Source organism: Streptopelia decaocto (genome assembly GCF_964273445.1).
Source record: "Streptopelia decaocto genome assembly, chromosome: 2".
In the NCBI taxonomy this organism is placed as follows: Eukaryota; Metazoa; Chordata; class Aves; order Columbiformes; family Columbidae; genus Streptopelia; species Streptopelia decaocto.
The window spans coordinates 12,171,285-12,243,373 of NC_138655.1; positions in this window are offsets into that span (position 1 = coordinate 12,171,285).

The following is a 72,089-nucleotide window of genomic DNA, read 5'->3' on the forward strand; positions in this document are numbered from 1 at the left end:
TGAGCACCAACATTGTTTTCCCTCCACAGACAGGGCTGGCTCTGCCGGAGGAGTGTTCCTGTGGCTGCAGGGCTCAGATCGACTGTCTCACATTTGTACTGTTGTGCAGGACTCAGAGAAATGGTAAGCCAGAAAAACAAGGATTTCTATCTCCAAAGACAGAGCAGACATAAAAGGGATTTTACAATGTTTCAGGGATACACCTGAAGTGCTGTGTGCTGGGGTGGAAGTGTGAAAATAGAACAGCTGGGAGATGGCAACAGAGGAGAATGGGGCAAAGACCAATTCACATCCCTCCAGGTGGCCCTTGAACATCAAAGCAGAGTTTCGGCAGCAAAATAAATGGCCTCAAGATGTGAAAAGGGAGGTTTAGATTGGATATTAGGAAAAATTTCTTCACTGAAAGGGTTGTCAGGCATTGGAACAGGCTGCCCAGGAAAGTGGTGGAGTCACCATCCCTGGAGCGGTTTAACAGACATGTATCTGTGGTGCTTAGGGATATGGTTTAGAGCGGGACTTGGCAGTGTTAGGTTTACAGTTGGACTCGAGGATCTCCAAGGTCTTCTCCAACTGAAATGATTCTGTTCTAGTAGAAACTACTGGAGGGAAGCCTTCATATCAGAAAAGTAGTCTGGTGGAGATTTAAGCAAATCTGTGTCAAATGGACACAAAAGCTGTGGAACTAGGGAAGTGACAGCAGGTACTGGAAACAGCAGATCTTTGGGTGAATTAGAATTGAGGTATCAGTCTTCTGGCAATACTTGCTTAAAGTTTATATATCCTTCAAAGTGAGGTGAGAAAGAAAAGAATAGTGCACAAGTATTTCTCACATGTGGTCAGGGTGAAAACCCTTAAGAAAAACCCTGGAGAGACCAAAAGACAGTAGCCCAGAGGCTAAAACTGTGGAGAGATTGAAAAACCTGACCAAAGACTGTTGATGAATACATAAGATGTCTCCAAAGCAGTGAAACTCCCTCACTGACTTGATTTTCAGTCAGCAACAGCACTGTAAAGCAAAGCAAAGACCAGCAAGCAGCTTTCCCATGTCAGAAAACAGCCACAGACTTCACACATTGATCACACACAGAAAGTGCTTTCAGAGCCCCATCATCTCTCCTGCCAGGACATCGCTGCCTTCTGGGGGGAATGCAACTGCATGTACTTCTAGGGAACAGAGAGCAGAAAAGCCTGTCCCAGTAACAAACACGCAAAAAAGAGGAAAATTCTTAAGCACAGAAAGACAACTCTCCTCTGTAAGACATATTCACAAATTCAGCTTTGTCCCCAAAACAAAGATACTAAGCTTGTTGTATAAAATAAACATCCCAGCACTCAATGCATATACAGAGCAGTGGTGCTGGTCAGTTATGAGATCTTCAGGTTTGGCTCAAAGGCCACAGCGAAGGCAAAGGGCACCACTGCCCTGGGTGCTTACTTGCTCCATCACCACCTGTGTGCTGGGTACATGAAAACACTCTGGAGCAGCTCAGGTGCAGTAACTCAGGGTCAAAGCAGCTTTTGCAGCCCACACTAAGAGGCATGGCAAGTTCACCTCTGCTGTGGCTAGTTTACAACAGATACCGAAGTCAGTAAGTGAAAAGCCATTGGGTATCTCTGCACGACACTGCTGTGATGTCCTGACAGAGTTTCTGCAGAAAAACAGTGGATGCCCAGCAACATAGTGTCCTTTTGCTAAAAAGCAAGAATTTCTCAGTTTCCAGGTGTTGGGTTATTCTTCTACTCACCATCCAGCAAGAGAGACAGGTTTCAAATTTACGTGTGACTGACTGGATTACCTGACTGATGCACTTATTTCCCTCAGCAAATGAAATGAAGAGAAATGTTAATGCTCCATAAGTGTGCCTGGCACAGCATACACTTCTCATCCAGCCATTGCCTGTGTCACATGCAGCAGCAAATGGGTTTGCTTTCATTGAAGTCCCAACTTCAGTATCGCTGTTGCTCTAGCAAGAGCTACCCTTTGCAAGCTGGTTGGAAAAATACAAATATTTTTTTCCTATTCTAGTTGGCAGCTCTTCCTAGCCTAAGTGACATCCACATTTTACATAACCCTTTCTCTGCACACCTCAGTGCTAGCTCATCTCCCAGCATTAAAACACCTTTGTCTCATACCTACCACTATTTTTAGGGGGCAAGCTTTGTATGTGAGTTCACCAGGCCAAGGTGTCAAGTGGACCAGCCATGATCCCTAACCATGCTTGAAGAAGTGCTTCTAAAATAGTTACTGGGAGCAAGAATGGACTGATGCCCATATCTCAGTGCAATTGCCGGGGTGACGTGAAACAGCCAGGTTACACATGATTCAGATACATGCTGCAAGCACATCACCCTGTTGCAGTAGAAATAAACTTTCACAACAGCTACTTGATAAGGTAAAGAGTATGGTGAAAGGGCTGGGAGGGTCAGAGTTAAGATTTCAATAAATGGGCTGTAACATGCAGCAATAGCAGCCATGAGATCAGTTATGTACCGTTAAGAGTGGCAATTTTTCATTTCCTTGTTTTTTCTGGGTCTGCGTCTACCATGTGGCTGCCTGAACAAATCAACTTAATGGTGTTTCTCCATCTGCTGGGATACAGCGTGATAAGCTTGTATAATTTGTAAGTTAATTATTTACATATGTTCCTGAAATTGGAGGAAAAGAGAAAACCATATGCAGGGAATGAGCAGGGATGTAGGAGTTAAGCAACACCACAACGGCATTCACCACTGATCTCATAGCAGCTCGGTGAAAGCTTGGTGGCTCCTACTGATTTCCAGGAAAATGGTGTGAGGTGAAAGAAAGGAATCTGAAATGCAGTCACCAGGTTTCCAGCTGAGCGCGGTTAATGCACAAGAATCCTAAGCTCAGTTACTGAGTCCAAAGTTACACCCCTGGAGCATGAAGTTTTCCAACCAGGCATCCCACGGTCCTGCCCTTCTGCCATAGCCTGGTGGCCCTGGGCATCCTGCTCAGATAGACCCCATGGGCCAAGAGCTCCTTCAGATGAAGGTGCTTTTGGCAAGGAGGCGTTTTTCACTGGCGGTGGATGTGTTGAAATACCCATCTGTTTCATTTTACATCATTTCCACATGCAGCACGTTCAAAAGCCTGGTGGAACAGACAGAGGGATTTGGGCCACAGCTGCTGTCCCTTGCAAACACCAAAAATTTAAGAGTCTCATGTGTCCAAACTGCTTTTAGTCAAGGATTTTGTTTTGGTTTAGCAACAGCTGATGTCCTGAGTTCAGGCAGAAGCAGAAAATTTATATTTTCCAATTTTCTCTTTGACATCATTTGCCAGTAGACTCCAGGGGGATGACAAAGCTGACTTGCTCGCTTCCTCGCTGCACAGTTGCATCTAGCGTGAAGAGGAATCTAAACAAGTTGTCAAAGCTCTTACAATTTCAGTTTTTACTTTTTTTTCTTTTTTTTTTCTTTTTGGTGAAAGAAACATGTTTCCACTGAAACAAAATACTTTCCCTAAAACTCCTATAATGCATTATTAGCTAATTTGACATCACTCCATCCTACACTGTAAGTAGCAGCTTTCAAGACCACATTGTGGACAAGACAAGATGTGTCTGGACCAGGCTATGCTGAGGTGATGCTGTCCCTTGCCACAAGACAGGATGCAGAGTATTACAGAAAGAACATTCTCATAAGGAGCCTGGCCTGCTGAAAAGAAAGAGAAAATTATATTGAGTTAAAATTACCGCTACAATGGCGCGTCCCCATTTGAGTTTTATTCCTAATGCAAATTTCCCACTGAAACCCCTAAAACACATCTTATAACCGATAAGCAAAAAACAATACTGAGGAGACAATGCCATGAGAGTAGAGAGGTTTTCTGTAGTTTTTACTCAGACAAGAAATTCTTAACAAGACAAGTAGCACCATCCTCTGGACATCAGAGGGAATGGAGCACAAAGCAAACCCTCAGGTAGTGCTGGGTTCAGATTTCCCACTCCAAGGAGTTAGTTCCCTGTCTCTGCACCACTTGCTGCAGTTCTGCCTGAGGTCTCCACCCACACCATGCTCGACAGTCTCACAGATTTAATTCAGTATGAAAGAAAAGCCACTGTAGCAACAGATTAGAGTTAGAAGAAAGAAGAAATCAGGCGAAGAGATAAAGCAAAGAAAAAGCAATGTATATCAGGGTGTGAGCAGAGCTCTTCTAAGAGCTATTTCCATACTATTTTACAACCTGTAGATCACTATCATACTCTCCAGATTAACACTGAGTCATTGAGTCAAAGTACAGCACAGAATTAATGTATTCCGAGATTTACATTAGGGAAAGCTTTGACAACACGTTAATATCAAAACAAATCTTGGTGTTTTCTCTGAATTCTTCATTTAATAAGATAAGGATCTTGCAGAGAAAAAAATTCAAGCACTTGGAATACTTACAGCTCAAGATGATTCCTCTATCAAGAGATTTTAAAAGATCCTAATTTCTTTCTCAGTTATTTTGATGGTTTTAGTTTATTTTAAATCTGTTTTCAAATTTGCATGCAACTGTGTAAGAACAAAGTAAAAAACAGTTTATTTAAAAAAAAAATAGTACTAAAAAAAAAAAAAAAAGGAAAAAATCATTCTTGAACAGAAATGACTGGATTTTTAACTATAATAGAGGAAAAAAAAATTAAATCATCAACCTAATTGGAAAAATCCACAGGAAGATCCTGGGAGTATTTTATTAGAGAGAGTCGAGAATTCCCTCTTGTCACAATGATGTCTTTAATGGCATCTATCTGATTGATGTTATCTACTAAAACAACAGACTTTGAGGCCTGATACCACTCATGTAAGACACGGAAGCAGAAGTCATGGAAGAAATGAAATCCACAGCTCTGCAGCATACAGGAATGCTATAGAGGATGCAGGCATTACATTGGGGGATTCCCAGAAACCTCAATTTGTGAAATCTTGGCGCGAGTTTATACAATAGCTGCTGCAAAACAAAGCACATTTTGAATATGCAGGGATAGTGATTAACCTAGGTCAGAAGGGACTGTAAGATAATGCTGGTAGGTTTTCAGACAGTGTCAAGGGAGGAAGATCATTGGGAGAGGAAGGGAGGAAGGGAGGAAGGGAGGAAGGGAGGAAGGGAGGAAGGGAGGAAGGGAGGAAGGGAGGAAGGGAGGAAGGGAGGAAGGGAGGGAAAGAAAATTTAAAAAAGGTCTTTTACTTGCAATACACAGCAGAAAGGAGATTTAGCATTTAATTTTCCTAACTACACTGCCACTGCTAATATCTGAGCAGGGATTAGATGACCAGCCTGACAGTTTGGTGTCTTCCTCTGTTTCATAAGATCAGATCCCAAGCAACAGCATCGTCCTTATCAAGAAAGGTAGAAGTATTTCACACCGACAGCTGCAGTCTATTCTGGGACATGTTCTTGTAGATGCTGAGGGTCTCCAGCTTTGGTGACATCAATGGGAACAAAAGATGCTCAGCTGGGCCCATTCAAGGAGACAGCACTTGGCTTTGGCTCACAAGCAGCTCTGCATACTGATGATCACTTCTCCTCTCCCATTAGTCCTTCCTACAGGGATGACCAGCATGGATCAGACTAGGGTTTGGGGAAGTTTCCTTATGAGCTTACCTCAGTCTTTGTGTAATGGCAATAATTAATTCTAGTAACAGATAAGACTGTTAAAAACTGACTTTGCAGTATTTATATGTGGAAACATACATTGGCTGTAGAAAAAAGCAAAATCTTATATTCACAGATGCAAAGGCATTTTGCCCAACTTTGAACTCATTCAAGACGCTGCGATCAGGAGCAGAGCTGAACGTGCCGCAGCCCTGGGAGCTATCGCTTCTGATAGTGCTCAGTCACCCAACAGGAATGACAGAAATGAGCAACTGCCCTTCTTTCCTTCAGCTTTCCCAATCTGTGCTGCAAAAAGTTATTCTCTGAGCCAAGAAACACAGGCTTCAGCCAGTTAAGAGTTTCTGCCCGCAGCAGCCTGTGCTATCATCACTGTGCTCCAATCCCACTCCAAAATGAGATACTTTAGAGGTGCATTCCTTGCACCTCTCATTGCATCAATAAAGATGTCTTAATCTGCCAGGTAATCTTGCTATAACTCCCATCCATTCCTTGCAGATCAGATCCTTAAATGGAAACCAGCTCAGAGTACGATCATCTCTTCATGCAGTCAGCCTAAAAATAAAAACCTAATTGCAAGGGATTTCACACAGTATCACAGTATGTTTGGGATTGGAAGGGACCTCAAAGATCATCTAGTCCAATCCCCCTGCTGGAGCAGGAACGCCGAGGAGAGGTCACACTGGAACATGTCCAGGCGGGTTTTGAATGTCTCCAGAGAAGGAGACTCCACAACCTCTCTGGGCAGCCTGTTCCAGTGCTCTGTCACCCTCACTGAGAAGAAGTTTTTTCTCTAATTTAAGTGGAACCTCTTGTGTTCCAGCTTGATCCCATTACCCCTTGTCCTGTCATTGTTTGCCAATGAGAAGAGCCTGGCTCCATCCTCGTGGCACTCACTCTTTATATATTTATAAACATTAATGAGGTCACCCCTCAGTCTCCTCTTCTCCAAACTAAAGAGACCCAACTCCCTCAGCCTTTCTTCATAAGGGAGATGCTCCACTCCCTTCATCATCTTTGTTGCTCTACGCTGGACCCTCTTCCAGCAGTTCCCTGTCCTTCTGGAACTGAGGGGCCCAGAACTGGACACAATATTCCAGGTGTGGTCTCACCAGGGCGGAGTAGAGGGGAAGGAGGACCTCTCTCGATCTACTAACCACCCCCCTTCTAATACACCCCAGGATGCCATTGGCCTTCCTGGCCACAAGGGCCCAGTGCTGGCTCATGGTCATCCTGTTGTCCACCAGGACCCCCAGGTCCCTTTCCCCTACACTGCTCTCTAATATGTAATCTCCCAACCTATACTGGAACCTGGGGTTGTTCCTGCCCAGATGCAGGACTCTACACTTTCCCTTGTTAAATTTCATTAGGTTATTCCCTGCCCAACTCTCCAGCCTGTCCAGGTCTCGCTGGATGGCAGCACAGCCCTCCGGCGTGTCAGCCACTCCTCCCAGCTTGGTGTCATCAGCAAACTTGCTGATAGTACACTCTAGTCCCTAGTCTAAATCGTTAATGAATATATTGAATAATACTGGCCCCAGTACTGACCCCTGAGGCACTCCACTAGATACTGGCCTCCAACTAGACTCCGTACCATTGACTACCACTCTCTGGCTTCTCTCCTTAAGCCAGTTTGCAACCCACCTCACTACTCTATTGTCTAGACCACACCTCCTCAATTTAGCTGTGAGGATGCTGTGGGAGACTGTGTCAAAGGCTTTACTGAAGTCAAATGATATGTGGTGTAACAGTTGCAATCAGCACATCTAAAGAAGATGAAAACACAAGGATTTAGGCTGAGCAGTAGCTTCAGGGAGGATGAATGTACTGTTTGCAAAGCTGAAAGAAAAATGCGAACTTCTACCCAACATGCAGAAAGCATGACAAGTGCCCCATTAATCATATAATACTTGTGGGTTCTTCTGCTATTGATGCTGAGCTCTTACATACTGCTACACTGCTTCTAGATGGATTTGTTTTGCTGAAGTTAAAAAAGCAGCCTGCCCACCTCTCATTTCTTTAATGCTGCTTTGTTCAGCCTTCCTTTACAATGGCTTCCTAAAGTCTCATTAATAGCTTGGTGTTTTAAAAGAGAATTACAGTATTTATTTTAATCACCTTTTTTTCTAGAATATTTTGGCCACTGAAAGTGGAATCGCAGCCTCAGGGGCACATGGGTTTGGGAAGATAACCATGTTTAACTAGTGCTGGAAGCCTCTGGCCTCAAGCTTTACAGCTCATGACATACTGAGATGTGAGAAAACATGATATAGCCTGGAGGGATGAGGGGCCCATTTACTAATTTTGGTCTTTGAATGATGCACCTTCCACTTGGGAAGAGGTGTACAGAGTTCTTCAGTGCACAGTTCATACACAGCTCAGGGACGCAGCAACGTTTAGCCTGAATACCCTAGGATGGAGACACACAAAGTCATCTCTCCCACAGCCCTGTCAATCCAGAATTCTCCAGGCAATATGTCACCCAGATCCAGCCTCCAACTGTAATGGGGCAATTGCACTGAAACACAAGACCATCACAAATCCAGTGGTCCCAGATATCCTAAAAATGTTCCCAGTGATTTCTGTTCTTGTCTTTGGCTGAAAAGAGCTGCAAATATTTCTGAGTACTTTTCTAAATACCTAGAATTTTGCTATGTAGTAGCAAACATTACAAACCAGAGGGGCAGAGCTTGAAATACCAACAAGAGAACAGGAAATGAAACAGATGCTCATCTTGCTCCTGGAAAGGACCACTGAGATGGACCTGCTTCTGCAGAGTCCCAAAGTTCAGAAGATCCACAGTCAAAACCCCAATTCCTTCTTCTGCAAAAAAAAAAAGCAGTCTGTAGCAGCTCTGCCTTCACAGCTCCACTCTTGGCCTGGTCTGACCTGGATGGAGCTGGGGGAGGGAGCAGAGGCAGGAGCCACAGGGTTGCTGTGCTGATGATGGACCACCAGGCCTTTGATCCAACAGGCATTGCCACTTCCCCAGTTTATGGTTTATGTTCTCCCATCACAAATCTCACCTTAACATCTACCTGAAGAATTGCAGCATCTGAATTCCCCAAAGGGACCTCAATAGGCATTCCTTCTGCTAGACTTCTGATACATTTAGAGCTGTTTTCCTTTTCCATCTTCAAAAAAGCAGTTTGAATTTCTCTAGTTTTGTGGTTATTTTATTGTCCATTGGGCAAAAAGTTCCAAATATCATGATTCTTCCATTGCATTTTCTGCACAGTTACATTGAAAAGAAGTTTGTAATCTCTAAGGATAATTTTTGTCTTCATTGTACCCTGCCCATGTAGTTATTCATGACTTCTTATTTGTTACTGTTGGAGTCACAAAACTCTAGATGATGCTAGTAGAGTTGCTGTGGTGTAAGTAAGGACAGAATTTTCCTCACCCTAGAAAACTCCTGTAGTTTCATATAGTGACCTTTTGCAAATCCTTTCCTCTCTGCTGGTCTATCGAAATAGATACATTTCCAAATGCATGGCATTTGAAAACCAAGAACTGTACATATGCTATAATTATGCTTATTTTGTCAAGGTCTGTGCTGCTTTTTTAAATGCTTGCAGTAGGCCCCAATCCAGCATATCCTATAAGGCAGCATCAACTTCTGAAGAAATAGATTAATGTACTAAATACATTTGCTTGCTACTCTGCACAGGCACATTAGTGAAATATTCAGCAGTGAAACATTCTAGTATTTTCCATGAGTTATTCAGAGCAGAGCAACATTACAGCTCCCACTGGAGCTGTCTGGGTGCATGCAGCACCCCAGCCTGATGCACCCAGTAAGGAGAAAGGGAGCCCCATAGTGGGCACTGGCCAAGAAACTGAATGTTTGTAGTTTTGCCAGGCTACTCCAACAAGCCTCCTTCTCATAGCCTCCCTCTCCTAAACAGTAAGATGAAAAGGATTTATCTGTTTACCAACTGCAGGTCAGAATTCCTTTGAAATGTCTGTGTCTACTTTAGGAAAGAAGAAAAAGTTAATACATCCCTTAACATCTCTGCACAAGCCTTTGTGTTAATTTTCTCTTGCTATTTTGTATTTGTCAGGTCCCTTAAGAGTGTTTCTATATGCATCTAAGCACACCACAGCCTAAACACAAAGGTTTCCTGTCTACCGGTAATTTTGGTAATTCTCTTCTTATAGGTACTAGAAACATTGTGTCCTTTGACATTTCAGTGATGCATTATCCTGTTGTCTGGAATACAAATGTGAGCTGAGAACTGATTTTGCAGCAGAAATTAGATTAACATTTTCTTGGAAATCTGTTCAACCCTTTTTAAGTTCTGTTTCCAGCTTTTCCATGGGCAGAATTTGGCATGATTACACATCTTTCAACGAGATTACTTCCACTTGAATGTTACCTTACAGAAATGATTGCTACAATGGCCAGGAAAGTCCTGTTTAAGTGAAATGGCTTCTATTATGTACCTGACCTTAAGGTAACTCTTGCTTCCTCTAAACAGAATGCGCTAAACCGCACCAATCTCTCTAAGAAGACCCATTAAAACCAAAGACTGCTAGTGTACTGCCTCACTTTGTATGAGCATTATACATTGAAGAAACAGATGTAGAGGTGTAGGTTCAACATTTTTTTTGAAAGCCTATTTACACAGAAGGTGAACGGAGGATTTTCAGACTAATATCAGAGCCCCGCTGCAGGAGGGTGCTCTCTCCCTGTCCATCCCATGGGTGAACCCTCACTCTTCCAGAGAAGAAACCTAACTCATATCCCCTGAACTTTCCTCTGGAGGAATTTATTGCTCTCCACTGATTGCCTGGGTCGCCTCTCTTAGAGACCCTTGATTTAGATATGGAAAGTTAGGCAGTGTCTACTCCATTGCCTCCCCAAAGTCATGCTCCATGTTTTTATTAAAAAAAAAATAAATCACAGATGTGGTTATGGCACTGATGTTGTAACCACAGTCTGATTTAACTTTTCTCATTAAAATCTTTAAGCAAACAATAAAGCAGGTCTTCCAACACATTATAAGAAACTGTGTTCTTCTAGATAAAAAGAACTCTCCTCTACTTGAATACTTCAACCTCAAAATCATTCAGTTTATTAAAAAAGTGGTGAGTCAGGTTCATACTGTGGCTGTAGCTATGTGCTTCTTCCCAAATTAATGGCATACCATATTTTCAAAGTCCTATTTCAATGATAGTGATACAACTTGCAGGGGGTAGTTAACTGACCTGACATATTTGAAGAAGTTAATGAGAAGGAGTACATTACTTTTTTTACAGCAGCAGGCTCAGTAGCATCGGTCGCTCTATAATCCCACCTTGTCTGGCACATGTGAGGCATGTAACTGCAGATTAACGCTAAGGGAGGATTGGTTTTGCCCAGATCTCAATTCACCACTACCTATAAGCACAAGTTTCAAAAGCTTTCTGAATCTTGGTCTCAATTATAAATTAAATAGTGTTATAGGAGGATGAAGGGAAGTTTGAAGCTTCCAATTTAAATAGCCTTTGCAAGTAAGATAATTCAGGCTTGCTTTTCACCTGTGCAGCTGTATGCAATTTCCAGTCAATAAGTTGAGCAAATGGCATCTGCTTGCAATAAAGCAACCAGCAACAGCCACAGCAACTGATAAAGAAGCAGAAACATGTCCTAGCAGGGCCTGCCCTTTTCCACAAAAGCCTTCCGGGCCAGGCTTATGTAGGGAAGACCACACACATACACACACACACAAGGGAGGAAACAAGTTCCCTGTGGCCGCAGGGCTCCTGCTCCTCCCAGCAGCACCGGCTTGGCAGCCGGCACCCCTGGGGAAACCAGCACAAGGTGTAAGAGGTGGCAGCAACCACCACTGTGGAGCAGTCAGGCATGGGTGACAACACCAGGCTGCTCTCTGGTGGGGGATGTCACCTCCCCAGGGCCAGCGGCCCTTTTCAGCCCTCTCGCACTGTGCACAAGATGGCTTTTTTCAACTCAGCCTCCTTTCCTGCCCCCTTGTCAACGACCACTCCTCCTTTCCTTATTCTTTTATTCAGTTTCTCTTATTTAATATACTTATTACAGGATTCAGCAGGTCTACACCTTCCTCACCATTAAATCACTGAATGTCCTGAGTTAGAAGGGACCCACAAGGATCACTGAGCTCAGGTCCTGTCCCTGTGTAGGACAACCCCACAGTTCACACCATATGTCTGAGGGCGTTGTCCAATCTCTTCTTGAACACTGTCAGGCTCGGAGGCATGAAAAACAAAAAGACAGTATAACATGGCTCATTTCTGGTTCCCATTCTCCTCAGCTGTCTCAGTGTGACACCTCTAAGACAGTGAGACTTTGCAATTTTGCTGCTGTGGCACAGAAAGGACCCAGATATTTGTCAGTGGCATTATGCAAATAGGCAAGATGCAACCCAAGAATGGGGTTGTCCAGGTTCTGGTGTCCTGCACTACTGGGCAAGAAGGCACGCAAACCCATGGTGAGACTGGTGTCTTCTTGTGCCAACACAACGCCAGCTGCTGACTCTGGCATCACACTTTCTCAGCCACTTGCGCTTGCGGTTATGAGTCTTAATCAGCAGTGAGGATCCAGTCCAGCGCTTGGTTCCCAAGCAAAAGTCACAGCAAAGCTGGAAGAGGCAGGATCAGCCCCCTGGGAGTTTCAAAAACAGCGCCCTTCATTAACTTCTCAGTGGCTGCGGTTATTAGAGGAGAAAAATCATCTCTTTCAACATCACAGTGAAAAAAAAAAAAGTGAAATACGTAGACTTTGAAGTGGTGGGGAAGCGCCATTATCCATGCACAGACGGCAGTCTGGCGTTCATTACATGTGATAGGGAGCCTGCGTGCAGCGATGCAGGTAAGGACACATTTCTTGCAGGGAGCAGGAGCAGCACAAGCTTCACACTCACATGCCATGCAAACTACATTTCATACAAGCTGGCCAGCTGGCTCTTACTGTCCCCTGCTCTAGCGAACCATGGGGCTTGTCCTTCTTTGGTCTTTCTTCTTTCTAGGGCATCTCAGTGCTGTTTGAAAGTTTATCACACAGGCACGTGGATTGTCATCCAGCTTTGGCTTTCTCCATTCAGCCTCTTAGAGCAAAGTTTTTCTTCTGTTAGCTTTTGTCTCCTACCCCCTTGAAAGACTGAAGTCCTTAATCTAGCTAGATTTTCTGGCATCCCAAATCCCTAACAGCATAATCAACGGCTCTGTTTTTTACAAGGATTACTGGATTAATCATTGACGTCCCATATATTTTCCCTGCTCCTACTACTGTTTCTTTGTTCACTCATAGGTTTATTATAAATTCTGTAATGTAGGCAGGACTCCTAGAAATGCCAAGCTGGCTTTTGAAAGTTAAAAGCTGGGCCAGCTCAAACAACAACAAAAAAATGATTTCTATTTAGACAGTCCAAGAAATTCCAGTTCCTACTAATTGATAATAGAATATTGGCTGGACAGATGATGAACAGTAATAGTAAAAGCAAAGGTTTTAGCTTTATCATTGCATTTCCTGGTTACTCAGAGTTTATTTTCTCCCCTTGGAGACTGCATCAGCACTGTTTGCATTGGATACCACAGTTAGCCTGCACGGCCTGACACCAAAGACATTCATGAGGATACAGTCACTAAAAGAAATGTCACAAAGAATGAGAAGACTATGACTGGGGCTTGACATATAGAACTATTCTCTCATTTTCTTGGCTCTGTGGATTATTTGTTTCCCTGCTACAAGCCTGGCAGCAAACCCACCTACCCACAGAGCCCCAAACAGCCATAAACCCTCAGAACTGGGGATAGCTCAGTTCACTTGAAAATTTCCAAATCAGTGGGCACGCACTAGAGGTACAAGAGAATATACCCTTTGTTACATCCAGTGGCATTAAGGACAGCAAAATCATCACTTTCCCACAGGATTCCCTGCTGGAGCAGATCCAGGAAGGAGGATTAACATGCTTCCCATCTTCCCCGAAACTACACCCATCCAAAAGGAGTTCAATCCCTCTGTCATCCTCTGCCAGCCCCCACCAAGCCTCCCCACCAGCCTGTGAGGAGATCTGACGGGCCATGAGATCTCAGGGGGTTGTAGGGAAGCAATTACAAACGGATTTTGGATTCTGGATGAAAGAGCTTGACAACAACAGCTCCAGCCTTTCTGATGGGAACACAGAGAAGCCAGATCCTAATCTCCCCGTCCTGTCTTGACAGTGTGATCTTGCGTCAGTCACTGCCATCCACGCGCTCAGATTTCTCCAGCACTAAACAAAGCCTGATAGTGCTCATTTACTTACAGAAGTGCGGAGATGCAGCGTGGATTAACTGGTACTTGTGTGGCACTCAGACGACAAAGCCACCTTATGCTACTAAATACCTGCAAACCCAAGCCACCTCTGGACAGCCAGGTTCAAGGATGGGTTCAGTCTATCATTCCCAAATATTACTTTTCACCTAAATGATAGTGATTTCAGCCATTCCCAAGTTCAGAGCTTGTTGGGGACTAATTCCATGAAACACTTTCCACGAAAGCCTGAAACAGGCTTTTGACCTTCTTCCATGAAAGTAGAAAGATTAAACACACACATTTACCAGTTTGCAAAAAACATTCCAACAATGTTCCTACTACAGAACTGTTCATCTTAATTACTGTATTATCTGTTTTACATGCTAATTGCCTCCCTATGGCATACTGGGGAAAAAATCCAATTTTGTAAGAAAAACCTTACAAGTTTTGTTTGTTTGTTTGTTTGTTTGTTTCCCTGGTTTAAAATAGAAAGAATTTCAGCAAACTGTACTTTCTCTGCTTCATTGGGATTCAGGCAGAATCTGAGCTCCCCCTGCTGTTTGCCAAAAACTGATGTATGGCTGAGCTGTATGAATTCCTTATAGCGAGTTTTTCTGGCCAAGAGGATCCTGCTATTTGGTCTTTGGCTTGGGCTGCTGCATGGAAAGAAATAAGTAGCTAGATTTCAGTCAAATTCTGTTCATACAGTCCCACCTTTGAATACGGAAAGTATTACTTTCAGAAGGAGGGAAGATAGTTGTACATAAAAACAGCTATTTGATGTATGAGTCAGAAGAGGAAAACATTTACGCAAACCCAAAAAGGTGGTGACCTTAAGCCATCCACTAATCTGTAGCCAGAAGTGGATCCAGCCCTTTTATAGTAGGCAATATTCCCAGCAACACTCCTAGGGCCAGAGCCAAGGCTGGGTGATGCTGCAATTACTACGTCCTTCACGCAAACAGCGAGTCTGCCCATGGAAAGATATGCTTTATTTATGTGAAAATATTCCGAGCTGAGGTTGGTGGAAGAAAGCCCCATCCCATTGCCAGAACAGCTCTGAGTCAACAGGGTGCAGACCTGCACTAGGGATATCAGCGGTTTGGGGATACTCACCTTAACAGAAGTGAACTGAGTACGGTTATCATGAGCCAAAGGTTTCAAGCCCCATTATTAAAACGCCTCTGGCACCTCAGTGTGTGGTATGAATTCCCCTTAGATTAACCAGTCATTGCCCTCAGCTTTCAATTCACTCATCAAAGAAGCAGACACCTGAACTGCTCTGAATCACCCTGTGGAAGAGCCCCTTGTGCTGCCCAGACGGGGAGAGCGTGGCAGGTCCTGGGTCAGCCGAGACACACTGGTGCCTTCAGCACTAGTCCTTGATCTCCCCACTTCGTTTGGAGCCTTTGAAAAAATAGTGTCTTTTACTGATGTCAACCCAGAGGGGGGAAAAAAATACCAAAAAAAAAAATTAAAAAAAGTTCTTCTAATAAAGATTCCCAAATGCTAAAATATTTTCCTGTTTTTCTGGTTGTATGTCAGGTCTCATTAGGCTGTATTAATGAACTTGGTCCAGGCAAGTTTTGGCATAGTTGTTGTTTGTGGTTTTGCCTAACACATGTGAAAGGGCAGGTTAAGTCTGGCTTGTGTTCAAGTTAGTTTAATAATCGGAAAAGTTGGGTGGGAATTTAAAAGGAGAAATGGCTCACAGTTTGAGATTCAATACTTGCTCTATTACAAAAAAAAAAAAAAAAATTAAAACAATATTTTGCACTTCAGTTTCTTCCTCTATGACAGCACAGCGATCCCTGATTCTCTGAATGGGGATTTGATATGGTTTTATCTACACTTGGGTTTCATTTTAAAGGGCAGCAATCAGAAGCTACCTCACGTAAATCCTGCTGTGCTGTTGATGCAGAAAGTCCTTACACCAACACAGGCCTCTTGGCAGAGCCTTGTCATTCCTAGAAAGTTTTAGCAGATTAGATACATCTTTGTGATACGAGCAGAAAGGTCACACAGCACTTGTTTTCTTTGGAAGAATTCCCCAGTTTCCAAGTATACGCAGCACAAAAGCAGCTGGATACAAGCAGCAAACAGATATCCAGATCAATGAGGGCTGCCAAAGCAAGAGCTTGGTGTCATCGGTATTCTTGAGACCTCACCCCGGCTACCCTGGCCTCTACATTCGTGGAATATCGGCACCAGTTTCTGAAGAGAATAAAGTTAGTGACGCTGAGAGAGGAAAAAAACAAACAAACAAACAAGCACCCCACAACTTCAACTCCTACACTTCGTCTACTGCAACAGAAAGATCGCACAGGAGAATCTGAAATCTGTAACAGCATCTGGATGATAACAGAGGGGATGAGTCAGCCACACATTGCTACTGCTTGCTTTGTTTATGTTTCCCATACCACTTTGAGTCTCTCCATTATTCATTTTTATTTATTTTACAGCATCGGGGTTGCAAAAACTGAGAGCAGTTACAAAAACAAGGTCAATGCCCCACTGAGTTTAGCAAAACTGTGCAGCTGAACTCTATTGTGCAATCCCTGTAACTGTGAGAGCCCAAAACAACTGCCAGATCACAACATTCACAGGCAAGGTTTGCTCGGTCTTCATGTCTTCCTGAGGAACCAGGGATCTTCATCCAGCTACTGTGTGCACCATCAGAAATCTAAATAATTCAGAAGTGCAAAGGTTTCCACTTCTCTCTAAGCAGTCAGATACACAGTGTGGGACACCCAGCTAAGACTGCAAAGCTAAACGAAAGCTGTTCCACTCAAGAGCTATGTCTGACAAGACTGTACTACTGTGACTGAGAGCTGGAAGTCTCTCCGATCCAAGACAACTGTCTTGCAGGACAAGTTTCTGAGGAGCATTTCATTGCCACACCATTGCTCAGGTGACAAACTCCTGGTGCCACAGGAAGAAGAGGTTTATCCCTACAACCCTGTTTCTATCTGCACTCTAAATCCCCCCTTATATACCACCACAGTAGGTCTCTCCAGCTTCAAGTGTTTCTCAAATCAATTTAGCAGTCTCACTGGATTAACATCTGTCATAACGCTTTGGTTTTACCATCAAGCTAGGAGCATTTCTCCATCCCTATTCCTTCCTCTAGCATGATAGCAAACAGCAGCCATTAGTTTTCTCTTACCAAACCTCAATTTATAACTAATAGGCTCCCTTCACCATTTTTCTACCCACCAACCTCAGCAGGCACTAGAGTTGCTTTACCAAGGCCTGAGCACCCTGGCCTCATTGCAGCATTATCACACACCTTTAACAGACCAACAAATGCGGCTACACCACACAGGGTATTGGCAGCACACAGAAGGACCAGGGAAAGCCTAGCATCTTTTAACACAAAGTCATTTAACCTGCCCCAGAGCAACACCACTGTCCTTTACCTTACACTCTTTGGGCAGTTGCATCCTGGTTTCCCAAAAACTGGCAGTGTAAACACAGCTGTGGACTTCTCCTGAAGCCTCATTATTACAGTTCAATTGCTGCTGGCTTTTTTTTTCTTCCAAGTTTCCAAATTACCTCCAGCCTCTACATTGTTATAAACTAATTAGGCTTTAATAAGTCAGAAAATGAGGCAGATTAGGATAATTAGGCCCTGTGATTGATTACTGGGGCTGTTGTGGCATACACCAGGTGAAAGGCAGTGAAGGCAAGAGTGGGCATTTGTAGAGAGTGGACAGGGTTAGGAAAACAGACACTCGGACTCGCACTGGAAAATATACGTCTTGTGCTAAACTCAGTCAATTCACATAAAAAACCTCTAGCATAGATACGTCCTTCTCTGGTTGCAAAGGAAAAGCCAAAGACTTAAACTTCTAAAGTGTGGGCTCTCAGAATTTCAGCAAACATACTTGTCTCTCCCTCTTGCCAAGAAGGCAGCATGTGGGGAGCCATGAGGAGAGCATTCCGTCCTCTACATTAACCTGTTGCACAGGCAGCACAGGAACGATGAAAAGCACAAGCCCTCCTCGGCTTTCCCTGCCTTGAGAGCTTCCACTGAGGCTTTGAGTCAGACAGAAACACCTGCCCCTGTGGCTCATCTCACCAAGCACTTGCAACCACCCAGCCAGAAGGTCTTTAGGCAAACACCCTATGAACGAAGCCGGCTCTGTGCTCGCATACGGGCGAGCCGTGAGTCATGCCCTCTGAATCTAGGTGTGCGATTTTATTTCCCACATGATAATAAAAGGGTAGTAACGCTCAGCTAGTCAGCTCATCACATCAGCGTAGCAAAGGTTTTATTTAATAACCTAATCCAGCTCTGAAATATGTCCAGATTTAAACCAGTTGAATGTCAAAAGTTCTCCAAGTGGTTATGGATGAGTCAGTTATCATGTAGCTTTAAGTGAATTTTGATAAAACGTTGAAAGAAAATTACTGTCCCTGCGTGAGGCAACACTGAGTAATAAGGAAAGTTTTCGACAGAGACAGCCACATTTTGAAAAACACCTAAGCTAAGTAGATAAAAACAAAGAATTTCTTCCATCCTTTCTTCTTCCTATGTATCCTCAACACAGTTGAAGGTTTTTAAAACCCATAAAAGTTAGTCGTATCTGGGCAGAATATGATTACAGTGCATCAAAGGTCTTGGCTTATCAAACCCTTGGGTGATCCTGGATGGTAAAATTAAGAAAGGGGGAAATTACAGCTCTGCTGGGACAAAAGAAGAAGTTTTGTTCCAGAATTAGAAAGTTGTATTTGGCAACATTAGAATTATGATTACTTAAATATGCCAAGCTATCTGTCCCTTGACAAGCACATTAAAGAGAAAATCTTTTAAGATGCCAGCCCTATAAATACACAGATTTATTAGGAAGCAGGTGAGTACTGATGAAAAGGCCTCTTATCCAAGAGCTTTCTCTGAAAAGTAGAGCAGTGAGGTGTGGCTATTCGATAAGATGAACTCAAGACCCAGGATCCAATCACTGAACTTACACGTTGCAGTAATCTACAGGACAAAGGTTTGCAATGAAATATAATTGCAATAGCCTACTCCTAGAAAACAGCTCTTAAAGGTCTCTTGGCTCACAGCACTCAGCTAAGGAACAGGGAAGCTGCTGTGCATCCCTCGCCAGCCTGCATGGTTTTGGGCACATCATCAAATACTACTTTTATTCTGGGTCCAGCACCCACATTAGAAACAATTCTAAATTGAGTTCAAAGTTGTGAACATGAACATCCCTGCTCAGCTGCCACATGAGCATCTCAGGTCAGGACCCAGCACCTTTTGACAAAACGCTGGGGTTTTGTGAGGTTGAGCAATTCCGGGCTTTGTTCAAACCTAAACCCAGAATCCAGGTGTTCAGTCACAGCTCATCCACAGGGAGGATCAGGCCCCTCAGGGAAAGCTGCAGCACCTGATGCTTTTCTTCCAGAGCAACAGGCTAAGGATTAACACCCTCAGCCAGCAAGTGGGAAACTGAAAGATAAATTATATCTTTTTAGCAGAAATGAAAAAGCCCTATATTATACATAGAAACACAAATGCTTGTACTAAAACAGAGCTATAGATGCAGTTCTACCCCAATAGTTTTGGAGTTTGATTGTGAGGAACAGGCTGGCTTTCAGTCTTGGGTCAGTTTTGCACAAAGCCATCACTGCTTTATGCCCTTTCTTAGCCAGCAAGCATAACTTTATTTTCTGCACTGTGGCAAGGCTGTAAAAGAACAGAAGTGTGTCACGCCTGTGTATTTAGGGCATTTTTCAAGGAACTACTATTTACAGAATTGAAAGACCTAAGGCTTAGGGGAGAACAACTGCTGGACTGCTACAAGGAAGTGGCTGGTACCCTCCAAGTCCTTTTCTGAACAGAAAAACTAATCCCACTCAAAGGTTAGAAGGGATATGCATTTCCCAGCCTTATTCTTTCCCATCACTACTACTACCCACCCTCTCATTTTGGAGCAAGGGTTTCTAAGTAGGCACAGGGCTATAAGGAGGTGCTTAAATTAAGGCTTCTGGGGCTGGGATTTAACACCCACCCCTGTTCTCAGCTGCTCTGACTAATGAGCTGTAGGCAGCTGTATGCTGAATACATTGACTCTGGGCAATTCCCTGCTTAATGCACCAGCTTTTTGGGGTCATCAACTTTTCTTTGCCTCAGTCCTCATCTAGAGAGACAGCATAGCCATGAGAGGACTGTAGAAGATGAAAGTGTCCCAAGAAGAAGATACTATGGGATCCCTTAGTAAGCCCCTTTTTACAACCCTTCATATACACTGGAGGCAGTGAGGGCTCTGGGTTCTACTCTAATCTCTCTTGTCACTTGATGTTTAGATGTTTAAATCCTTTGCTGAGTCTCTTCTTTTAAGTCCCTGTCACGAGGAGTTACAGAGCAGTGGGACTGACTTGTGGCACTCTTGGGCTGTTTCTGCAGCGCCTGTTACAAAAGGACCCATGTTTTCTCTGTGGGATGCTGCAATGCAATTAACATCAGGCAGATATGAAGAGGAAAAGGTTCTGTCTAGTTGTGAAGAAGCAGGTTTGGCCAAGGTTCTGCTAAGTCAGTTCCCACACTTGAGCTGAAAAGCAAATGCAAATGTTTCATAGTGCCCTGAGCAAATTTCACCAAGTTCAAGCAGGGCCAGCAGGATGGCTCCTCCAGGGAGCCTTCCTCCTCTGCTCCTCCTCAGCGTCTTCTCTGCCGCCTTATTTTGCTCTGGTGCAAAGGAGAGAAGCACCAAGAGCTTCCATTTTCCAACAGCCTGCTGAAAATACCTCCTTCCACACGAGCTGTGGAGAGGCAAGCGAAAGTGTGGACAAAAGCTCAAGCTTTTTTTTTCCCTTGTGTGTAGGGCTGTTTGTAATTATTAATCTCGCAACAGCAGAGGTAAATACGATAACTGCATGACTCAGGCTGTGCCTCAAAGGTCATTCTCAGTTCCTACCCCAAGCCAAAGGGGAAGAAGGAAAAAAGCCTGTTATATTCATGTTCTCATTTCTCTCTGGGGTGAGTCACCCTACCAGTTAAACGCTATAAAATGACAAACATTGGTAAATAAGATAATATTAATGATACTGATGACTCAACTGAAATAAACACACATCAGTCACAGCTCAGCAGCCTGAAAGAAACTTATGAGAAGAGAAAACCTGCTCAAATCAAAGACGACATGATGATTGCAAATCTGCTATTAATAAATATTTTTCTATGACAAAGCATTCCACGCAGTATTTATATTTCATTATGCACAACACAAACCAAGCGACTGGAAACATTACTCATAGCAATTGTGGAAAAAAACTGTGAGAACTCTTTTTTGTTTCTGCTAGGGCAATGTAATTACCTCTTTTTAAAAGCAACACACTTGGCTTCATACAAAACCCTTTCTTCCTCTACCCTGGAAGATTAGGATGCATTCCCAGGTTTGCACCTTTTTTCTAACACTAAATGTGAGACACAGCTTGAGTGACTGGTGAGCAGGGAGTCCCCAGCTCCCTAATTCAGCAAGAAACTGCCACCCGTATCTGTTTTGAAGGTGTATTCCCAATGCAGGGAGGCGAGCCTGCAGCAGCTGGAGTTTGACAGGACGGGTCTTCAGCTACCGGGGGAAGGACTGGAGGCTTTCAGCCCAAGAAGTCCCAGGTTTCAGGGCAGAGCAGCCATCATGGGCTCGGATTGCTCTTACAGTTACAGGTATTCCCCAAGGAAAGAGCTTGAGGAACAGTGGCACAACACCAAGACAATGAGCTTATCACCAGCATATTGTCACACACACATATGTGCCTGTGACCTCCCCTCTCCCAGCAATGAACTGAATAGACACGGCTCTTCCCACATGTGCTCTCCCTCCTGTATTTTCATTTTTCCTAGATTAACAACTCTCTCATTCATCTGATAGTATTTTGGTCCCCCAGTAGTGTTTGCAACTGTCTGGGAGAGTCCAAATTAAGAATACTGAGCCAGAATGAAGCCTAGGTATCACAGGAATTGGTGTGTGGGCTTTCACACAGGAGGCAGTCCTTTTTTCTGCTCCTGCAACAGCCTCTCCTTGTGATAAAGCCTGGAGATACAAATCCTGCCTCCCGATATGTGGCTCCCACTGAAGTCACCAGCAGGTGTTTGCAGACAGAGGGTAGAATTTGCACATAGGGAAGGATCATTTGCAGTTTGCTTTTCAGAGCAGTCAAGCCTGATCTGTTGGAGATATGCATGTGAGTCATCTCACACTCACTTTCCTCCCCTCCTGAACAGTGAGCAAACTTCAGTCTAACAACCACATATCTCTTCTGCAGCATCTTTATGGCTTCTTCCCTGAATACTTCACAGTCAACTTGGAGAGAGAGAGAAACTTTGCACCAAAATACTGAGCAATTTTAGGTCTGATCTTGCAGAACAGAAGCGATGGACTTCCCTTCCTGATCACGTATCCCAGAGTGTTTTCATTAGCCAGGATATAAATTTCTGGAAAGTTTAACGTCTTTGGTTGTAAATCAGAAATAACTCAGAGGAAGGCACGAGAGGATTTTTTTGTCATTACTAGCAATCTGTGCGATATATCACATAAACCACAAACTTCAAGGCGAAACTCCCTTCTCATCTAACGTGGTATAAATCCAGAGGTACATAGCTCAGCACACCCAAATCTCTCCAGTACTAAATTAATCTAGCTGTATTTGTGATTTAGGAGCTACAATGCAAATGTCACAGCATTGCAAAAGCACTGAGGACAACGAGCAGCTCTGCAGTTAACCTTGAGTCTGGGCATCTGCATTGGGCTCCCAGCTCTGTCACAGGCTTTGTTCTCTAATTCCCTTGATCCCAAATCAGCTCTGCCTCTTGGAAACACAGGTTATTGCTTTCCTCCCAACTTCTCTCATTTATCAACTCTTCATTACAGGAACAGCCCCTTAGAAGGTGTTTATGAAAATCCCTGACTAGAGTGAAAAATGTACTGTGTTAAACGTGCTTTTATATAATAAATGCAAGTTAATTCCTGCATGGCATAATGGTGACAATAAAAAATGTCAGTCTTCTTCCTTTGCTCGGCATTAATCAGCCTACTCTATGGGGTTTTTAAGCAAGTGGACTTTTAGGAGGTAAGTGTTATTGGCTATGTGACCTTGCAATAAAACTTTCCTTTGGAATTTCTGAATGCTTCCCCAGGCAATCGAAATAATTTCAATAGCTCTGTGTCCTGTCCCTGTCTCCCTACCCCCCAAGTTCATAAGAAAACAATTAGGTTCTGAGAAAGCATCTACACAGCTGAGCTTACAGTCCAAAGCAATGAGGAAATAGCTCCTCCAGCTGCTGTGAATTTTATGTAAAACTGTTACTGAGCACAGTACCAAATACAGCTTTTCACCCTTAAAAGTAGTTTCTCCAATTTAAGCTTTGGGACCAAGCATTTTGCCATCATTTATTTAATCTGCCTTGATCAAATGATTCTTAATAAAAACTCTGGGTTTCTGAATGCTCTGGATTTCAGAGCTGACCATTAATGGATACTAAGAGGAGTTACAGACAATAACCACAGCACAGGAAGATGATTAAGATGCCTGTCCCAGATGAAGCATTATTTTAATGTTGTGGAGGGTAGTGGGTAGGTGGTTCATGTCTGTTTTTCTTTGGGACCACAGAAGAATTTGCAGCACGAAGCACTGAACACAGATAAAATGAGCTAACATGGGTGGTTTATCATACTGGACTGGCACAAATGTTACAAGGGACAAAGGCGGTTACTGGGATAGCCAGGAGTGCCATACTGTGAAACAAGTACGTCCGAGCAAGGCTCTGCTCCATGGCCTCACCTCTTGGTCTCCATCTCACCTGTGTTGATGTGCCTCTAAGGAGCCCTCTCCATCCAAAGAGCAACAGATCACGTCACTTGCAGTAGACAAACTTAGAATAACTCCTTGTAATCTCAATGAAGAGATTTAAAATACTTTCTCTGAGGCCAGAAGCAAGCTGAGCAAAGGGTCTCAGGGGAGCAGATGGCATCATACCTAAAGTCCATCCACGACCCTCTTAAACATGCCCAATTCCTCACTGATGAATACTCAGCACTCCCTATCCCACAGTGGATTTATTTTCAAGAAGAGATGTAGGGAACCACTTTTCATCTTGAGAAGGGAATTTGGGGCATTACCAAGAAAACAGAGCTGCCCTGAGGTGTGCTGGAGTTTTGCCTGGGCAGCTCTTCTCCTCAGAAGGAGCATTCGGACATCTCAGGGCTGCTGATGTAATTTGTTGAGCAAACTTGGCTGCATATCAGAGCTGGTCAGAACATTTTCCACAAAGTGAGATTTCAAAACTGAAGTGTTCTTGTCAAGACATCAGGTTTTGAGAAAGTCTTGTTGGTGTTTTTTTACAAGAGAGTCATGTAATTTACATCCTAGTGGTTAGGACAGTGGCCAGGAGATGAAAGAGCCAGGTGAAACTCCTTTCCTTGCACAACTGAGAAAGAACTGCAATGAAATCTTCTGGCCAGGAAGATGGATGGGGCTTAAACAAGAGACTCTCACACTCCAGGCACTCAGTGCCTTAAAGATAGGGAACAAAAAGCAGTCTGAAACCTTGAAAATTACTGCAAAACAGGGTAGTCATCTTCTAAGTCAATTCTCCTACATATGCAGCAGGCCTGAGTAAAGTGGTTTCATGCAGGGAACAGTAATTGAAAACAGTCATTGAAGTGGTAAACAAAAACCAGAATGCTAAATTAATGTGCAGTAAGTGACCGTGTAGGTTTTCCTTCAATATTAAGGATTTAAACCCCACAGTGTATTCGCAATAACCCATTCTTGTTTTTAAAACATTTTGTTCCAGATAGCTCAAAACCCTGCTCCCTCCTGGCAACGAGAACAATAGTTTTCTATTGGAAGCTAAGGATAACTTGTTCTAGGGCGAGAAGTTCTGCAAAGTTCAACCAAGTGGCTCACAGGCAAATGGGTTCTGTAGCAAGAATAGTGGGTCAAAACCTTAGTTTTTAACTTCTTCTCTGAAGAAGAGCACCTCTAACAACACAGAGCCCCATAGCAACATGCTCGGGCATTGACTCTGCACTGAGTCAGAGGGAAGAATGCCATTTAATGACTCACCAGCACCACTTATGTTGCATTGTATAGCGCTAAATAATCTAATCTGTCTATCTACTCGAGAGCCTTTAAAGAGTGCTAGTATGCAATGTAAAGAGTTTTCATTGGCATACATGAAAGGCATTAAGAACTGGATCTCACCCCATGGAAAGCTGCCATCATTTCTACTGGGAGTTGGACCAGAGCTTATACATGCAACGCATAGTGTTTGGGAAAGCTTTTGGAAATAAAAAAAATAATAACAATAAAAAAAAAAAAAAAAAAAAGCAACAGCTATCAAAGACAGTGGTTTCTGGACAAAGTCCTGTTCTCAGGTATTCTTCATTATCTGTGCATGCAGATCTCCCTTTGATGTCGATGAGAAACCTGCTGATCAGGGGAGCAGCTCACTGACAGTAAAATCTCCTTTTCCAGAGGAGGGAGAGAAGGACAGTTTGTCCTGTAGCTATCCGGACAGCCACTGAGTTTCCCGGCACTTTCCTGTAGGTGGCACTGCTAAATTTTTTAACAAAAGTGAATTTTATAAACTCTGACTAAGTTCTCAATCATTCAGTAATCTTCTCCGAATGGAAAAGCTAAACCACACAAGCCATTTCCCTGTCACAGCAGTGTGCCTTGCACGGACACAACGGAGTCTGTGCCTGATCCTGCGTCCACAGAATCATAGAATGTCCTGAGTTAGAAGGGACCCAAAAGGATCATTGAGTCCATGCAGGGGAAGTCCAGGGGAAAAAGAAATGTAAGGTCAAAACTTGTATTTATGTCATCAACTGAATACTTTCCTGCTAGGAATTCAGTCCAGATGGAGAATTCTGGATCTAATTTCCTCTCAGGATTGCAGTTTTAGGATCTCTCCACTTTCAAGGTTACACAGTGATACTTGGATGTGTCAGGGCCCTTCCTTGCCTCCAGTATAAAACACGAACTCCTCTTTCAGTTCGTGGCCTGGGTCAAAAAATAACCACGCTGCCTATTGTTAGCTTCTACTAGCAACTTCAGTGCCTCACATACAGCGTTGTGAGAGTACTACAGGTGCCAAGATGCTCCTTTTCCAGCAGAACCATTTCTCCTCAGCCAACCCTAATGACAAATCCTGATATTTGCAGCAAATTAAAATAGTCAACCGTGGATGAAAAAATCAAAGTGGCAGTGAGCAAAAAGGGCCATCTGGAGGGCAGAGGGTAAATCCCTCTGGGGACTGTTCATCCTGCATCAACTTTGGGCATCCCATCTCAAACCCCTATGCAACAGAACCACAGTGCATCTCTACACAATGTACAGTTAATGAGGATGCATTAGAATCACCTTTCAAAACACCTCACCATGCAAGAGTCAAACCCGAATTGTCACTGGGCTGTTTAGCAATGGGCTGGCACTAGAAGGACAGTCCCATGCAAATACAAGTATGTATTAAGTGGTTGACAATACATGCTGGTTTTCCCGCTAACCCAATCTACCTAATATCTGATACGTAACCCATCCTGTGATGGTCAGTACTTTTCTATTCAAATAGTGTAGGTAAATTCATAAGCTTTCAGAGCCCTGAAGAAATCTTTGTTTCAAGAGCAGGAAGTCCCATGCGTCAAACATTATGTTACAAAAGCATCCTTCTCTTGCACCAATTGCAGATCTGTCTCCTTCAGTTTCATTGGCTCATTTTGCAATCAGACATAAGGAACAGTAATGAGCAGGGACACATAAGCTTTTGGAACCTCCTACCCAGAAAACCCTGTTTCTGTCCAGGCTATCAGTCCAGGGAAGCTTCAGGTTTCCCCTCCAGATATGCTGCTTTCCTTACTATGGGGAAGTCAGGCAGGACTTTGAGCATGCCCAAATTAAAGCTTCCCTGGTGGCCACATGCAAAGAAACATAGATATATAATCATAAGCCAGAGAGAATCGTGACTGCCCTCTTTATAACTCTTCTTTTGTTAACGGAGGATCTCTCAAGCCAACTTCTTCTACCAGCACTGAAAGAGAGAAAAAAAATCGCTCTCTTCCTCTATTGCCACTGCACTTGTTTCACAGACACTCAACCCAAGGACGCTGCTTGATTTCCAAGGTGAAAGCCCTCAACAAAATGATGCTGATGTATCTTGTAAACTCCCAGTTTTTACTATCATCGTGGGATTCAAGTATCTGGAAAGAGATTTGACTTATGAGAGATGGCAGCATTAGCAGCTCAAAAGTTCATTCATCCTCAAGAGCATATATATCAGCTGAAATGAGTTTCAAAGGACCATTCACTTGAACTGATTTACAGGTACGCCAGCAGACATAGAGACACTTTCAATGACATAATTTTAATAGGCTAGGAGCATTTTTGCTACTGCAGCCAAGATCAGGATATTTTTATACTGTTTGTCAGAAGGGAAGCTTTGCTTTGCATGCATTTAGCCTCAGGAACAGAGCTTCCTGACAGCATTGCCAAGAGCACATCATTTTTGCAACAGAGGCAACACTGCGAGAATGATGTGCTTCACTGGTCCTGACTGGAGCTCATAAATGCTTTTGCAGCCGTCACACAGGGGACCTGAGCCAAACTGTCCGGTGCAGGTGTGACAAGTGGCCATGGGAGCCCAGCACTGCCCTTCTGTGTCCCGTGGCAGGAGGTGGCTGTGTCAGGCTGCCCATGCCTGCCAGCGCTGGGGCAGACCAGCCCAGCTCCACCTACAAGAAGACAAAGGTGCCTGCAAGGCTGTATGCACGGCCATCGCAAGGGACGCTTTGGAAGTGGCTCTGGAAAAGGTGCAAGAATGCTTTACTTGGGAATAACGCATTTTTTCCACAGCCTCAGGGGTCACGAGCCACAAGCAGACAGTGGAAGTGCCGCCTGGGTGGCTGATGGTGTGGTGCATCATCTCACCAGCAAGTCCCACTCCTAAAGCAGCAATGTGAGCAATGACCGTGCAGAGCAAGGCTGATGGTGACGTGACGCGACACAGTTCATCGAGGGAAAGGGCAAATTGCATAATATTTCCCACCCCCTCAGCAAAGCTGGCACTTGATGGGGAAAAATGAGGTGGCACGGTTGTATTTTTCTTATGTGATGTTTTTTCCCTCCATTAGAAAGGGGAACTTTTCAGCCCCAGCATTTTCGCCTCCAAATTGAGTCTGTGGAACAAACTTTCAGCTGCTGACTCAGACAAACACCCAAGCTATGACTGCAGGATTTGGTCACTGTTCCATACGAAACAGGTAGTTGAAAAAGTTGTTTTCACTCACAATATGCCTTCTCCCCTGTTCATGGAAGAAGTTGCCAAAGCCCATGTTATTCTTCTGATGCTTCCTCAGACCTCTTCCCTTAAGTCTATCCATTTTTTTCTCTATCCCAAGGGAGGTAGGGAAAAAAAAAATAAACGTATGCTGAACATCTAAGATAATTTTTCATTTAAATTTCTCAGACGTAGAGAGGAATGGGGCTTAAGTCTAGGAAATTCTAAGCATTGCTAAGTAGTGACCATTTTTGTGGGCCTCATCTGTAACATTAAGCATTTTGCTGAAGTTTAACTAATTGTAGCTATGGATCAAATCATTGGCCCTGTGAAGGATTCCATAACCCACTGTCACATTTAAACTCACGTTAAGCAAAATACGTTCGTGCCATAAGTATTCTAATAGCAGACAGACACAGAGCCAAACTCGCTCCCAGATCCACTCGGCTCAGGCTGACCCAGCTGATCACAGAAATGCTTTACCCTGGAGCGGGGCGGGGGGAGGCGAAGATGAAAGAATAATTTCTACTCCAGTTTGCCTCAGATGTTTCAGCGCTGGGGTTGTTGTACAGCAAGACAAAGTTGGGTACTTGGATGGCAGACAGCCACAGCCCTCATCAGTAGCACTGAGGTGAAAATTATCGTGCTATAATTCAAGCCCTGTCATGCCTCATTGCTTAATTATATAGTTCTGATTACAACGGAATCATTTTTCTATAGTATGTCCCAAGCTGACATCACTTTGATTAACAACTCATTTATCTGATTACATAGTAACTCAATAACATTTTGAATTGGAAGGAAACCAGGAAGCCCTTTCGTGCCCATTCAGCTTCCTAGCTAGAGTGCATATAAGTACCCTGTAATTTCATCTTCTTTATTTATAGCATGAACAATGCTTTAATGACCTGGAGAGTGGAACAAGCAGTAAGGTACAGAGATTTGAAGATAATAAAAAACCTAAGAGCTGTGAGAGAAGGAGATGGACCCTACAGAGACCTGTAGTAGTCCTGCAGCTGGTGCCATCTTCAAGTTTATGTTCCTAATCATTTATTACAGAAGGGCTCAGAGGCCCTAGCTATGTCGTAGCCTTATTATGTTCAGTTCTGAGCAGGCGTCTAATTGAGGAGAGTCTGTTTCAAAGAACTCAGAGTCTTAGGCTTTGATTCAGCAAAGAACTGAGGCATTAAGTCTCTGACTTTAGGCTTCATTATCATACCTCCTCTTGCAACACCAACTCTTTCTTTTATGACTCCCGATGTTTCCCATAATATGGTGTAGTTCACATCTTCAAAGTCCTATAAAATATAAGTAAATTAAGCTTTAAAATTACCCCAGCAAGATCAGCAGACAGTTGTTTGAGAGGCAGAAACTGAGTCATAGAAATATGAAGTGACTTGCCCAATACCCCATCATAAATCATTGATAGGAAGTCAGAGAAATACTAGTTCCTAAATCTTTCAGCCCACCACACCTCACAATTTATTCTTGATTGACCTGTTTGCTTTAGGAAACTTCCTACATATGCCATTGGAATAGGAAGAGAAGAAACCCACTGTTAAAGGCCATGTGGCCCTACCCATGATGGAATCCAAGGAAGAAAACTATGAGACACAGCAACCCTCTTTCAGCAGAAAATCTGCTCATCAGAAGGGGCTGATTGAGATCATTACTGCACAAAAGTTCACTTATTCCATCACAATCCCCAGTGGGAGTCAAGGTGGCTGATATACCCATTGCTCGGTTTGTTCCTGCTCTTCAACTTGAGCAGCACCCCAGGGGACAGGGATGCCCAAGGCAGTGACTGGCCTCTACCTGCAGCCATCATATGTATAAATCATATATTCCAAAACTGTTTTTTAAATGAGATCTATAACAATATTTTTTAATGTGGCAAAGCTTATTTTTCATTCCATTTTGGTTAAAACAGTTTTGATAACAAAAATCATGCTTTCCTACACTCATGTCGACAGTTTTAGCTGATTAAAATAGCACTCCAGCTTGTAACATCCTCAGGAAAGGGATACGTCTGCTGCACGTGTAAGGTGATGTTAACAGCTGCCTCGCATAATCGTCCTTGTCAGCTCATGATTATTACTCCTCTGACTCCTAAATAACAGTTCTGTTGAGTTTCCAAGGCATTTCCAAAGCCAGTGCATGGCGTACACATTCTTGTCTACTCTGCATATAAATAGGGTGCAGATATTTCATTAATTAATATCTGCAGGTTACTCCGAGTTTCCAAGATATAGTTATATTCACTAAACCTCAAATCAAGCCCCTTATCACATGCTTCACAAATGCATATGAAATAAGCCATCCTGCTGCCAAAGTTCACCACCTGTGTGAGAGATCCAATGCAGCAGGTGTGGCTCTCATGTCACAAATTATCTTGGGAGTTCTTCAGTTGTTTCCTGGTCCAATGTCTGTTTATTGACCTCCCTGCAGTTAATCTGTGAATACTTCCTATTTTTCTTCTTGACTGCATGGGCATGGTATGCGGCCTTCTGCAAGAGAAAGGTATTGTCCATCATTTGGATACTCCACTTGTCTGGAAATGTTTTCCTAAATAACAGTGGAAATAAAATGCTGTGTATACATCTGTGTCAGACTGCAGCTGAACATGAAATGGCAGCTGCATGAAGCCTACAGTGACCTCTAAGAAATTTAGAGGGGCAGCAGAAGGAAAATCGTCAGCATTTTGTCATCAGCATTCTACCATCAGCATTCTACCATCAGCACTTTGAGAGTGCATGATGAGACACAAAAAACAGGACTTTATTCATTTGATTAACAAGCAGCAGGAAGAATCCACAAGAACAATTTCTAACCTACTTCAACGACACCAAGAACAGATCCCTACCGTGCAGCCCATTGCAGTAACCGTTACTTAGCCATCTCCACCACACAAAGCCATCTGGCTTTGGTTTTTATCCACAGTCCAGCAAGTGTCTTCAGCCAAGAGTGATCCAGCTCTGAGCAACTCTGGACAGATTGGGAATGTGGAGTGAGAACCATCATCACAGATTTCTGGGTCCACAGGTGATGGGACAAATCCAAACCAGTCATTCATTAACACCCCCTTCCTCCCCAAATTTATCAAATTTGCATTATTCTGAAGGGCTGAAGCCACTGAATTTGCTCTAGACATGCTCTGCTGTCTAATGGGGAATAAAACACAAATCACAGCAAAAACATGATTGTGAAAACTGATTGCAGGACCCGTCCTGCTTCACTTCTAGCCCAAGGCATCGATGCTAGGGGAAGAAAGCTATAAACAAACTGCACATAATTATTCCATTATTACAGTACATGCCTACTGCGTGGGTGGGAATTCTTCTCTTCTATCCCTAGCATGTTTCCCTGCCATGGCTTCCTCCACCCCTCGTCATCTGTTCAATTAAGTAAGGACATTACCTCAATGTATTAACGGGGGATACCGAAGCAATAGCAGACAATGTTAGAGGAACTTTTAGACAGGTGTGTATTCATCTGATTAAAAATAATAATAATAACAGTAATAATAACACTCCCACAACCTCCAGGTTCTTTACTGCTTTTCTTTGCCTTTCCAGCTTTACCAGGTGTGAGTTATTTGCATTTTATTATTATTTTTTTTAAGAGTAATAATTAGGGAGGGTGTGAACATAGAAGTACACTGCATCTGGCTACAACCTCTGCCAAACTTCAAGTCTTCCTTGAATTCCAGGGTTAGGATCTCTTGTAATGTGGTAGTGTAGAATTACGTATTTCTCAACCAGGGCCTGATTCTTTACTCATTCATACAGACATAAATTGGTGGTAACTGCATCAAATCAGCTGAACATTACAGAGTTAGGACTGCAAAAAGCAGAAGTTTTCTTGCATTTTGGAAACAAGGGGGAAATAAAATGAGAGCTTTCTTGTGGACAGATTGTATTTGCATATTTATTCCCACGAGTACAGAGTTTTCTTTGTGTGGTTAAGGAAAGGGTGTATTAACTGGACAAGAAGCTATGTATGGAATGGTGACCAGCAACCTCCCTAGAATATCCTAGTGCTTCCCTCAGCTGAAGGGCCTGGATAATGAAACATGAGTTTTATAAGTCTTGTTCTTTCAGTTGAAAAATGGGCTGGACTAACTCTTTGCAGGGAAAATGTTTCCAGCGCCTCCATGACCCCAGCCTCAGTGGGCCAGGCTTGAGCAGATGCTGCAGTTTTGTCCCTCGGGAGTACACTACCACATGCTCTGAATCTTAATTAGTGAATAGTCCTAAACGATACCTAGATCATCAGTGTTTCTGTACTTTTTGTTGCAGAGTTTGTGCTTTTCTCCCTCCAGTTTGACTAACATTACACCTATTGGGACGGGTGCTCTACAGGGACAGCTTACAATATACTCGCCAGCCTGTGGTGCATTTCAGCAGTTTGTCGTATTTTCTGTATTTATTGACCCATTAGAGCCTCTGTCCGGTTTCTAAGCTCTTGAATCCACACTCAGCATTCAGCTACTAGAGGACCATAAACTGATGTTATCATACAATAGCAGGGACATGAGGCAACACCTTGATTGGAACACCACTTCACTTTAAGAACGTTCACCTGTCAGGCAGGTGGGTTGTTAACTTCTTCAAAGATTGCATTCCTCTAGCAGCTCCCTTGCTACTGCACCCTACATTTTGTTGATATCTCCTTATGGAGTACAGGCTCATTTCTTAGCTCCAGCTCACTCCACAAGGACTGTCCACACTGACAATGTCCTGGACAAGGTGCTCCCACTTACAGTGTTGCACCACAGAGGTGGGTATCACAAGTAAATGATGGTCCATCCTTTCTCCACTGCCGTAAAGGATTTCACAAAACAGAAAGCAATGGCAAGACAATTGCCTGTTCCCTTAAACGGTAACAGAATCACAGTATACTTCTATACACACAAGTCAGCTTTCTTGCTCAAAAATGAAGAAAACAGGATTCATGCATTTTCCTGATCCCTCAAAATCTTTGCCATCAAAAGATTTTATCCATTAACAATAATTACACTTCTGAAGTAAGCAAAAAGTTCAGGTTACTTCTCATTTATCCAGTCCAGTATATTTCTGTTCTGTGAAAAGAAATAAAACTCAGTGCAGAGGAGACAGTTGTCCTGTCATGTGCAGAACTACTTTTCTCCATTAAAAGAGCATCATGTTATAATTAGCCAGTGAGGCTTTGAAATACAATTTTAGCCTTTAGCTAAAAAAAAAATCTACAGCCTTTTAAACTTTTGTGAACAGAATTATTTATGTTCCGATTAGGACATTAACATTTTGTTCTTCAGAGTTTGCTAGTACCAAATGAGACTTGTATGTATTATTTGCAAGGTGAACTAACATATTGGCAAGACTGGATAAGGAGGAGTGACTCAAAATAGGCCTGCTTTCAGCAGGGCTTCACAAGGCATCTTACTATCACTAAGATCTTCAAAAACCTTGCTCAGCTGACATCTAGAGCTACAGACAATCAGGTTCATGCCAGAAGGAACATCTTGCTTCTGACACTATCAAGCTGTTCAATAGCATCTTAACTAATGCCCAGATCCTGTCTGGGCAGGATCGAACCGAGATTTTCTCTCATTTGCCTCCAAGGTCACAAACCAATAGGTATACTCTAGGTATAAACTACACATGCGCATGGCTTCACAGCCAGGCCTCATACAGCAGACCACTGGTGAGAAGGTGATTTTATGTTTGCCACCATTCCATTTTAAGCCACACCTAGGTGATTGCCATTAGAATGGGGGCTATCTGCATTTATCTGCATTTATTCCCTTTTCCAACAACTCAGGAGGTGGAAGAACTAGAAAACAGGTGTCTTGTCTCCCAAATAACAGACCCAGCTCTGAATATCTTGGTACCAGTGACATGTCCCTCTCCTCAATGGTAAAGGATTGTGCTGGCAAGGTCTAACAACAGAAGGGGTCTTCATCACATACAGCCTATATTGGGACTGTCCTGGAGGAAGGCATCCAATTTAAGGGTTTAACCTCTTGGGTTTTCCTACCAGGTAGACAAGAACTAAGCCCCGTGCTAGGGGTTTAATGCCGCCCCAGCTTTGCATGGGAAGGAAGTCTGGGTGTCTAACCCAGGGCTGGGGATGCCACGAGGCAGCAGGGTGCCTGAAAGTTAGGCAATACAATGTCTGTGATCACATAAGGACTTAGCCCAAAGGGCCTCAGAGGTATTTCACAGAGAAATGAAACAGAGCCTCTGGCCATTGCAACACTTGCCATCAGAAACTGCAAATTCAGCTGATTTTGTGAGAAACTTGCTGGTGAACACCAACATTGGTATCTTGTGCTTTTACTTACACATGCTTTGAAACAATCATCCTCAACACTAGGCTGAAAATGTTGTAAACTCTTTATTTTTCCCTTTCCCACTACTGTTAATGAAACTACTTGTTAGAGAAAACCCTCCCCCAAGAATCTGTATTGGTAAAGTCAGTGGAGCAGGTAAGTGCTCTTTTCTCCATCTGACAGCTTCTTGAACATTCTTTTTTCCAGCCAGCAGCTGACAGAAACTGAGAGCAGCCTGATCTGGTACGCTAGGAACTTGGTTCTGGTTCTGGCTCTGACACTGACTGCCTGACCTTCACCTCCATGGGACTCTGTTTCCCTCCCCAAGCTCTGTCTTCCCTTGCTCTTGTTAGACTGAATTCTTCTAGAGAAAGACTGTTTCTAATTAGCAAGAACTATTTTACTTAGCTTAGAAGAAGCCTGATATAAACTGGAGAGTTTTAATACTTAAATGATGTAACTGCACACCTAGGGGAATTTAAAGAAGCCAACTGCTAATGATATACTAAAACATGATCCTCAGTCTGGAACTTCTTTTTGTTTTGGAGCAATATCAGGAGTCTGGAAATATTTCCTTGCATTTTGTCTGTATGTCTTGATTTTCCAAGTCTGGTATGAAAACAGCCAGCAGTAGCTGGATTTCAAGAAGGAGGCCTGTATAGCGCCAAGACAGACAATTTTGTGAAGCCCTCATCATTCCATTCACAAAAGATACCCAGAAAAATAGATAAGTCAGTAAGAATCTTCTAACACTCAGCCACCTGCAGGAGAGGCTTTCTGGGTGCATGGGAAGTCTGCACTGTCTCAACCTTGAATACACTTTCTGTTAGAAGTGAATTGCACAAGCTCAGATTTCCTCAGAAAACAGCAGTTTGTTACTGTGGGCTGCAAGAAGTTACTACAGCTCTGAGAAATATTCCAGATAAGCAAAATCCTCAGAATGCAACACAGCATCTTTGCTTTCAGCAAACGTGGCAGTCCTAACCCAGCTACATCTGTGAGTCAGGTTTGCATGACAGGCACCTGGTCCCCATGGGTGGGACTCGTTCACCTTCGCTTCACTCTCCAAAAGTTAAGCACAAAGGTCTGCTCTAATCACCTTAGGCTGGAATTCAGAGGCGGTTTCACCCCAATTTCTTCTTCCCATCTACTTAATACAAAAGATTCAATGTTAACTAGGTCAAACTTAGACGTCTTCTCTGTGACACACATTCATGTACTCTCCACCACCCACCCAGTGATGCCTTAGTCACACATCCTTGAGACCATACCTTGAAGTTGTTATCAAGGCCATCACGACTCTTTTCCCATTCTGTTGCTTGTGTTCATACTGCTCAACTGAAGTGCTTTCACACAGGGTTATCAGTCTGAATAAACTGAGGTGCAGGTCATCACATCTGCCTTCATACTCAGTGTGGCTGATGTTTTCAAGAGTTAAATTCAAATGGGAGATTTAGGTTAGCAATGGACAAATATTTTAAATTATAACAGTAATCCTAGCATGTCCTCACAAAAAGACCCCCACAGTTCCCTTCATATTACTCTTTCTGGAGTGGCTGTACTGCAATTAGATGAGCACAACTGGAGAAAAATAAACAAATTTTAGGCAGAACCTAGATTCTCATGACCCCTACGCAGGGCAGTGACAAGGCAGATAACCACAAGGTGAATCTAAACATTCAGCGTTGAACGTACTGTTCAACATTGCTGGAGGTCTTTTTATTACAAGATCTGCCCGCTGCAACACATTTTGTTAATGAACTATCATCTGTTTCTTTTACCGGTAATTCCTGATTTTAAGCAAACAGCAGAAGATTGGAAGCATGCTGTGAATTTCAAGCATTCAAAAAATATATCCCATAAAATCCTAAGATATGCATCTCATTGTGAGCACTGCTTTTACTGACAAAATTTGGGCAGGCTTCTACATCCAGGTAGATATTAAAGTCTTGGTTATCTCATATTTCTGAGCCATATGCCAGACATACTACATGAGGTTTTGATGCAAGTAGATCTATTAGAAAATTGAGGGGACCCCAAATTTTAATAGTGTGAAAGTAACTTTGGAGCTATGAGACCCATAGAAGCAACACTTTGAAGCAGCAGTAGTCAAATCAACAAATAAGGTTGCTGCTCAGTTGAACATGAGCATGCGAACAAACAGAAAAGGATTTGCATTTTTGAAGGATTAACTAAGTGGCATGATTTACCTACAAATGGTAGAAAATAAGCATGCAATTCACCAAGGCTCTGTCCTTCCCAAAAAAAGTAACCTCATCAAATATTGACTGAAGAAATGTTCCTTCTGGTCTTCTGCTCCAACTGAACTTTCTAGTTCAATTTCACCTGTTTCTCACAACCATTTCCCAGTATGCTTTCTTCTGGTTTCAGCTAAGGCAAAGTTGAGAGATCTCCAGTCTGTTTTGTTGACTTGTTTTTTTGTGGGCTTTACGGTACGAATAGGACATGGAGAGCTGGACAGAGAAGCCACAGGAAGCAAAAGATAAGAAATATTTACATGAAGGACTTAGCCTGGAAACTAAAAAAGTATCTTGTTAACAGAAAATATGGTAAATCTGGGCATTGCCTGTATGCACCAGGGGAAAAAACATTAGGCAAGAACCACCTCCTTGTTTTTAATCTTACCACCAAGAGAATCAGTCCCATTGTAGGCGTTAAGGGACTGAAAAACTAGCATGTATTATTGAGCTCTACTCTGTTTGCTTACTCAGAAGACAATTCCTTCAGCCGAAAGAATTACCAAGTGAAATAGTATGGCTTGTTTCAAGCAGCCAGGTGAGATCATCTGCCTGACCCTTCTGACCTTAAAAATTAGAAAACATGCCCTACATTCCAGATACAACTGTTAGGATCAGTATCTGAAAGCCAAGCCACTTATCACATTTCAAAGTTCAGGCAGCTAATCTGAAAATATAGTCTTTAGCAGCTTTAGGCCAAATATTGCTTTCATTACAACCCCACTGAAAGCACAGGGAGAGAATATATCCCTGGCATTCCCACCTGTCTCTTCACCCCCTACTAATGTCAGGGTGTTTCAGGCTATATCATGGTTCTCTGCTTCATAATCTTGTAAACTGTGTGAAACATCCAGACCACTGCAAATATTGGTTATTCCTGTTTATCAGAAGATGTGTTTTCATTTACACCTTTTTCAATAATGTTTTTCTTCATGGAGTACAAAGATCCGAAGATTTCCAAGCATGTGGGGGTAGGAAGCACCAGAAACTGCCCAAGACTTGACTCCTGGCTATGTGCACTGGCAATGACTCTGCAAAGCACTTAAGCACATGCTCAGCTCAGTGCACAGGTATGTCTTCATTGACTTTGCTAGGACAGGTATGTCCGGTATGCAACATGTAACAGGGCAGAGCTCTTCACACAGCAGTTCTCAAACGCTTCACTGTTATAATGCAGTTTCTGACATTCTCATGACTATAAATATTAATCCAAGCAGTTTAGTATCTGTTGAGTCAGGACGCCACTTGTAACCCACTTGGGGCATGACCTCTAGTCCCAGAAGAACTGTCCTAGAGCCCTGTGAGCATACAGGCAGTTTCTGTGGTGATTATATGACAGTATGTGGCCACTACACAAACAAGGAAAACCTACCCTCTCTCATTACTGAGGCTGGTTTGGGCACTAGTCCAGTTCTGCCAAGTCCTTTATCTTCCCATGTAGTTAGTAATCAGTTTGTTTCTACCTCACCCATATTTACTCTGGTAGCTGAGCATCATCTCAATAAGGTGAATAGCTCATTTAGTATTCCTTTTCCTAATGGGAGCCCGTAGGCATCAGATCATGTTTGTGCAAGACATTGTAGAATAGCTCAAAGAATTCAAGTTCTAGTTGACTCAGGTAGTAGAGAGCCTTGATATAATCTGCTGTATCTAAGATTAATTTGTTGCTGTCACCCAACGTTTCAGATTAGTTTTGAGTACCATTTTAGTTCACTGGGACAGAGCATTCCCATATAATTGAAGTACCCAATATAGCTCCAGTTTCAACCTATGACTCCAAGCACAACACAATATATTAACTAAGATGTTAGGTGTTCTTCCCCTTTTTTTCATCCTTTGTCTCTTGTTTTATGAATAGCTTTTGTGGAAAAGAAAATCTTTCTCTTGAGTGTTTATCAGCCTTTCATTGTGTTCTTGCAGCCTCTGCTCCCGGCCCCTGTAAATGGAAATGCTTATACCTGCTGTGAGCAAGGGAGACAATAATCAGACATCTCATACTAGGAAGCTAATAGCAGGAAAACAGCACAAAGGAAAATGTCATCTTAAATGACAGTATAACTGTCAGATAGTGGCAGAGGAGGACTGCTGGAACCAATAAAATGCAGTCTGCTGCAGTAGAGGCTCCAAATTATATATTTGTCCACAAAGGAAAATTTTACTCTTCATTCATGAAACCAGTGGTTAGAAAAATAAATTTTAGCACTTTCAAACACATACCATCTCCTATTTTTGCTCTTGTTTTCTATGTAAACAAGCATCTCCTTAAAAAAACAAAAAAAAACAAAAAAAAAAAAAACAAAAACAAAAAAAAAGCACCAAAACAAACAAACAAAAAAAAACACTGTGGGTTTCATCAGCTTAAGTGCCTACAAACTGTGCAGTCCTCGAGGCTCCATCCATGTTCCATGGTGAGACAGACTCCTAAAACACAACTCAACTCCAACCTAAGCAAAGTGGGGTTTGTCACCTGATGTTTTTTGCTCCCCCTTTAATTGAACGTGTCCTTGTTCTTTTATAGCTCAAGAGGGTAAACAGGAACACCCCCTCCAACTTTCTCTATCCCATTCATTAATTTGTATAGCTCTTAGTCATTTGCTCCTTAACAAAGTAGCCCTATTCTTTTCAGTTTCTTCCTGAGGGAAGTCTGTCCGTGCTTAATTATTTTTTGTTGCTTGTTCTCAACCCCCCTGTGTTTCTGCTGTCTCCTTTGTCAGGGCAAACTGCAGTTGGTAGTCCTGATTGTAGGGCTGACAATTCACACTGGCAATTCACACTATGCTGACTAGTTGTGCAAGACATTCAAGTTAGGGGAAGAGAAACTCCACATATCTTGTGTAACTAACCAAAGCCATGTAAATTACTACTGAATATGCAACTAGGACTGCTGTGCTTCCTGCAGAGGATGGGAACTTCTTGGTAGGCTTTTGTGTGTGTCCTGCTTCAAAGCCAAGAAGAGCTGAGGCTGTGGGAAGAAGCAGGGGTGCCCCCATAGGAAATTTAAACACAGCCTGAGAGAGGGTGCCTTAATTTCTAAGGCCCCTGCTTGTCCTTTTGCAGTGTCATGGTTGTCATCTCACAGTCGCCAGATTTAGACCTCCCACTGTAGCATCTCCATCCCCACTCACCCTGCCTGCCAGCCCTGAGACCAGAGCAGCCCCTACCACTCTCAGCAACCACCTCCAGAAAAGCCTCGTTCTCCCCTCTCGGCTCACCAAAACAACTTGGGCATCCCATCCCTGAGCCCTCTCTCTTTCCTTCTCTGATCTGCCCCCACTTAGACACAGTGGGGGGCTCAGACAGGTTGCACATCCATAGGAGGAGGAGGATGCCCCTCTGACAGACTTTGCCCTGGACTGGGCATTAACTGGGGCTGACAGGGCTGGTTATCACAATCGACCATGACCCTGACCTGCTCTTCCCACATAAACAATTTTCAGTCCTTGCTCTGAAAGACACAGTTAGGACATCAGCCACACTTCTCAAAAAAACTCTCTTAACGGCACCTGAAAAGAGATTTAAGAGGACATGTCCAATGCAAAACAAGGAGTTGTTGAAGCCCTCAAAACTGGGTTTCATTCCTCTTTTCTTTTCCCCTTTTTCCAGAAGCAGCTGTGAACCATTGTCTGACTGGATGCAAACGTGATGCTCTGTCCTGCTGCTGAGACTGAACACAGGCAGAAAGCACAAGCTGTTCACAAAAGATCGTCAGCCCATGAGTGACTTGCAGGGAAAAAATGTGAGTGATTTTCAGCAGCCAGGCAGTCCTGGGTGTTGATTATTGGCACCCACAGTGAGACAGCCACGGGGGGGGAGGCTTTTCTGTGAACCAGTAACAGGCTGGTATGACCCACATAAGCTTGTTAAATAACACGGTATTGACTCTGCCCCTTGGCTGGGCATCTTAGGTAAGAGTAAATTGTGAAATCCCCAACCCAATATTATCCTCTGACATTTGCTTTTGAAGAAGTTACCACAGAAACCTCAAAAGCAGGTTTCAGTGAGACACAAGCAGGGCTTTGGTCCTGCACTGGTCCTGTGCAAGAAAAGACATTTCATCCCTCCCGAGGCCCCAGTGCTCCATGGGGGTCCTTGCTCCAAAGGCAGAAACACCTCCCCATGGAAATCTCCATGGGACACAGCAAGACCACAGACCCCCACAGGGTTTGGTGGGGCAAAGGTGGGAAGTCAGTCTGAGAAAAGAGCTGGTTGGATATCCAAAGGAACTGCCACACATGTTTACAAACCCCAACCCAGGGATGAATAGGGATGATGAATAGGGATGGCAGCGGATGGCTGCAGGGGTTCCCATCTTCACCTCCGAGCCCTGCCCCTGCTTCGAGACAGCTCAGCTCTCGTGGGGCAGTAATTGAACCACTGCAAATTACAGCTTGTTGTATTAAGGAAAACCAAAGCCAGTGCCAGTTTTTCTGTTAATATTACTGGTCTGCAAACAGTGCTGGTTCAACAGCTTCCTCCTAAAGAGCTGAGACACCTTCACAGCTCGAATGAAAACTTCCGAGAGAGAGGTGGGGCAGACAGCCGGCGGCAGGAATCACTGCAGCCATCTCCGGGTAAGTCATCATTGCCTGTGAATCAGAGGCCTTACAAAGTGGATCTGAGGTGGGATGTAAAATATCACACATAACTCTAATAACTCTGGGGTTTTTAAGCCTCATGATGTATGGCATTCCCCCATGGCACAGACTAAATCCATGACTGCATGCTTTCTAAGAAGCTTAGGAAGTGATTGTATAAAATTAGTATTAACTAGTTTCACTATTATTAAATGGAAAATTAAAGCTTTCAACCCTAATCTGTTCAAAGTGGTTGCTACACGAACACTCTGTTATGCCTTCATCAACAATAACCGTCATTAAGGCTGCTCCTTAAAAGCTGGGGAAAAATGCATAATCTCTTGTATTATAATCCACTTTCCTAGAGCAGCCATGAATTCAAAAATCTATTAACTATGGCGTGTAAAGGAAGCAATTTCCTGTAAGATCACAGAACGGCTCAGCCATAAATAGAGCAAACCCTATCAATGAAGTTGCAAAGGATAATCAGACATATCCTGTCCCAGATTCATAATATCAATTTATGTGTTTGGCTGACTTTGCTTCACTGTCTGTCTTATAGTTTCTGGTTCTCATGTACCAGGATACTGAAGGAAACCAAAAATCATGAAAGATGTTTACTTTGCACCACATTTTGGTCATCTTAAGAATCACATATCCTACTCTTCCCTTTTCTCTTATTAATATTTTTTGAGGTCCTCAGCATTTACAGACTTCAGATCCACCACATTACCTTTAGCTGGACAAACAAACACAAACTCCCCCTCTTGGGCCTACTAAGACAAACCAAAGGAAAAAGTTGTTATTATTGTCAACAAGGTAAAGGGCTGCCAATGGAATAAGAGGCAGCAGCTACTGCTGTGTCAGAGCCTCAAAGAGTTGTCCATGTGCAAGAGGAGAAAAAGAGGGTAAAAGTACCCCAGGGCTGCGATGAGACAGCAAGCTGCCAGCCAGACCACAGTGCTCTATCTGAACAGAGCACAGTGGAGAGGGTCATCTTGCATCAGACCTGCAAATAATGAGTAAAGAATTAGTTTCCCCGCTTTGCAGATGAGAAAGTGGGGACCAAATTATCTAAGTGGTTCAGTGGTAGGACCAGGACTTTTTCTCACAGCCCCTGAACTATGTGCATAGTTTTACAGAATACTGTATTCTATATACAGCATTCAAAATAAAACAATAAGGTTCAAGACTTCAAGAACGAAGAACAATGCAGATTTTCTGTTCTAGTGAGTCATTGATTGCCTTCTTTGCTTGTATCAACAAGAAAGGAACAGGGTGGAAAAGGTTGAAGGGGAAATCTAAAATTCTCTTGAAGTTTCAGTTTCTTGTAATTATTAGAGTGCAAAAACATTTTGTTGGACAATCTCATGTTCACTTGCTGAACGTGGAGGCAGTAAGCTCTCAGAGGCAAGGCAGTCTACCAGGGACCCAGGTGAGCTTTTAATGGGTGAAGCTCTATGTTCAGTGGAAATTAATTGAATATAAGATGTTCTATATGAGACATTTTTGTCAGATTCTATGTCAGGACACACCTGTGTGCTCCCAGAATTGTCAGTCAGGAGTTGTTCCTGGAGTGAAACTCCCATACCGTTAAAACAAACAAGAAGCAAAAACAACAATGACAAAAATTGAAGAAAACCATCTAATCATACAGTTGTCATTCTTGAATTCAGATTTCTGAGTCAAGAGAAATGGAATGGCCTAGAATTTAAAGCTCCCATGTGCCAGAGTAATGCTGCACCAGTATATGTGAAATGTTCACTAGCTACCTTCTAGACAATGTCAACAAGCTTTCTCCACACTCATTTTATAGGAGGCCTGGTCCAAGCTGTCTGCCAAAGAGGCTGTGCAGTCAAATATATCCCAAAATAGCAAATCTGAGTATCCTGTGAAGTGTCACCGTGAGTAGAGGCTGTGACATATGGCATGTGTCAGCCCTTGGGCACCTCTGCCTGTGTTCACCTGCAGAAAACAAGGCACCAGGACTCTTCCCGATCACCTCAGCATAGCCCTTCATTCTCCCTCTACTCAGCAGAAAGCATTTTCCCTCAATATCCTGGCCTAGATTTTGTCATCAAATATCTCAGTGCCAACTTACTGTTGATGGAACATGGTCTGTTCTTTCATTAAAAGAGCTTTAAATAAATCTCTTATGTGAACACACCGGGTGCAGCAAGCAGGAAAAATCGGATTTTCAAGAGCCTTTGCTGTTGTTTTCATTAAAATTAGCAGCAAAACTCCCATTAAACTTGAGAACACTGCAGCCAGTGCTAAGCTACTTTAAAAATCCTGTCTGCACTGACTGAAATCTACAGTCTTACTCCAAAAAAACACAGTTCCATGCAAGAGGCTCAAAAGAACTAGACTGTGAAAAATCCATAAATTAGCTCATAGGCTAATCACCTCTTCAAAGTCATTCTTATTTGTTTCCTTGGAAATGAAAAAGGGCCAGGAGAAAAAGTCTCCAAGCTCATGAAAGTGTTCTCTCTATAGCTACATGAAAAAGATCTGAGGATTTAAGTAAATGATGAGTGCTCAGTAATAACCTCTTCAAATTGTGCCCTCTATGCTTATGTCCATGATTGTGATAGTTGGAGGAATAATAAAAATTCCTTCATTCAAGTGGTGCTGCTTGAAGCTCATTTTCTGCATGGAGGTCAAAGTCAAACCACTGTAAAACCAATAACCAGAGAGTGCTATGGTTGGTAGGAAACCCTGCCAATGGTTTTAAAATATGTTTGATGCTTTTATTTTGGTTTTCATCGATTTTTTTTCCTGTTCAGATTGTAAAATGGAGAGGATTAGACAATTTGAATGACTGGAGCTTTAGTCTGCCAGATGCCAAGGAGATACCTGACAACTGGTCAGTGGCCACTGTGAAATGAGTCAGTGGGAGCATTTTGGGGAAGTTTCTTGGGGAATCACTGTCTCACAGGATTTGAAAAGGTCAAAGTATGATGGCTTCTCCCACTACAGACAACACTGCGATTAATGCACTCCGGTTTAGATCTGTATTTCCCTTCATATTTTCACATCTTACAGGACTGATACTGTAGCATCTAATATCAGGCACACTGGCACAGAAGCTTTCAAATTTTTCTACACAACAGGCAAATACGGGGCCCATTTTAAAAAAAGCAATTTTGTTATTTTGCTAGTTGGTGATTTTCTTACATTCCCTGGTGGTTAAAGAGCCTGGTGGTTTTACTGGAGTATGAGCTCTTTCCACTCAATAGGCAAGTAAATCTTTACATATATTTAATTTTTAATATTTTCAGCCATGTCTAGTGCAGAAAAAAACAAAAGAGGAAAAAAAACAACACACAAAAAAACAGTCCTTGTTCCTTCATCCCACCAAGGCTTAGGTGTTCCCAAATAAGCCTTCTTCTATTCAAGCATTTGTAAGTGGCTACCGCCTGACACCTCTAACCAAAACCTGACCCAAGGGTTGGACTACCCTACCACTCTACCCAACATTATACTAAGGCATTCTGAAATTCCTTCTTCATTAAACGTATCATCTTATTTATCTCTTTTGTCAGACAAAAAAAGAGCATGACTGCCCACTTAGATAGTCCTAACAATGCCTCTCTAGAAAGTGTAGCAGCAAAATGTCCCAACCCCCCCCGGTGACTGCAGCTCCCAAGTCTTCCTAGCATGGAGAGGCCAGACCCCATAGCAGAAAGCCCAATGTCACCTGCTCTCAAAAGGGCCATTAATTGCCCATATCACAGAAGCACTTTCACGTTGCATTTCCCACAGAACTCTCTTTAGCACTTCTGCTCAGTCAGCCTGGAGGTCCTTGTGGCTAATTAAATAAAACTACAGCATGAGCTCCCACCCAGGAAAGTAAAATTAACCTCCCTGGTCACCTTTGCTATCCCTCAAGAGGCTTTTAGGAATGTGGAGCCACAAGTACCTGTCTGTTTGACAGAAAAACAATAGCAAGATGTCTGATAGTCATTCCTCTGCGTCTTTGCAAATAAAAGAAAAAATAAGGAAGTGTCCTCTGTGCGTTAGGAATTCGGTCCAAACTCTTATTCCAGTCCCTCTTACTAAAGGGTCCCTCGGTGGCGGAGCCGGCTCCGCACCGCCACCCTGTGTCAGTCCCTGCTCCACACCCACACCCCCCCAGGCAATGTGGCCACATCCTCCCCGAACAGGGAGGAGGTTTCATGAGCAGGAACCTCAGCCTCCTTCCATGCAGTGCCTTGACTGCTACTACTGGGGTGCAAGTCCCTCCATGGCACGATGGGCACCTAACCCATGCTGCAGTGACCATACACAGGATTGTCCTGAGACACCTTCTAACCTGCTGATGGGGACACCTGTGTGGGAGATACAGCTTCAGACCTCATCTGGTAGAGAAAGAGATGGAGGTTGTGTGTCCCACGTTCTGGCTGAGCATCTTAACCACAGGAATATCTGGATGCAACTCTTCGGGGGAAGTTCTGGTGTCATAAGTGTGCTCCAGGATGTCCTAGGTGACAAATATGAGCAGGAGGGACTGAGGATCATGGAGGGGTGTAGGCATTCCTATAATTAAAGCAAAAGCAGAAAACAAGAAGACGTGCCTAGAAGCAGAGACATTAGGGACTGACAGAAACGTTTTGGTGAAAACCTGATAGCTACTAGCTTTATGTAACTCTTCATTTGTTGGAAATGAGGAGATGAGTTCATTTAAAGTCTGAGCTTGCTCTTCTCTAGATGTGAGACTTGAATGCTGAAGTCTTCGTTGTGACTGTAATTAAATGGCTGGTGTAGTAAGAGCCCAACACCAACATTTGGAAGAGTCAAGTTCCAGTCCCTGCTCCAGTTAATGCCACCACCCAGAGATGTTGCTGGTGAACCACAAAGTCCCACCAGACATGGAGTTGCATACATACTCCAGTGCTCTACAGCCAGCCAAAAGCAGATCTGAGCCCTTGTGTCCCACATGCCATAACTGCTCCCCAGCACTCTCATCCTCTCCAAACATGGAGGCATTTGGTGTTATATGCAGTTTTCATATGCCATTTTCAGAGTCAGACTGGACCATCATAGCAAGACAGGTGGAAATGCACCTACCTTATAAGTCTCATTAATGAACAAGTAAACCATGGCCTGCTTACTCCACGGAGTTATCCAAAAATGTAAATATAGAAATCATGAAGGAATGAAGACATTCCTGGCAGAAACTCTTCCAGCAGCTCAGCACCTTTCTGCACTACCTATGTTTGTTTAGTAAAAAGAGTATTGGTATTGCTGTCTCCATAAATCACCCTTGCAAGCAATAGAGCTGACTACAAATGAGGTCATCAGTAACAGGCAAATAAACTATTATATCCATTCAGTGCATAGATATAAATGCATGTAGTCAGGCAGGACAATTAGGTTCCATGCATTATTACATTCTGTACTTCAGACACAAACATAAGTGCCAGATCCTGCCTAAAAATGTAACAAGATGAAATGGAAAGTGGTTATTGGGTTGAGGGGTACTATTCCTAAACATATTACACAACTACCTTATTTCCCGGGGCATTATAATTAACAACATAGTCCTGCCCACAGAGGTAAATACCTCCAGGACAGAGCTGGGAGCCATCACCAGAGCAGCACAAGAAGAATTACTCGTGCTATACTCCCTGGGGGACTTATGGGCATTTTTTCCATGAGTGTTAGACTTTGACCTCTGTTTCTTGTCAACATCCAGCAAATTTGGAGCAACAACATTGGAATCAGCCGTGTTCAGAAATGTCCAACAACAAATTCAGAGCTGTTAATGCACTTTCACTCTTCTTAAAGTGACATGGGTGTAGGAGAGGAGGGAGAAGTAGCAAAAACACAGTGTTTTCTCCCTATGCCTTTTTGATCTCGCCTCAACTCCTGCTCAGCTGTGGCAAATAAGCTCTAGAGATACAATCCTGACAGGCAGGCAGACCGACAAGCCGGCATGTGACATCTGGGTGAAAAGTTTCTTGCACCGTGGGATGGTAAGGAGCAGGCTATGTTTTGAAAGCAGACTCTTTGACACAGGGTCTTGCATTTCGTCTTGTTGTCACACTGTGTTACCACACCACATCACGCTGTGTGACATAACTGACAAACCCTGTTGTAACCTGCCTTAGCGTGTGTCATGGGAAGGCAGCGTTGCTTGCTGCTTGGTGCTTGTGAGGGCGCTTCAGGAAAAAGGCAATCCTGCTACTTCCCCACACCTAGAAGCGCACCAGAAGCAAAGTTGAACTTGAAGAGCTGCTCTCTTCCTCCCCATCCAAAATAAGCTCCAGTAAGTCATCACTTGTCCCCCAGAACATTTCAGAAATTCCAGAGCACATAGTGATATAAAGCCGCTGAAATGGAGTAACATCCCATGAAGAAAGAGGCCACCTGTTGAAACCTACTATTTCACATTTGAGTAGGAGGTGGTATGATGGAGCACACCACAGCAGAGTCCTGGCAGCGCACATCAGTAAGGACAAATGAACTTTTCAGCGCTGACTCAAGGCATTTCAGTGTTGTCTTCCACTGAAGTTTGCTCCACGAACCCTCTTCATGCCTTGTCATCTTCACAGTAGTGGTATCAGTTGGGAAGTGATACCAAAGAACTACTAGGAATCTGGGAACTTGACACTTTTCTTTTTGCTACATTCCCCAGGAATTACCAGTTGCCTCATTTTGTGAATGTGCCTACAGCTGACATTTAAGTAAGCACTCTCCTGATTTATCTTGTCCCCAGGGGATTTCTAACCTATGTGGACTATGTCTATGGATAATGAAATACATTGTCATACCACAAATTAAACACATTAAACTAAACGATTGTTTCTTGTACTCTTTCTCACTTTGTGAACTTCTAACCATGTATCATCCTCCTTGACATCTCCAATATCACAGACTCACCTTAAATTCAGAGATAAATTCTGTCACACAGCTTAATAAGCAGCATTTTAGAAAGCCCCTTTTTATATTCACCAAGCAGGTAATTCACCTCTGGGAGCCAGCTCAGCAAAATGGCAAGATGCTCCCTTGCACCTTGGCATAGAGGCAGATTTCATCCAGCGAGAAATTTTGCTTCCTCAGCAAACAGAATTTAACAGTAAGCAATGTGGGCAAAGAGTTGAGTTTTTCTTCTCAATATCCTCCAAAGCACATTTATTGTTTTGCAACAGGAGACATTAGGGAAAAAACATGAATCTGTGCAATGCAATGTAGAGACCGCCCCCCCGTGCCCACCTGTCCCACCCAAATCATCATGGTACACAGGTGAGAGCATCTGGCTGGTAACACACTCACTGCAGAAGAATTAAATATTCACATCTTGAAGTGGTTATAATTCAGGGTGAAAATTACAGCAAGATACAGGTCAAATTGTGTAGGGGAAAGGGACCTCGGGGTCCTGGTGGACAGCAGGATGACCATGAGCTAGCACTGTGCCCTTGTGGACAAGAAGGCCAATGGCATCCTGGGGTGTATTAGAAGAGGGGTGGTCAGTAGGTCAGAGAGGTTCTCCTTCCCCTCTACTCTGCCCTGGTGAGACCACACCTGGAATATTGTGTCCAGTTCTGGGCCCCTCAGTTCCAGAAGGACAGGGAACTGCTGGAGAGAGTCCAGCGCAGGGCAATGAGGATGATTAAGGGAGTGGAGCATCTCCCTTATGAGGAAAGGCTGAGGGAGCTGGGGCTCTGGAGCTTGGAGAAGAGGAGACTGAGGGGTGACCTTATTAATGTTTATAAATATGAAAAGGGTGAGTGTCACAAGAATGAAGCCAGGTTCTTCTCGGTGACAACTAATGATAGGACAAGGGGTAATGGATACAAACCGGAACACAGGAGGTTCCACTTAAATATGAGAAGAATCTTCTTCTCAGTGAGGGTAACAGAACACTGGAACAGGCTGCCCAGGGAGGGTGTGGAGTCTCCTTGTCTGGGGACATTCAAAACCCACCTGGACACCTTCCTGTGTAACCTCATCTGGGTGTTCCTGCTCTGGCAGGGGGATTGAACTGGATGATCTTTCGAGGTCCCTTCCAATCCCTGACATTCTGTCATTCTGTGATTCTGTGAAATTCTCCTACCCAACCCGCATTGCAATGCACTGGTCTCCACTTTGGGAGGCTGTATGTGTCCTCCAGTGTTTGTAGACTTGCACGTCTGCTTTCTTGCTGAATTTCCTCAGCAGATGATCCAGCACAATCATGACAGAACCACTGGCAGCCTGCCTAGGTCTCTCGACCTGCCTTGAACTTCGCACAGGGAACCACAAAAGCCAGCCAATCCCCGAGTGCTTTCATCAGGTGCTGAGAGTCCTTCTGTGCACCAGGGCAGGTGTTCAACCAGGTGCAGGAGCAGCCCAGCCTGACATCAGTGCCAGTGATATGGGGAGGAGAGCAGCTCACCCTCCGTGCACACGGCAGCCACCTGGGTGAATGGCTGAGGGCACTGTGATTAATCAGAGCTGGGATGTGCAGAGAAGCAGATTGGATTGCAGTATGGGTTACTGTTCACGTATTTGCAGAAAGGACAGTGGTAAATGTTTCCAGGGACAGACGGACACTACGGCAGTCCCAGCTGTATAACCAGCCACATTCAGGAGCCCCAGGATGCTGCAGCCTTGGACAGGCAATGGCAGAGAGGCGTCCTGAGGGCTGAGGCTTGGAGGGAGTGGGACTGAGAACATTTGCTGGGCCAGACACTGCATGGCAGCAGTGGGACCCTTTTCAGATTTGGGGCTGCAATGGGGGGCAGCCAGGGCTCCCCATCAGACCTGCTGCCATCACGGGCCACAGATGTGAGGCAAGGGCTGGGATGGCAAGCAGTATTTGACCCAAAAGACTAGACAGACACCAGCACTCATGGCAAATGTGGGATGGTGTCACATGTGGGATGGTGACACTGGGGCTGAGTAGCCATCTGCCCTCAAGAGTAGGACCAGGATAAGCACCTACGGAAAGAGAAATCCCCAGGTCCTGGCAGGCAGCCTGCCCTCTTCATGCTGCGATCTCGTCAGTTCACCTCAGAGAAAATGGCTGAGTGCTTTGGCCGGCACCCAGCCGGGACAACAAAGGGCGAGCGCAGGTGATTCACCCGCCATGCCAGACGGCTCTCCTTCCCCACCAGCGCCTGCCCCACTCTGCAGCAGCACCCCGCTCGCCCCGAGCATAGGCACCGGTGGCCTGTGCTCAGCAGTGGCCCCCTGACACCATTTTTAAGGTTTTAATCACCCCAAACTGTCCCAGGTCCAGTGTAAAGCCCACCCAGCTGACAGGACCCTCCCGGGGCCCAGAGGCTCCCTCATCCCCAGAAGCACCTGGGCCAGCCCCTCTCAGCCATCGCCTGACTGCCTCACACAGCCCCACTTGTGTCCCCAGACTGTGTCTCTGATGGGCTGTTTTGGAGAATGGGATCAAGCAGATTGCTTTGAATTACATTGCTAAGTCTTTGGTTTCCACAGTTTTGTCCTTTTGTAGCTCCTACCACAAATCTCCTGTCCCTACAGGGCTCAGGCTGCTATAATTAGTATTAGGTAAGATTAAGATAAAGAGCAGATAACTAGCTGATTTATCAGGGATCCAAGAAGGAATACACCCTGAATATTGATGCACGTTGCAGTTAAGGTCCATCTATCATTCCTCACATCTTCACCATCTTTAGTATTTTGGGGATTTGTTAGAGCAATAATTTTAACAAACTTGTTCAATGAGCATTCGAGACACTCATCTCTAAAAATGCTGAGACAACACTCGTGCTTTTCCATCTTATTTCTCAGGGGCCTTTATGTAATGTATTGCCCAGCTTTCAGAGACAGCAAGGTAGAGAGGAAAAGGTTGGAAAGGACATTTATAACCTCCCTTTCCATGGATTTTAAAATCCTGAGGTTTTTCTTCAAAATTACAGAAATGAAAATGATTCAAGCAAATATGCAGCTGGTCAGAGAGGAGCGAAAGACTCGCAGATGGAGAAAGTACATATCATATCAGACATTGTATCGATACATATCAATGCCCAGATAACCCCAGAGCCCCAGCCCTCTAACTCAGAAATCCATGTTTTATTCACTATATGTCCAATGCTTTGGGACTAATACAGTTACGTATGGTAGTAAACATACATGCACAACTCTATTGCATTGTTGTTATCATATTTCTACCTCATACATATATATAAAATATTTTGTGTTCCCTGTGGCTATGCATGTACTTCTTAAAAGTAGAATATTTTACAACATTGCTGCACAGTGTTTTCAAAAATAGATGTATTGTTAGTAATAAAATATGCTACTCCAATTTACATTCAAGCATCTTTTGCTTCTGGCTGGGGAAGCACATTTGCTGTGATTTCACAACCTCTTAAACTCTATAAATACAGCTGTACATCTTCCATAGGAAAAAAATCCATAATGATTTATGGGTAACTCTCTCTGTTAATCCTAATAATAGGGTTAGCAGAAGCAATTTGCAGTCTACTTTAACCTTCAGATTTAAGTGTCTTCAGAGTGAGTCCTGCTGCTCTTCAGCACAAAGACAAACAGGCAGCTGAAGAGGAGCAGCACACTGGGCCTCCCAAAGCCAGATGGAAAACAGGAAACTGATCTGGTTTAAGAGCAACAGCACACTGTAAATACACACCTCGATGGAAACACGTTCTCAATGTGCAATGTTCTGAGCATACACCCTTATGCTTCACAAATGCCTGGAGGAGGACAGGGACATTGTAAAACTGACTCCAAGCAATCTCATCTTCTGAGCTGCAGCCTGGCAGTCATATAAGTGGCAAAAGAATGACATTCCTCCATCACTCACCACTGAGTCACAGATTCCCACTTTTTAGCTGGGAAATGGACACACAGTCTCTTCCGACCCTGTATTTTATGGTTCCCTGACCCCGTTAATGCCTGCACAACCCTCACAGTAATATGGAAAGGACCAAACATAGCCTTTGCACAAAAGTGAGTGTCTCATCTTTCTCCGTACCTGTCTGTCCCAGCTAATGTCATTTCTGTTTCCCAGTCCCCATCATTTACTGGCCTCACGCCTGCTTCTTGCTGCCTGAGCTAGACACCCAGGCTTAGAGTCTGCCTCTGTAATGCACTGCAGTCATCAAATTGCCATGATGCATCCTGTCAGTGTAGACAGCACGGAGACTACAGTGTGGTAAATAAGGGTCAGGTAACGCGGCCACAGAGCCGAGAGGCCCAAGAGTAGCCAGGACTGGAAGCACAGGAAGCCTTCTCGATGAGGCATTAGAGATACTCATGCAGCCGCACGGATTAATATTGCCTCTCCCAAAATGAAATATGCCATCTCAAGGTCAATGTGAGTGAAAAAGCACATCAGGGTAAAGCTCCTAGCTCGCTCAAATTGAAAGAAGAAAAAAAGGAGTGCAGAGCAGAGGGAAACAAGCCTTAATAACAATAAAGATTATAGAGGAACTTAATAAGGATTACTGCTTGTCATGCAGTAAAGACGGTAGGTTTTTCTCTCCCTTTTCCTTTTTTAATTCATTCTGAAGAAACAGTCTAAGGCTGATAATTCTGCAGGTGGGCACTGAACAATGAGCCAGTCTCAGATCAGGAAGAAGTTCACATAACAGATGTCAAGACACACAGATAGAATAAAGTTCAAATGCCTCTGCAAAAAAAAATAGAGAAACAGTATGTGGAGTACAGATGTTGCCTCAAATAGTGGCCTCTAAGGGTTACAGCTGGCCTTGAAGGCAAGGGGAAGACACTTAAATAATGTACAGACAAAGGAAGGAAAGGAGTAATACAGCAGGTGAGGATTTGGATGTGTTTTTGCCTCTAGACCCTTGGCAGGGAAATTTTTAATGGCCTGTGGGGATGAGGTATTTTGCAGGAAATCCAACAAGGCTACAGGAATTGCTAATTTCTTGCAGTAGATTTGTTTCAATGAGTGTTGTAGCTTCGTTACACCTCCATAGATCTGGCCACATAATTTTTGTGAGTGACACCAGCTCACAGCGCTGTCTAAATGCAGTGGTTACTATTAGCACCCATGCACCATGGATGTACAAGCTTTAACAGCTCAGGCCCAGCCTTTGGGAAGAAACAGCCTGTGTTTAGCTGTGTGCATTCGCAATGATTCATGAGATTGTCTGCAATCGCTGTAAAAATAGGACTTACACAACTCAGGAGCTACTACTGAAATCCTGACATTATTGGGTCTTCCCCTCTTAGTCACACTCATTTCAATTAATTTCCATGCCGCCAAGAGAACTTCATACAGAAAAGACATAAACCTGAAAGAGGAAGTGGGGGAGTTAGGAAATGCAGCGAAAGGGGATGATCATTTCTTTGCAATTGTGATGAGGAAAGATTGCAGCTGTTATTCCCCCTGTAGAAGTGAAATGTGCAAACTCAACGAAAAAAGAAAGACAAATCTGTAGAGACCTTTTTCTTTTTTGGTATTTTGCCGAGCTGATGTTTTTCTTTACTTTTAAACTGAGCATCTGAGGCATAGTTAGAAGGTATAAAGGAACATATGTTTTTCCACCAATTTTCTACCAGTGCTGTCCAATCCTTTCTCCATTTATATCTAATGTGAAGAACACAGAGGTTAGTCCACAGGCCCAGACCATCAAGACAGGGGTACCTTTGTCACCAGAACTCTGTGGATTCCTGTTCACTCCTGTATTACCTTGAACCTGTGCTGTTACATATCCACAGACCTACACTGGTATGAAAGTTGAGTCTCAGCACTCCAGATTGGATTGCAGTTGTTCCTGGTTTCTTTTCAAGTCATCTGAAATCCAGCTGAAATTGGTAGAGCCCTGTGCATTTGGCACAGTGGAAAACAAGGCTTTTGAACTGCGTTCTCTCAAAATGCCCATTTGCTAGGACTGGCGTGGAATATTTTTTGTATGTGCAGGAATATTATATGCAGGCCTTCAGAAAGTTCTTGTCATAAAGTTTGTCATACAGAGCGAAAAAAACCCAAATGACAAACTGCTTTATAGAAACAAAGCCTGAAGATGTACTGCTCAGCTTTGCATTCACAGCAAGGCTGGCATGCAAAATGGAATTGAAAAATAAGCAGATGGACCTAGGCCAACTTGTACAATAATACGTGGCACATAAGCAGAATTTGGGTCTCTTATCACAGTGGGTGACAATGATCTAACGTCCGCTTGAATCTCACTGCAGACCTGCTCAGGCTGCCAGAACATTTCTTCACTTCCTCACTCTGGGATTTTTCCTAATTCTCCATCCTGGCATGGAAATGGGATTTCAAAGCTCTGGGTGCTCAACACAAGCAAAAGGAGTGTTGGCTTCCCAGTAGGTTAAATGCAACTTAAACCTCACTGGGCCAACAGTTTGCCTCTTCAGGGCTACATGGTAGAGGATGCAAAGAGATACGTAGGTTTTGCAGAAAAACAAGAATATACCAATTAAGCAGATATACTCAACACACTGGAAGATCATTTACCTGTAACCTTGAGATACTTGTTAGGACTCCAGATGTTATGAAAAGGAGCACTCAAACAGATGCAGTCAGAGCAAAGCATTGAGTTGAAATGCAAATACTGAAAAGAGCTTCTTAGGGCCATCACATCAGGCTGGGCATGTTTTACACAAGTAGTGTTTCAGAACAATTGACAAGATTAGATCACAGCCTCTCAGATGGCATGATCAGGAAACAGTGTAAAAAGCATAGGCCATGGATCTCAGGAATCTGCCTGGAACAATGAGCAAGAGCAGAGAGCATTCAGGTGTGAAAGGGGTAGGCAGGACATGGGGGAAAAAAAAAACAACTCTTTTCTAATGTTTCCTGTCCTTTCCAGCAATGTGAACGTGATGTTAGTTAAGGACATTGGTGTAATCTAGCTCCAAAATGTGCATTTGCTTACTCTCCACAGAACAGAGACAAGAGATGTAGCAGATTAACGTTCTTCTTACTCAGCTTTCTGTGTCTCCTGGAACTGATATGGAGAGATGTCCTTCAGAGGGATGTCCCCTGTACCCATTCAGTCAGGTCTCTAATGCCAACAGAGGTGGTGATTTGCATATAGATAGCTTTCTACTCAAAAACTGCCTTTTCTTCTAGAGCAGAGAGCAACCTTCAGTGGATAATTAATGGTCCATGTTTTCTCTAGTCAGCCAGAACTTGGTGCAATGGTGCTGTACAGGCACAACCATTCACGGGTCATGTTTTTCTATCCCACTTCTGCAAACAAGCCCCCTGAATAAATCTTTTAAAAAAAACAAAAACACAAACACAAACTTAGGATTGCAGAAGCAAAAAGAGAAGACCAAGAAGAACAGGAAGGATGACAGGAAGGGATACAGATTAAGAAACATCTGGACAGCCTAATGTGAAAATACTCCCACATGTGAGAAAAAGTGACAGAAAGGAAAGTATAAATCTTGCTTGTGCCCCACCTGATCCTCAATGTAACAAACTGGTTGAGATCTCTTTTCCACAATACAATCATGAACACTTAGTTCATGGAAAAAGAAAGGCCAAATGTATCCAGAAGTAATAAAAACCTGAAATATCTGAAGAAAGTACAAGGTAGTGTGTTGTCTCTGCAAGTAGTGAAGCTTAGGCAAGGATCAGACATTCAGGGAGCCATCCATTGCCCCAGATGCAGGGACTCCCCTGAGTGCCAAGTGCTTCCTTTCCACCCCACTCCTGAGAAGGGTTCCCACTGATTCAACACTCAGAAGGAAGCCTGGAATTTCCAAGTGGTTTGGGTTCTTGTTGCATGACTCTTATTGTCAGAAAGCTTTCTGCTGAAATCCATCTTCATATTCCCTTTCTCTGTCTGCCATCCTCCCACACTGCACATCTTCATTTGGACATGGGAACCGAAAACTGTGTTTGCCCACCAACCACATTAGCTTTCCTTTAAAGCTGGAGTCATCACTCTCACCACGCAACACAGGCGTGGGGAGCTCGGGGCAGTGGGAAGGAGACCCGAGGTGTTCGTGGCACAGCAGCGAGTTGTACCACTGGGAACCACATCGTACTGGAGGGCCCTAATGAAATACGTTGGCACCAGTAGAAACCATTGTCTCTCTGATTACAAAATGGCTGTGTTGAAATGACTACCAGGCCCTGCTAAAGCACCAAGCTCTTATATACCACTTGTCAGCCATCACTTTCAAAGCACTTTCAGGGGGTGGGAAATGATTTATGCAAGGTCACTGAATAGAAGCACAATTAAACCCCTCTGTGCTTGAGTCATCTGCCAGCATCCTAACCGCTGAGATACTCCAGGAAACCCTGGCTTCTTTGTCATGTTACCCATCCACAGGGTATAGCGGCAGCTGCAGCAATAGCTATACAGCTGGGCTTTGCTTAGACAGAGTTATCAGGACAATTTTAAGTGGGGCATCTCTGAAGCACTGCACGTGAGAAATAACTCTTCATAAGCAGCCAAATGATGCATGCCACAGAGTATTTTTTTTCTCTGGTATCTATGGGACAGAGGTGCTCAGGAAGGCCATACTAATATCACATTTATGCTTAAAGTCATCAAAGCAGGAAACGAATAATTTGTGAGGTAGGAGAAAAACTGCAGACTCTACAGTTCTGCATGGTTAATGATCTTTCCATGACCTTTCAGTTTTACACCTCATCTTTTATTTAAACTATCTATTTAGAGTCACAGGGCTTTGTAGAAAGCACATGTCTGGATCCATTTTCTTACAGCATTTCAAGATTAAAGTGAGAGGTTTTGGTAAGGAAGCCAAAGGGAGAGGAGCTTAATGTTTCTCTCTAAGCAGTTTCACAGAGCGAAGCAGGGAGTGTGCACTGGGAGGCACAAGGGGGGCTGGGGACAGGACTCCAGTCTTTGGCTTGCCAAGTAGCAGCAAGTTGACCACTTTATCTCAGCTTCTGGTTCTTTGCTAAGCTGGGAAAATGGTTCCCTCAGATCCCTGTACTGTCAATGTAAAGCAGTAATAACGCTGAATTGCCACTTAAACTCAGGGGCCATGGAGAACTTAATGTCTCTAATAAGATATAGGGACACTTGCTACTATGGCTGGGTGGCCTGGCCTCATTCCTTCTGTGTCCTAGGTCACTCCTTTTGAGGCCCTCCATTTGTTTGGCAGAAGGGTTGGGAACCTTAAAATAGCTTTGGAGATAGCAAAAAGCATTCTCTTAGAGGAATATACTGAAGGACTGAATTGGACAGGATTAAAAAATACAGCAAACTAAACTTTGAGTCAATCCGCACAGTTTTCCAAAGTGGGGAGCACTGGAAATCTCTCTTTAATCTGCGGGATATTTGCATACCATGTCACTTAGCAGGAAGCAGAAGCCCAGGCTGAGTACGTTACTTTGAACATCTCCTTGGGAAGCAGCTGTGCCCGGCATCCTACCACGCTCCCACCGCACAGCCAGCGATGAAGTGCTGTGTGTCACTCCCACAGTTTACTGGAGCCATAAACTCATCCCGTTCAGTCTTCTGGGAACTGTTTCGACATTAAAAAATGTAAATAATAGTAGCTAAAGAACTAACCTATTAAAAGCTTTGAAGTTTGCTTACAAACAAAATACCTTCATAAACTCTTCCGATCATGTTTGTGCTAAAATATTGACTTTTCAGGGAGGTAAATATTTCTCCATTGCTCATTGCACAGGCGCTTGTTCCTACTGTTTATTCACATGCCAAGGCCAGTTAAGTACTTCTGCAGTCTATATAGTCCCAGTTTGGAGGCTGCAATATGGTTCCCAGCCGGTTCCCCAGGAAGTTATCCAGTGGCAATACTTTTGTTAACTCTGGGGAGAGCCAGGTTTTATTTGCCTGCCTGTAGTACTACTCTGTGCCTTAAAGTGTGCTTCAAAGGCTGCTGTGGTCTTTAGAAAGGCCTCTTTTGCAAGCAAACTGATGATCTCTCTTGTGTCTTATTGTCGGACTCCAATGCCTTACACATGCCCTTCTAAAAAGTTTGAATCATTTGTTTTTCTGGGGTAACAATCAATTGCGGATGATATTTGCAGCTGAGTCACTTCTAGCAAGGGCAAAAGGTAACGCCTGTTTGTGCAAGTGTAAGCCATATCCTTTCTTGCAGCTGTGCCATTTGACTGTGGAGGGCAATAACTTTGCCCATCCTCCTGTCCCTTACATCTCATTCAGGCTTTATTTTGTATGTTTTATTTGCAGAATAAGGGAATTCTGACTTCTTTTTTTTTCCTATGACTAAACCTCAGAGCAGCCATATCCAAGACTGGACAAGTTTGTGTAGAGTGTGGCTATCAACGCAGAGGAATAACCTCTGCTATCTGCCCTAGGAGAAAAGAAAATATTTCCCTAGAAACAGGAAAAATAAACCAGCCTATTGTATTTCCTTGACAAAGTCACCTCCATATCCTCCAGCTCACCTTATTAATTTCCAGCCTCCCAAACATCCTCCCTCTCTGCTGAGCCAGGAAAAGAAGAAGGGCCACCACAGCACTGAACTCAGGCCATCCTTAGGCATGGAGAAGATGGACCAAACCTGGCCTTTTGCAGTGGAAATCTGATGCTCAGCCAAAAAATCACTGGGGCCTGAAGTCAGAATCTTCTTAGAAGAATGGGGAAAAGCTCCTGCAGCAGACAAGCTTACACTTCTGGTTGAGTCAGACAGGGAAGACAGTTACACAGCCACGTAACTGATAACCTCACATGATGGGAGACATGTGCCTACTGTGTGCAGGCTTAGCGGCGTGAAGGCATGGATAGATAGATCCTCCTTGGCCAAGCCCTTCCTCTTCCCTCTCCTGCTCTCAGCACTTCTGCAACTGGAGGGAGGGGCTAGAACAACCCAAAGAAATGACAGGACTTAACAAAAGGCATGTTCTAGGTCAGTGGTGCAGGTATGACTTTGCACTTTGCGGGGTAATGTTACACATACAGGAAGGTGCTCTTGTCCTGCTCTTTTTTTTTTTCTTTTTACCTTCTTTTTGCCTTTCCTCCCTTACTCATGCCCTCTCCAATCCCCATCCTCACCATTTCTCCTTACCTTCCTTCACAGCCCCAGCAGAAATTTCTGATATTTCTCTTTGCCATGTCCAGATAGAGGATTCTGGGAAAGGTCAGTCTGGCTATAGTGGACTGGACTCGAAAGTCTAATGGAGACAACCACCCAACCCTGCCTGCTTTCCTGCCAGACAGAAGAATGAATTCAGAGGTAATTCTCTAATTCTCTCTTTTTTCAGACCACAGTCAGGAAACAAATTTGATCCCTGAACTTCCCCATACAGCAATTTCCCCCTTCCCCACACACTGACACACCTTTGTATAATGACAGACTTCATGCTTACTTACAAACAAGGAAAGGCTGATCTGGGATAGGAAGGCCAGGGGCAGTCTTGACTGCAGTGACCATAAGGTGGTGAAGTACAGGATCCCGAGAGAGGGAGCAGGGCAAAAAGTAGGATCACAGACTGGACTTCAAGGTTTCTGCAGGTATATCAGTAGCAAAAGGAAGTCTGTGGAAAATGTAGGGCTGGAGAATGGGGCATGGGACCTGGTGAAAAGGCCATGGTACTCAATGCCCTCTTCACCTCACTCTTTACTGGTAAGACCTGCCTCCAGAAATCCCGGAGGGAAAGTCTGGAGCATGAAAGAATTACTATTGGTGAGTGAGAACCCAGCTAGGGAATTTAAAGTGAACATACACAACTCCACGGGACCTGGTGGGACGCACCCATGAGAACTGAGGGAGCTGGCTGATATTAGTTGTGAGGCCACTTTCAATTATCTTTGAAAGGTCATGGCAATCAGGGGGATTCCTGTAAACTGGAAGAAAGCAAATGTCACTGCTGTCTTCAACAAGGATGAGAAGGAGGACTTCAGGAACTGTAACCTAGTGAGCTTCACTTCAGTCCTTGGGAAGGTCGTGGAGCAAATAACCCTGGAAACCATTTTCAAACATATGAAGGGCAAGAAGGTGACTAGCAGTATTCAGTGTAGATTTATGAAGGGAAAATGGTGCTTAACCAACCCAATAGACTTCTACAATGAGATGCCTCATTTGGTGGATCAAGGGAGAGCGGTGGTTGTTGTTTATCTTGAATTTAGCAAGGCTCTTGAGACTGTGTGTGGCAGTTGCACTTCCCCCCCTGAGAACTGGTGTGGCAGCTGCACATCCCACTCTGAGAACTGGAGCCTTCAATGGGGCAGTTAATGGCTCTTTTGTGGGACCTGGAGTCAGTTGACCGGGTTGTTAGCAGAGGAGGGGCCCAGAGAAGCTGAGAAGCTTCTGGAATGCCCACAGCCAGATCTGATCAGACTATAAAATGGGGCTCCCACTGAAGATCCCCTTTGTGTGGTCTTCTCGGAGCAACAGGTCTGCTGAGCCAGAGCCCTCCCCTTAGACTGGAACACCATCTAAGGAAAATTCCTGGGATTGGGAGCACCTCACCTTCTCTTTTGGGTAAGTGATAATTTACTGGATATATCCTTGAATAAGTCCTTGCATAACCAGGCAAGTGAGTACCCTGGAGTCAGAGGTCTCTGGTGTGTTACTTATGAGTGAGTGCATGCACACTGTGGATCCTCATTATTCTCATTTTGCTGTAGCCCAATAATCTCCTCAACTGATATTCAAACCTGTATTTTATGTTGTCCGAGTGTTAACTAATTGTATAAACCCTCTTTCTAGTCTGTTTATTGGCTGCACTTTTCCGGCCAGAATGAAGTCTGTTTTTGAACTTGTTGTCTGCCTAAAACTGACTCTGGGGTGCCTTTGTGCACTGTCTCCCATAAAATCCCCATGGGTGAACCAATGAAGTGCAGACTAGACAAATAGATAGTGACATGGACTGACAACTAGCTAAACTTCCAGATTTAAAAGATTGTGATCACTGGCACAAACCCATCTGGAGGCCAGTGGCCTACCCCAAGGGTCAATACTCCAAGATCTTCATTGCTGATCTAGGTGACGGAGTGTTGATCCTACCCCTCTGCTTGACCTTGGTGAGACATATCTGAGTGTTGTGTCCAGTGCTAGGTGAACTGGCCATACTGAGTGAATTCAGAGAAAGATTATGAGATTGACTAAGGGATTCGAGCATTCGTCACATGAGAAAGGCTGAGAGAAATGGGACTGTTCAGCCTAGATAAGAGAAAGCTCAGTGGCATCTTATTCATGTGAATAAATACCTGATGGGGGAATTATGAAGATGGAGCCAAACTCTTCTCAGTGGCACCCAGTAACAGAACAAGAGTCAATGGGCACAAACTGAAATGCAGCAAATTCCATTGAATTAAAAATAATAATGTGAGGGTGGTCAAACACTGGAGTGGGCTGCACAGAGACATTGCGGAGACTAAATCCTGGCTGGACATGTTGCTGACCCATCATGTCTACTTGCCTCCACTTTGAACAGCAGGTTGGGCTAGGCCATCTCTAGAGGCCACTTCCAACCTCAGCCATGATGTGATGCTGTGATACTGAGTTACATAAAATATGCTGTCTCACACCTCAGGTAAATGGAAGGGAAGGATCTCTAAAGATGATCCTTCTTGTTTCAAAACAAGATCCTTTAAAAACAATGAACAGTACCTATGTAATTCCTGTCACATTTGCCTAGCTTGGCCTTCAAGCTCTACAATTGATTCTAGTGTTTCATTATCTTTTATCATTAGGGGTTTTTCCCCAGTGACTAACCTGAATCTTTTCTAATGAAATTTAAGGCCACTCTTATAATGCACTACACATTTTAAAAATATCAAGTACTCTTCTTGTATTTGGAGAATGTTGTTGTGTTCCACTTCAGTTTTCTCTAAGCTTACCGTAAGTTCTTCAGTCTCAGCATGACAAAGTCTTTTCAGATCTCTGATCATTTCTATTTCCCCCTTCTGAGCTTTCCTCAATTGACTCACATCTTTACTGAAGTGTCCCAGACTCAACATAATATGCCAGCCAAGGCCTCACCAGTGATAAGTAGAGCAGAAGAATGACTTCATCTGTCTCGCAAGCTGCATTCCTCTTACCAGAACCCAATACAATGTCTGCCTTTTTGCAATCCCATAACACAGCTGATTCATGTTCAGCATGTGACCTACTAGAACGAGAGAGTCTTCTTGAAAGGGAACTGCCAGCTAAACAATTGTTCGCTGTCCCAAACTGATCTAGTTACTCTGTTTCTGCTCACATGTAGTATTTTGCACCTGCACCACTGAACCTTTCAACACATTTCTGTAACTTGTCCCAAACATTTTGAATTGTGATGACGGCTTCTAGCATACATGCAGCTCTAACATCACCCAGGTTGTTAGAGAAGACAGTGACCCAGGGCAGACCCTTGCAGATCTCCACTAGCTGCAGTTTTCCATACTTCTACCCTACTATAAAGGAAAGATCCATTTTACATCACTTGCTTTTAACAAATCCGTGTTGACTGGTGCCCATCTCTTGGGCTTCCAATCAGTTTGTTTGACAATTTTTCCAGAGTTTTTCAGTGTTTTGGAAAGTGGTCTTCTTTGCCTCTCTTCTGCTCCCCATTTTCTACCTATAGCTACTCTTAATGCTGTCCAAGGGATACCTACTTCATGGAAGAGTCTAGACAGAAATGATGCAGGAAGATGTGTCAGAGCTTCAAACTGGAACCTCAGGACTACCCAGGCCTGTGAGATTCTTGTCTCATCTCCGAGTCTCTGATCCATGAGCTGGCTCTCTGGTCTGGCATAACAGAGAGGACAATGACCTACTAACGTATGGCTAAATTTGAATAACACTTTCAAAATGCCCACCTTTAAATGTCAGCGCTTGGAGAACTATGTCTGACTAGCAGAGATTGATGGCTCCTGTTCCAAGACCTGGAAAGACCAAGAATTTTAGTATCTTAGACTTCCAGTACCAGAGAGTAATCAGTTTCAGAATAATATATCTACTTCCTGGCATTTTGTTATGAGTCTTTTCCTGATTACTACTCTGCTTTGTGGCTTTCTTGAGATAAAATGATACGTTATATCATGGGTGTCATTTATCAGATACAGTTTTTAAAGTAAATCCTGCATGCTCCTGCAGAACGTGTCTACTTCCAGGCCAGACTGCCTTGAACAGTCAAATCAAATCAAATTGCCCCAGGCTCTGTGCGGTAAAGGATCTAATCAGTCACAGAAAAGGGCAAAATCTCCCACTAAACCTTTCCCCTCTCTCACCTCTCCCCTGACTGGCAGGTTTTCCTTCCACTATTACACTTGCTGGCTGCCTGTCAGACTTTATTTTCCAGCAGCCCACCTGTCACAGGCCGCGTTTTCCCAAAGATAACATTTTAGTACGTCAATGTTCACTATCTATCCATGTCACATTTAGCTTTAATCCTTCCTTCAACTTCTATGGGAGGCCTCTGCAGTCAGTACCTGTTGCAATGGGGGTCTTGTAACATTTGCTTGCAAACTTAGTTAGGCAACCTGATTGTGTTTGATGGAAGTATCTTGAGTAAACAGCTTGTTATGTACATGGCCACTTGCTCAAGAGGTTGAACATTGCATTACTCATTTACACATGGGATGTTTTGAAAATAAAACCCCAAACACTGTCTTCTTATCAGATAGTGTTTAACTCATTCATGTTTGCAAAGGATGATTCTGAAATTCCCTTTCTATAGTTCCTTTCCTCTTATGACTGTTTATAAAAGGTGACCAAGCTTATGACTACCTCAGGGAGGTAGCCGTGATTAATCAAAGTACAATTGAGGTACTTACATCCCGCCTATCTGAAATCTCCCTCTAGTTTCAACTGAACAAGTCTTTCCTTTCCACTTCCTAGCCTAAATTGTTGCTCTGGAATGTTAAATATTTGCCACAGATCACTCCAAAGCTGGCTGTACTTCAACAGGAGATAAAGTGACCTCTGGGAACTATTTGTGACATTTTCAAGATGTTCTGCAATCCTACAAGGAGGGAAAAAAAGATCTATGTACATAAGATTTTTTTTCATTAAGTAACTATCATTATATTCATTTTGCAAATAGATAACCTGAATCAGAAAACCCTCAATCTTATCTGCACACCTAAACTGTGGCAAATTTGAGCTGAAGAACGTTTTCAAAAATTTGACACTAACACTGTGATTCCTAGTAAAAAGGCTCAAAAGCTCAACTGAAGGGGGATCCTGAGTCTGACAGAAACTCACTGTAATCCAGGATTTATCCCAGTCCTGGGGTTGTGCTGAATGAGCAGCACAGCAGGAAAGAGTTTGAGGAATGCAGTCCCCAAGTAACCAGGCTGAGCAAGAGAACATGCTAAATCACATCAAGTTGCATTTGAAATCTTCCTTGCTATTAATCTAATATGAATTAAAGAGCAATCAGGAGTGTAATGAACTGAATAAATATGAAAAAGACACATTTTGCTAATAGAAAAAATGCTATCATGTTCCTCAGAGAAAAAAAAAAAAAATAAAGTTTTGTGTTATATCAGTAATTAACACTCTTTAAATAATCAGTTTAAATCACCTGCTGCCATGATTCTTGTTCTGTGGACCAGATTTCTAGCAGTCAGAGGTAATGATGCTCCAGTAGCCCCAGGCCTCCATTTTTAACCATTCCTGCTCTTTCCCTCTCCCTGACTCTCAAGGATTCCACTTTCTAGCTTGGCAATTTTCTCTGAAAAATGTTGAGTAGCCAATTTTCTTTACTCTCACATCCATCTGCCAGCCACCGTAAGCCACAAATTTCAGAAACTGCAATAAAGACAAAACAAACAAACAAAAATCCCCAACCCAAACCACCATGGAAATAGCAAAGTCAACTACTCCTGTTGAATTCTGCCAGCCTTACACAGACCCCTGGGGCCAGGTTTTTGAGTGTTTATTACACACAATTACTGCTGCTTTTTTTTTTTTTTTTTTTTAAATAAAAAGGTGTATATTGGGTGCTGACCACCCACCCTCCTTTAAAGATCTGACATACACAATTAATCTAAGCAACAATTGTGCAATCCTAACTACCTGTTTACATACACTTGAATAAGTGGTCACAAACAAAGGCTGTGTCTGATACTAGTAAAATAAATGTGCTTGAGATAATTTCTGGCCCTGAAGCCAACCGGCATGGAACAGCATGTCCATTCAGTTAAATTCTCTTACCCATCAAAACAGGGGAGCCAAATCCAACCTGCCCATTGGGAGCTGAAGAGCCCGTGTTGTCTCCCAAACAAAGATGCCTGGGAATTGTTTGGAAGCCTGTTAGTTAACACTGGCCAGCACTGCACAATGGAACATGTTAACTATTCAATAGCATGGATGATTGTGTATCAGGGCTCAGGAATGTGTGCTGCTTCATATACTAATATGGACATAGCCTGAGAGCCAACTATGACCTGAAAACTTTCTATTACATGGTAATTACTTTTTTTTTAATTCAGAACAAAAATAAATGTCCCACTGTAAAACCAGTGAAGTCTGCCTATGCCTCTGTATGGACTTCATTCAATTTTGGCTCAGCTGCTAGAAAATGTATATTTATAGTGCATATTGTCAGTATTTGAGTTGCGGTATTGCCAAGGAATGCCAGTTAAGGACAGGGACCCTTGCATGAGCTGCAAACACAAAACAAGATGTGTCTACTTCAAAGGTTTTGGGAGATAAACGTTCTAGCAAATCCAGGATATATTATCAACATCTACAGGACTGACTGCACTGGCTGTTGCAGATAAATGGGAGTTTCCTCTGCCCATGCTAATCCCAGGGCCGGACGTGGGGGAAGCATGGTGTTGAGAGATTCATTTGAGCTGGCCAAGAGCCAGGTCAAGTCCAGATGTAGTCTAGACAAATCAGGCTGTAGCTGCCAAGAACCAAGGCCTGGGAGCTCATAGGCAGCAACCTGTAAATAACAGCCTGGCTTCTCCAACCCGGGGTCAGCCAGACCCTGGCTGTGCCCCACGGGTGTGACAGCAGAGTCCCTGCTACCTCAGGCAGCCCCACGCTGAACCCCATTTCATGGTGGAGACATGCTCTTCCTCCACACCGGTGCTGTTCCTCGTCACTGTGGTCTGGACATGTCCACATCAGAGCAACTGGGTCAGTGTGAGACTACCTGCCTTCAGCCAGAGCTGGCACAGCCTGCAAAACTCAACTCTGGAGCTCCCCCAGCTATTTCCATGCTACGGGCAGCACCACGGGACTGACCACAGCACAAAGACGTGTGTCAGTGTTGGGGAGAGCCCGTGGTTAATGCATATGGCTGGGGCACTGAGTGACAAGTTTTCAGCTGCAAAAACCTAAATTAATCTTGGCGCTTGGGCACAAATGAGGTTTAATTGTGCCTGACCCAGGAATGAATGAGAATGATATTTTGCCATAAGCATTAGAATTCTTTTAGCACTGCAAAATATATATCTTATACAAAAGAAAAAAAAAAAGTTTTACCCTTTATGATGTCCTTTGAAAATTACAGAATTTTTTTGTTGTTGTTTCTATGATGAAACAAAAAAGCTGCACCTAACAATCTGGAAAAACAATGCAGCCTGGTCATAGCAGAAACAGAGCCTTCTGCAGTCAGCACCAGGGCCTTAGGCTGCTGCTGGCCTATTCACAGCCTTGCAAGGCACTGATTACATCCTCCGTATCAATTCATGGAGTTCATTGATGTTTGGCTCCCATGAACTTCCTGATCTCATAGCTCAGCTGTGGACCCCACATCCACGTGAGCCCTTTCCCATGGCTGCAAAGGGGGGGCTGCTGTCAGCCCCAGGGCAGATTATCCCACAGAACTGAGGTTTTTGATGTCATCCTCTACAGCTGAGGAGTTTTAGGGAGGCCTGAGCTGGTGAGGGCTGCCAGCTCTGCCCCCCAGTACGGCTGCGTTTTGTCTTCAGGGCTTTGCGGCACAGCTGCAGCTGCTGAGTTTTCTGTGCTCAGTAATGCCGGCTGCTCGACCCAGGCTTGCAGCACATCAGAAAGACAGCTTTGGAGTTTGCTCATTATTCCCTCTAATTCCAGTGCTTCTGAAGGAGCTCAGAGTAATTAGTATTATTTACAAATATGGCAGGAGATGTCTTAGCATGCAGCATGCTGGGATGTCTGTGCACCAGATGGAGACAGAGAAATGCTGCTGCTCCGGGACTCTCCCATGAATCTGGTGCTCTTGAAATTTGTGTTAAGCTCTGCCTAGAGGAAAAATATTGGAGTCAGTCTCTCTCACAGTGAATGATCTCAATCAGGAGCCAGCACTGAGACACACAGTTATTGTGTTTAGATTTAATTTGAGGTACAGTAACGTGCCAGGGGCTGTAGAGCACTCCATCCAAGAAAGGGTGAATCCCGCTCAAGCAGGTACCTGGGATAAGGGAGGAGGATTGGCCATTGTTTTGCGAAGGACAGTACATGAGTGTTCATCTGACATTGACAGAGCTGAGCCCGGAGGAGGTGAAGAGGGTCTTAATTCAACCAAGAGATATCAGCCCTTCCCCCTGAAAATTAAAGAAATCAAGTCATTTCTGAGAAAACAAGTAAATGCTGCTAGGCCCTTTTAGTGGATGTCCAGGGGCAGGCAGGCTCTGAAACTACCCAAGTCCATCAGGAGGGCAGATGGTCATTCCAGGATACCCAAGGGGTGCAAGAACCATAGAAAGATGGCAGCCCCTTCACCGCCACATCAGGCGAGACAGCACACGGTGGTGGTGTCCAGTGGAGCTTCTGCAGCTTCATCCAGGTGTGAGCAGATAAGGAAGGGGGTCTCCACCTCCACCCTTTAGAAATGAGTCCTGGCTATTCTTTTTCCACTGTGCTTTTGTCTGCCACCCATGTCACGCTGGCTGGTGTTTTTGTTGGTGGAGATTTTGAGATAACTGGGAACAATATGGCTTTTCGTCACTCAAGGGTGTGGTGAGTGAACAAATGGGGGTATTGGGACACCTCAGCAAGTGCCCTGGTCCCTAGCACGCTGCCAGCAAAGTCTCCTTGCCCAGTCACCCCACCTCAGCGGAGGTGTCTCTGATGACCAGAAGAGCCTCACAATGCTGCAGCTGCGCCCAAGCCCTCAAGGTCCCCAGGAGGTTCTCCCAGCCTCACCACATCTCTTTGGGTTCTTACCCTGACCATGTTCTCAGCATTTTCTGACAGGATCTGGGTGAGTGCATGTCAGGGTCTCTAGAAGAAACCATTGCCACTATAAGGACATGGCCAGGGATTCAGTCTTGTGCCGGGACCTCGGGAAACAGCAGCAGGGTGTGCCAGCCACATACCTGCTTTTTGTTGCAGTTATACAGCTGGAGGGGTTAGAGTTTCTGCTGATTTTCCCAGGTGATTGGCTGTAATTACAGCATGGAGAGTGCTGTTACTGATAAAAATAAATGCCAGGACATACTGTTATGGGGCTGCAGTCAGGTAGGGCTTCTCAGCTGTCCTCCGAGCTCAGCGCCTCAGCTGCTGTGCGGGCAGGGGCTGCGTTTCCAGCTCTCCTACCCTTGGGGACCCCTGCACCCAGAAGGGATTTCTATCCACATATTCATTATCGATGTTCCTGCCCCTGTACCCAGTGTCACTGAGGTATAAGCACCCCAGCCTGGGGAAACCTGCCTTGCTCAGGGGTGGGAAATGGCCTATTCAGGGGGGCAGGCTCAGGAGCCCAGTGTTGCACCCTGCCCCTCCCAGAGCATCCCCGGTATGACACTTACTGCCCTGTGTTTTGTTTATTAATCATAGTACCATTCATTTATGTTGTGGGGTTTCTTTTCTTTTATGAAAGGCCCAAACGGGTCCAGCTGTCGGTTATTCCTGCTTTGTGGGTGGTTGATCCTAGGGGAGACGTCATAGCTGGCATCTCTCCCACGTCAAGCAGAGGCGCTACCGAGGAAATAAAATGGATCTTGCTGGTTTCCAACAGATAATAAAATACTTGCGAGCCAGTTATTTTACCTCATTTCTCTGCTCTTTTTTTCATAAAGACTGTTTCACCTTCAGAACAGCCACTGTTTCTCTTCCTGCCAAGCACAAGCCTGGCAGGGAGCAGTACTTGGAGGGAGGGTGCAGGGCAGCCCTGCTGTAAGTGTCACATCCCCAGGGGGTTTCTCATTTCTTCTGCAGCCTTTCCAGGACAGAACAGGGCTCTATTTGCATCCTCACTCCCAACCCTCAGCATTAAACCAGGTACCAGCTGCTGCTGACAGGGTACTGGCAAATTTTGAGACACAAGCTTTTTGCTGTGCCAGCGACAGAAACAAAAATTAATGCACGTAGTAAAGTTTACCGTACCTGGCGTCTTCCTGCAACTGTGTTTAACAGTCACTGCAGCCTGTGAGGTGCACTGCAAGCCAACATTTCCTGTGAACAGTCAAGTTGTCAGGAGAGACAACAAAGTGAACTGATAAATTCCAAGCAAACACTTGATGAGCACATTAGCATACATTAACTTGCTTCTTTAATCTTCTATCAAACATTTAGTAACAGAGGAAGGGTTTTCTTTTTTTAATGAAGTGCTGCTCCAGTTGTTTGATGTTGGAATTTGATGCGTGTGCTGGGCAGCGGGAGGAGTTCTTTTGGGCTCTGCTGATGTCAATGCCTGGTCCCTGCACGGAAAAGATGCAGCATGTGTAAGATAAGTGAGTCATCCTGGGTCAGGCCCAGAGTGAGTGAATGCTAAGCTCTCTTTCCAGCTCTGCTACTGATTTGCTTGATCGCCTCGGTGGGTTTGTCAGGCCAGAAATTTGATATTGCCTGCTCAAACTGCCCCGTAAGAAAGCAGCTGGTTTCTCAGCATCCACTCTTTCTCACAGCTTCCTAAAATAACAGCCCATCTCCGTTACCTACATGCTTTTCTACCTGGATCATGGAGGTAATGCTCAGCTGTATCCTAGTGCTGTGTAAACAGACAAGGCCTTGCCAAGACAAATGCGCTACGTTAGGCTCCCTAACCTTTTGCTGTACAATGGAGATGTTTGAGTCAACCAGAACGAACTTACAGAAACACTGAGTTCCATGTGGCTGACTTTACCTCCCCGAACAACCCCGGCCTCCTGCTATTTCCCCATTAATAACTACTTTTTCACACCTGTCACTCAGCCAACTTTAATCCAGGTAGTGTGTGCCCTATTCATCCCGTATAATGCGAGCTCATTAATCAAACTGTCACGTGGTGGAGGAAGCCAAGAATGCTGTGTCAACCAGATCTCTAATCTTCTCTGAAGCAAAAGACAACAGGTTTCTTTGACAAGACTCACCTTCCACAAAACCCTGCTGATTAGCATTTGTTTTATTTTTAACCTCTAATACCTTGTTGAACTAAATTTTGGTGATTGTGTCAAGGGATGCTGTCCTGCTAACCAGCTTATTGCTCCCTGGAGTGTCCTGTTTAAGCCTATTAAGACCCAAAGCTACCCTTGGCAGTCTCCCATGTCTTTGGAATTTCCCCAGATTTGTAAATGTAAAACTTCACCAAGCGTTTTAGCTGAATCCTTCAAGACACAGAGATAGTCAGGCCAGATGATGTGAAAAATGTTTAATTTTAGCAGATGCTGCCTCACATCCTCCTTTGTTCCAGATGGTAAAGGCTGTACTCCATCTGCAACATCATATGTGATAAATATCCTGCTCCTTTCCAAATGCAGAGCAGAAATAGCGAGTGAACATTGCTGCCTTTTTTATTTATTTTTTTTACCACTGTTCTTGATTTTACCATCTGCATTTAGCAATTGATCTATAATGCCATGGGGATGGGTTTGGGAGAAGAGGCAGCATTGTTTCTGGCATGATTATTTGAATGTTTTCTGCATATCTTTCACTCCCCTGGCTGTTGATAGTCTATTAATCCTTTGGTTTCCTTTTACCAATCACTTATATTGTTTTAACTTGTAATTTATAACCATCGTCATTCTATTTCCTGGGGGAGTTTGCCTGCTTTAGACATCATTTCTTCGTGTTATAATTGTTCTTTCTACATCTCTTTTTTAAACAGGCTGTTTCTTACCCCACATGTCTATTTTCCATCTCCATGATAATGTGGATTTTTGAACTTCCAGTAGAATAATGTAGGAAAATTTTCCATTTTTGTTAACACTTCACACTTTACATTTCTGTTCCCAGTAACAGCTTTAAGTATGTGCACACACACACATACACATGCACATAAACACAGTGCAACCTTGAAAACTCAGGCACCAGAGGATCACAAAAAAATTGGTCTTGTTTGCAATAATTTCTATGAAGTGGGAACACCAAAGAACAGACTTGGCACTGTGTTGTAATGACAGCGATGTGAGTGAGTGTGTTTAACCCACCCTCAATATGGTGAACAGACCTTCAGTCATGTCATTACTAAAAAAAGTCAGCGATCTCTGTCTCCAGGATGGTGCTCTCTGCTGCTCCGCAGAGGTCTCAGTTCCATCAGTCACAGTGAAGTAATGTGATGTACCAGCCCGTGTCTCCAAGAAGTTATGAAGTTTGTCAGCACGTGCTTGGGCTTCTGACAATGATACATGTTCTTCAGGTCTGCTGACTTCAGCAAGAGCACCAGCATCATTTGGATTTTCTCCTGCAGAGATACCACTAGAAATTTGAGCAGAAGGTCACAAGGGCTTAACTTGCCCTGCGGCTACTAATGATTTGTTGGCAGAAACCCAGTTTTCAACGCAATCTCTTCCAGTCCTACCAGGCCATACACTTGCCTATGGCTTAACTGTTGTTCCTCCGTCACCACAGGTTTACCAAATCCTCCAGCTCCAAGATACCATCTTTCTGGACAAGCCCAGATGTCTGAAGCAGCCAAAGCCATTGATGAAGTGGAGATTGTCCAGCACCGCAGATGTAGAGATCCTCCTCCCCACACAGAGCAGCAATAACATTCTCCACTTGGGTTTTGGATTCGACCTTGTATGTGTTTCTGAATATAGATACTTATAGGTG